This window comes from Thermobia domestica, chromosome 7 (genome assembly GCF_964235325.1).
Source record: "Thermobia domestica chromosome 7, izTheDome1.hap1.1, whole genome shotgun sequence".
Taxonomy (NCBI): Eukaryota; Metazoa; Arthropoda; class Insecta; order Zygentoma; family Lepismatidae; genus Thermobia; species Thermobia domestica.
The window spans coordinates 280,525,206-280,597,294 of NC_137460.1; the positions used below are offsets into that span (position 1 = coordinate 280,525,206).

At 34.9% G+C, this 72,089-nt stretch overlaps 1 protein-coding gene across 1 annotated transcript; it reads right to left on the reverse strand.

Annotated features, from left to right (window-relative positions):
• Nucleotides 1-6,798: 6,798 nt before the first annotated feature.
• On the reverse strand, nucleotides 6,799-55,332 carry LOC145690966 (uncharacterized). Its single transcript, XM_081766435.1, has 2 exons — nucleotides 53,820-55,332; nucleotides 6,799-20,418 (listed from the first exon to the last, which is right to left on the reverse strand). Exons 1-2 carry the CDS (start codon nucleotides 54,179-54,181, stop codon nucleotides 18,831-18,833), a joined length of 1,950 nt encoding a protein of 649 aa, XP_081622561.1. The 5' UTR covers nucleotides 54,182-55,332; the 3' UTR covers nucleotides 6,799-18,830.
• Between the last annotated feature and the right edge of the window lie 16,757 nt (nucleotides 55,333-72,089).

Consider the following 72,089-nt stretch of genomic DNA (forward strand, 5'->3'; position numbering starts at 1 on the left):
GTCACATAGGTATCGAACTTAATTATAACAAGAAAGATATTGCTTCAATAAAGTGAATGTACACTTTCGCTTAAAGCGTATCCACTATCTGGTGTTTGTATTTAATATTGTAAATATAATATAAATTTAAATCCTAGTTCATATCTTATCAAGCAAAAATGGTCCTGGGTCCAGGAAGCAAAGTGTTACCATTCATGAAATTTTCTTTCACGTTACCACTGTAGGGTTAAGAACAATGAATGTCACGAGGGTAAAGTGTACTAACAGGGCGTAAACATTAGGGACAAAAGGTATGCTGATAGCGATTTCGTCTAGGATCTAAAGTGAGGTAATAGATATTGTATGAATAAAGGGTGCTGAGTTTGGAAGCGTTTGCTGATATAGGTGAGATTTAGTTTTTCGATATCGTACTGTAATATGGGGAAAGTTATGCATTGGTATAGCTCCAGAGTAGGACTAGGTAATCGAAAAAGGAAAGCTCTTTGGAAAACTTTTGGTTAGAGGATAAAAAGATTTTGATAAATAATGGATGATGCGGCTATCCGCACCGTAAATCTGTGTGTTAAATTTTGCAATACGAAATCTTTGTATGTATTTAGGATAATCTATGGATAAAGTTTAAAAAAATGGCATCAAACCGTAGAAAAGTTAAAGTTCGTGCTCCTGCTTCGGGAAAAATATTTGTGCTATTTCTGTGCTTTTTCATTTCCATTGTGAACCCAGTAGTAAGGCTACGGCTAGAGTCTGCGTTTGACAATATCTCCAGCTGGCAATGCAGTGATATACCGTTTTCACTTATTGCTACAGAACACTCAATATAATTTACAATGTTCAACCCAGATGGCAAGAAAAGAGTGAGAGTGACTAGAACAACGTGATCCCACGCTAGAGAAGTGTGCCGTCAGGTGCTCCATATTCTGCGTTTAATGTGGTGATGTACAGAAGAATGCTGATCGAAAGTGCAGTGAACAAAACCACGTTTAAACTATACTATCTAAATGTACAATGCATTATAATCAATTTTACGGACTGTGGTATTTATATTAGTTAGTTGCTGGAATATGGCTGTCTAGTGGTAATTGAAACGTGTCTGAAAGTATTGGTAAGGAACAGTGGAATGCCCTTTCTCAACCAATTCTCTACATAGATAAACGACCACAAGACCACAGGGGCGGATTATTTGTAGTATTAAAATAAATAGGGCAGCAGAGCACAGAATGATCACGTACGTGAGTGTGAAATTATTTGAGCCCAAGTAAGTCTATCCAAAACAAACTTCGTCCGGTGTTTTTGCAGACCATATACGAACAGTCCTCAAGTTTAATTGAAACATGCCACGAATCATTTCCAAATGTTGTCACAAGGTGACAAAATTCTTCATTTTGGTGAATATATCTTGGGCTTACATATGGAACTACAGTAAACATGGGATAACATCACACAAATGACATTCCTTTGTCGAACATTCTACTCAAGCACTCGACTTGGGATTGTACGATTTTCATAACGCGCGTAAAAATAGCAGCTTAAATTATGTCATGTCTATTTTTCCGATATAATCCGTCATCTCATATAAAGAGTTCCTTCTCCGAGACCGCGAGTTGCCCGTTCCCTATCTTACCCCAATCCCGGAAGCCAGCAATCCAACTCAAAAAGAAAGTTTGTACCTGATTGAAGGAAGGCCCCTTTGGGTGAAATTTGCAAAGTGCAACAGGTGATACAGTGGACACTTTTACTAAATTGAACTATAGACGAGGCACTGGATTCTTTCCCTCATGTTTTTAATGCAACAATAAATACTTTCTACTGTTAAAAAAAAGTAAAAACAATGAAATTTCCAATGAGGCACGGCGAGCAGAGTCGCTACACATTACCAAATAAAAAAATAAAAAAAAATTTGGGAATTGTGGTGTGCATTTCCAAATGAATACATATCTTAAAATAAATTCTGATATACGACTTAACACAAAAAAGCTATTGAGATGCAGCAAACACCTAGATTATATCTTTAAAAAAAAGACACCAGCATCAGCAACACTAAACAATTTTGGTATCTTATCAGACCTAGATCTAAAACTTCTAGCATAAGTCTTTTAAAGTACAATGTTATATCCGGTGCACAAATTGAGGGAAGAACAGAAATTTTTAATAAATTCTCAACTGCATAATCGACGTACCTCCCTGTTCAATCCGTTTACTCGTCCACCTTATCTCATTTATCTATCACTCCCCCAGAGTATGAGTTACTCTTATTTTCACTCCGGCCTGAAAGCCTCTGGCCAGGACAATATAAGCTGGACCTTTCTGTATTCGAAATCATATATTATTTCTTTTCCACTTTCGCTCATTTTTAATAGATGTTTCAGGGAAACCTGTTTTCCTTGTTCTTGGAAAACAGCTCGATTTTCTTCCATTTGTAAATGTGGATTAGAAAGTAATGTGTAATGCAAAAGCAATATCTCGCTACTCTAAACATATCAATCCTCTGCGAGAAAATTATCAAATGCATTACTTCCCGTTCAGTAGTTGGTAGTCCCAAAGTTGGTAGTGGAGGGTGGACGGCCAATCTGCCGTCAGAGGGAGCCAAAACGTGATTTTTTGTTTCGCATTTACATAAAATTTTAATAAAAGTTTCATTATTTTTCATCCGCTGCTTCATTTTTAACTGCCCTAACATAAAAAATATTACAAACCCATATCTATACGTGTTAGCATTAGAATTAATAAATGAAAACCTGAAAGCTCATCGTAAAATATCAACTTTGAAAAAAAAATTGGTGGTATGCTTGGCACAATACAGAAAACTAACTACCGATGATGAAGCAGTGTAACCAATCCGAAGAGATATTTCCTACATATGCGGGTGAAGGAAAAGCAACAGAACTCGCCTTGAATGTAATAATACATGCAAGCAATCTCAGAAAGAGAGCAGTGAAGTGGATGTTGATTAACTTTGAACCCGCCTTGAGTCTACATATTGTGGAAAAACATATGCAAAAAGCATTCAATCATTACTGCTCTCTGCAATAAATATCAGCATTATAACAAGCTCAGTGACATGGATATTGGTTTGGTTCGAATCTGTTATTTTGTGTTTTGTACAGTGTTTTCACTCATATTTAACAGTATTATAGTTTAATTAAACTTATACGTTTGGTCAACAATGATTTGTCTTGATTTACTAAACCTAAATGCTCCAAAACATACTTTTTGCATCATGCACAATGCTGAAAAATGTGAATAATCAATCACGGCCGAATTACCGTCGTCGCGAGCGGAAACCTGAATTGGCAGTACGTGAGATTGATACGTAATATTGAACGAATTTTATCGCACTTTTGATAACTAAGATGTTTCGCATTTGTATATTTTATCACGTGTGTAAATTGAATATACTTTTTATGTACAAACATGATTTTTTAGTAATTAGTTTCACATATCTTACAATGTCTTTCCACTAACAAAATATGTACATCATGTAAACGCTTTTCACAATTATACACAGCCATCTTTTACCTGTATGAGATAGCATGTTTCCTCAAAATTGAACTTCGATTATACCGTTCTTCATAGTCTTGACTGAGCAGTTACTCAACCATCTGTGTTTATATATCTGTTGGGAAATAGAAACTTTAATTAAGCCCTTTCTACACACGTAGAACGCTTTAATTTTTTCCGTAGTATTTAATGGTATGTTTTCTCTTGTGCATTGTAAAACGCGAGCTTCATATAAATCTTCTTTTCGCCTGTGTGTTGTCATATGTGTGAGAGTTTCATCTGTGTATTAAAATATCCTTCCAAACTTGAGTATAGACCAAGTAGTATTCCAAACTCTTAGTATATGTGAAGTTTTCCACTTGTGTATATTAAAATTTGTCTTGCCAAGCTTGAGCGCGAACTATATGGCGCACTCAAATCAGAAGTTGCTAACTCATTATTGCTTCATTTTACAGGATCACGCTTTAAATTTTATAGAAATGTGTTGAAATACCGATATATTAATACAATGGTGTAAAACTTTGTATGCTGGTTCGATTTGACAGGTGTGACGTTGTCTTACAGTACCAGATTTTTATAAGGTAAACAGAACGTTTTTGAATAAAAGTTAAAACCTGATTCAACAACTTTTCTTATAAAACGAGTGAAAAGTTGTTAAGTCAGTATACTCAGAAACTTCTAAGTATACAAGAGAATAAGTAAGGAATGCGAAACATAGCTTCGAACTTGATTTTTTACAACCGACATGCACATTCACCTTATATCATCATCCCGCGCTTGAGAAACGACTGTGGACGAAAAAGAGTAGAAGATATTTGCGTCGAAATTTTGGTACAGACCCTTTTTTCGCACAAACACCACGAATTCCGGTAAAGTCATTAACACTTTGGATAAAAATGCTATTAATCTCGCTTTGAAGACTTGAGTTTATGATCGCTTCTTATCAAAGACGACAACAACTGGAATGCAATCGTTTTCAATATTATTAGTCAGTCATTTTTTGACACATACAACCTTAATACGATTTTAACGTAAAGTTTATCTGATCAGTTTAACCCATGTAAAAGAGACGAAGACTTGAGTTTATGATCGCTTCAGTAGGGTGGGGACACTTGGGCGAGTTTTTTTTCCTACTGCGCATGCGCAAACCCTGGACGCTGATTGGCTGGCGCAGGTCACGTGACCCGGCCACGCCCCCTGACGCTGATTGGCTGGCCACGCCCCCTTGACGCTGATTGGTCGCCCCCGGCCACGCCCCCTGACGCTGATTGGTCGGCCACGCCCTTGACGCTGATTGGTCGGTGCAGGCCACGCCCCCCCGGCCACGCTCTTTTACGACCTCCTATCTACTGCGCCGATTGGCTGGCGCGGGACCCCCGCCGATTGGCTGGCAGCGGACACCCACCGATTGGCTGCCACCGGACCCCGCCCCGTTCACGCCGATTGGCTGGCGTCGGACCTCGCCCCCTTGACGCCGATTGGCTGTCCACGCGCACGGTCTGCGCAGATCGGTCGACGCCGGATCACCGCACCTGCCACATGCCACATAAGATTCGTTCCCTTTTATGAGCACTTTACGAACACATAGCAGAGCAGATATCACATTCTTCATTCGCCTATTTAACGCAGCACATATTACACAGAGACTCGTTCCCTTTTATGAGCACTTTTAACATGGCAGAAATTACACAGAGACCACGAACACATAACATAGCACATATTACATAGCAGGGGTGCACTCGTTCCCTTTTATGAGCACTCTTTTTAAACATAGCAGAGAATAATGGGAGTGTATTCGCCCTCCATTTTGAGACCAATTTTTGACCTACTGCGCATATGCGCAAAACTGTTCCGATTTCGCCGTTAAAAAAAAATAACAACACACACACAGCAGACCGCAGACTGTTCCAGTTCAGGAGCAGATTACTGCTATGCGCAGAAACATAAAATAAGACATAACACCCCCGTTCTCTTTTACGAGCACTTTATAGCAACATAATAGAGCAGAGAATAAAAAAAATAACAACCACACACACACACTTGATTGCTTATGCGCAGTAAAATTAAATTTCCAATTAATTACACATTGCACGCATGCGCAGAAAAATTACACTAGACTACAGCCTGTTCCAGTTGCAGTGCTGGTCCCGGTTCAATAGAGCAGACTACGTGCAACAAGCAGGTCATAAAAGACTATGACCTATTTTTCATCCCCTAAATAACATAGTATACACCCACACTTGGAAATAACACGCATGCGCAGAAACATTTACATTTCCGATTCGACCATGCTGGTAAAGAATACCACACTTATTTCTACCAGGGTCTTATAGTTTATGTGGGATATGCCCTTTCTATGACAATTTTAACCGATTTGGATGAAACTCGGTATATGGGGGTTTTCGACCATGCTGATTACCAATACCACACCTACTTTTACCTGGGTCTTATGGTTCATGTGGGATACGTCCTTTCCATGACAATTTTAACCGATTTGGATGAAACTCGGGATATGGGGGTTTTCGACCATGCTGATTACCAAAACCACACCTACTTTTACCTGGACGTCGTTTGTATGACACTTAAAACCTAATAACTCAAAAACGGGTCCACATATTGAGGTCGTGTTTCCACATTTAGTAACTGGACATCAACTACTACAAGTTCCAAAATAATGACCATCGAGGTCAAAGGTCAACCTACTTAAAACCTAATAACATGAAAACTGAGCCACATATTGAGGTGCTGTTTCCAAATCTAGTAACTGGTCACCAACTACTACAAGTTCCAAAATAATGACCATCGAGGTCAAAGGTCAACATACTTAAAACCTAATAAAACGAAAACGGAGCCACATATTGAGGTGCTGTTTCCAAATCTAGTAATTGGTCATCAGGTACTACAAGATCCAAAACATTGACCATCGAGGTCAAAGGTCAACCTACTTAAAACCTAATAACACGAATACGGGGCCAGATATTGAGATGGTGTTTCCAAGTCTGGTAATTGGTCATCAGGTACTACAAGACCCAAAACATTGACCATCGAGGTCAAAGGTCAACCTACTTAAAACCTAATAACACGAAAACGGGGCCACATATTGAGATGGTGTTTCCAAGTCTGGTAATTGGTTATCAGGTACTACAAGATCCAAAACATTGACCATCGAGGTCAAAGGTCAACATACTTAAAACCTAATAACACGAAAACTGAGCCACATATTGAGGTCGTGTTTCCACGTTTAGTAATTGGTCATCAGGTACTACAAGTTCCAAAATAATGACCATCGAGGTCAAAGGTCAACATACTTAAAACCTAATAACACGAAAACGGAGCCACATATTGAGGTCGTGTTTCCACGTTTAGTAATTGGTCATCAGGTACTACAAGTTCCAAAACAATGACCATCGAGGTCAAAGGTCAACCTACTTAAAACCTAATCACTCGAAAACGGAGCCACATATTGAGATGCTGTTTCCAAATCTAGTAATTGGTCATCAGGTACTACAAGATCCAAAACAATGACCATCGATGTCAAAGGTCAACCTACTTAAAACCTAATCACTCGAAAACGGATCCATATATTGAGATGGTGTTTCCAAATCTAGTAACTGGTCATCAACTACTACAAGTTCCAAAACATTGACCATTGAGGTCAAAGGTCAACCTACTTGAAACCTAATCACTCGAAAACGGATCCACATATTGAGATGGTGTTTCCAAATCTACTAATAGGTCATCAGGCACTACAAGTTCCAAAATAATGACCATCGAGGTCAAAGGTCAACATACTTAAAACTTAATAACACGAAAACGGACCCACATATTGAGATGGTGTTGCCACATTTAGTAATTGGACATCAACTACTACAAGTTCCAAAATAATGACCATCGTGGTCAAAAGGTTAAAATACTTAAAACCTAATCACTCGACAACTGAGACACATATTGAGATGGTGTTTCCAAATCTAGTAACTGGTCATCAACTACTACAAGTTCCAAAATAATGACCATCGTGGTCAAAAGGTTAAAATACTTAAAACCTAATCACTCGAAAACGGAGGCACATATTGAGGTGCGGTTTCCAAATCTAGTAATAGGTCATCAACTAGTACACGTTAAAAACGTACTGACTTTCGAGGTCAAAGGTCAAATATTTAAACCTTAATAACTTGTAAACGGAGTCAGCAAGAGATTTCTGTGTCCTATTCTTTTTTTTGTTCCAAGCAGAAAAAGTGAAGAATGAATAAATTTTAGTGACGTATTTGCTATTGTACTAACGAGAAAAAAAAATCAAAACAACGCCATTTTTAACTAGCTCAGAATTTCTGTACATTTTGGTTATTCAAAATAATTTGGATGGACTAACGAAAAAGAAAGCAGAGATATGCCACTTTAGCTAGCTGAGAATTTAAAGAAACAAAGGGAACCTACTCAATTTTCTATCAACGAGAAATGCCATATTTCAACTACCTCAGAGTTTATGTCTTCTTGTACTAATTAAATAAACGAAGGAATAATGTACCAATGAGAAATGCCATTTTTTTCTAGACCATGTTCTAATATTTAAACAAACGAAGGGGTGAATTTGAGTGACCTATTCAATTTTGCACCAACGAGAAATAACGGCGTATTTTAATTCATTTTGTACTATTTAAATGAACAAACAATCGGATAAATTTAACCGGCTCAGAAGTGTACTATTTAAACAAACGAAGGTCTCTTGAGTGAGATTTCCAATTTTGTAGCAAGAATGACTATTTTCTAACTAACTCAAATTTGGATGGAGTGATTAGTTTTGTTCGAACCAGAAAAATTTGATTGGATTATTTCCTTATGTACCAACTGGGAAAAGTGAAGGAATAAATTTGGGTAGAATATTTAGTTTTGTACCTAGCAAAATAAGAAAAAGAAGTGAAGAACGAATAACATATACCAACAAACAAAATGGAGCACCAGCGACAAAAAAGAAATCGAAGGAGGAATAAATTTGGGTGACCTAATCAGTTTGTAATAAGCAGAATCAGCATTCTATACTTTTTTTCTCCCATTCATTGGGGTTGTCCTATTTCCTTTTGTACCAACGAGAACCATTTTTAACAGACATAGAATCTGTACCAAACAGAAAAGAGGAGCTACACGATTAAACAAAGCAATCAATTTTTAACTAGCTCAGAATTTATGTGCCTTTTGTAACGAAGAAACAAATTTGAAGGAGGTTCATTTTAACTAATCCTGCTGCGAGTAGATCAATTAGTACATAGTAAAAAAATAAAACAATATGACATTATTGCGACTTTCATTTTCGAATACATACGAATTAGGCCACTATGGCAAAAAAATTCTTGAAAACTCTCTCCTTATGCTTTAGAAACCCGCTAGTAGGGCGTCGATTCAGTAATCCATATTGGAGTATACCTTTCATACAACAAACAAGTCTACTGTCTTCGGCACGCATTTTAGACCAAGGGCAGCAAGACACTATATTAAATAACACTTCTGCTGGATAGAAATTCGATTCTCTCGATCTTCTGCTTTACTTGGAAATTGTCCACATCTTAGAATTTATCAGGTTACATCTAGTAAAAGAAAACGAACAGATAATTTTGAGACAGTTCCATATGGGTAAATACAGTATTAGTAGAGATAAGGAGAGAGTAAAAAAAAAATGGAAAATTAAATTTTAAATCATTATTATTATTATTATTTTAGAGGTCAAAAGGAAGAATAAATGAATTTGAGTGGCATATGTACGGAATTTAGTTTTGTAAAGGGCAAAAAAATTGAATGGAATATTTTATTTTGTACCAGCTGGGAATTTAGTGTTGCACCATTGTATCAATTTAAGTATTTTTGTACTATTTAGTACCACCGAGAAGGTGTAGAATATTTAGTTTTGTTGGCTTCTTTATTTTGTATTAACGACTAAAGCCTTTAACACATACTTGGTTGTGTGCATTATAATGGCCGAAGTTTTTCATTTCCCCGTGGTACAACGTAATGGTCGCCCCGCTTATTCTAGGTCTACAGTTAGATATTTTCGATTGGATAATGGTATAAAGCCACGTTTTGTTGAGCACAATGCCCACTATAACGATGTGGTAGACAATTATTTGATGGATAGATATTTGTTTAATAGTCGATATAACAAATGGTATATGATAGAATTTGTTAAGCATTTATCGCATGTAGATATTAAGATAGACTTTTTTGTCGTTGGTTACTCGTTTAACTGCACACAGTTCTCTTTTCCAATCAGCTACCTTTTTTGCCATGAAAACTAAGGGTAATAGTTATACTGTGATAGCTTTCTTTCGCTATGGGGGAACGCAGGACACTTTGGATGAGTTATTAAAGTTTTGAAATCATGTGGGCGAGTTCAGGCCAAGTATCCAGATTGCAGATTTACTTGGCTGCTTTACACGATGTGGTAAAACTGGCCTTTTTGCGGTATCTCCTGATACCTATCTGTTGGACCTCGCGGTATTTGGAAACTTGGTGAAAAAGAATAACAAATGGTTTTTCTCACAATAAAGCTATACATACAGAATTATCCATTATGGCAAAAAATACTACTTTCTCCTTATGCTTAGTTGGAGTAGACTTCGATACATTGTGTAAGAATTTCCAAATAATAGCGGTATTGCACTGTACTTATAATAGTCTGTAATAGTGCAGTTTATTGTAGTCTACCAGCAATAATGATCTTATCTAAGAGAGTTATTAGGTAAAGATAACAATTACACCTCCATTCTGCGAAAACATTTATAAGACCATATTCTGCTACTCAAACAAACGAAGGAATAAGCTCAGAATTTCTATACCTTTTTTGCGCTATTCAAATAAACGAGGGAATAATCCTATTCACTTTTAGTTTTGTACCAACCACAAAAAAAGGGAAGAAGGACCATTATAACAAGCTCACTATTTTTATACCATTTTGTATTATTCTATTTCATTTTTGTAACAATAAGAAGAAAAGCTCAGAATGTTATACCTTTGTGATGCTACATTTTGTATTATTTTTGTGTCATCCAGAGAACAATTTAAATTGCCTCTCCCGTCACTAAGAAAGGCTTATAAAATATTTCAACGTAAGATTTAACAAACCAGGATTGCGTCATAATTCAATTATAACTTAATTCATAGCAATTAGCGTACTAAAGAAAACTGATGAAGGACGACGAATCATAACAGCATGCATGACCATTTTTGATCACAGTGGTGATTGAGGAAAAAAGCAGAAGGAATCATATCAAAGTAAGAAAAGTTTTCAAAGTTCCATGTTGTTGCAGATATTTAAGCAGCGTTACGAATGCGTTACCTAACACTTGTATTGCTAAGGTACTGCCTATTGCTCAACGATTCAATTATTTTTTAAACTTTCTTTCCTCGTCTAAGTCCAAAAGACAAATATATATTTTTGCATTTATGTATTTTATTATAATGGAATATAAGATTATGGAGTATATTTGGAAATAATAGAACATACATCATGACGTTATATTAACAAATTATTTTATATTGCTTGAAACATATTAAACACGGAGAATGCATAGAATGCTTTTATTGTAGGTTTATAAGTAGATGTGTCACACTCGATTTGTTTTTGCGAAAGAGTAGAAAAATGACTAGCACGGAAACTGCTTATGTTTCACCTAGAGAAAAAGACATTCAGCGTGAAAACGAGAAACCTATACTGTTAATCCAGCCGTCTGACCCCGATTTGCCAGATGAATTACGTGATAAAGTGAGAATCATATATCCAACACAAGAAATAGAAGAAGTGTATTATTTTAGACGTTATAATAGATATAATGATGAAATACTCCCGGAAAGTGATGATGACAGTGTATCAAATATTACCTGTTTTGAACTGGAAGCTAATGAGTGCTGGTGTACTAGTGAAAGTATTAGTCATACATGTGTTATACAATTATTTAATGAGTATACACCAAATTCGGTATTATTATGTGAGGCATGTTCTAAACATAATGAGAATGAAAAAGATCACAAGTGTTTGCTGCAGTATGATTACGAATTATTGCAAAAGGTGTGGACAATCTTAATTAAACGTGAAATGAGAGAGAAAATCTATAAACTCTATTTAAAGAAGCATTTTAAAAATTGCAATATTAAGAACAGTTATACTTTGGAGAAAAAATTTAATCTGGTATATGAATACATTACAGAGTGTGATTATTATATCAACAAAATAGTAGAAATGTTTTTAGAAAAAGATAAACAGTTATTTAATTCTGTAAATGAACACTGAGCCCACTGTAGCATATACATTTGATTGTGAATGAATAGAAGAACTTGAACTGATAAATGGATCAATTTGTAGTATTGTAATATTACAAACATTGGACTCTGCCAACCGATTTGTCAGGGAGAGGCAATTTAAATTGTTCTCTGGATGACACAAAAATAATACAAAATGTAGCATCACAAAGGTATAACATTCTGAACTTTTCTTCTTATTGTTACAAAAATGAAATAGAATAATACAAAATGGTATAAAAATAGTGAGCTTGTTATAATGGTCCTTCTTCCCTTTTTTTGTGGTTGGTACAAAACTAAAAGTGAATAGGATTATTCCCTCGTTTATTTGAATAGCGCAAAAAAGGTATAGAAATTCTGAGCTTATTCCTTCGTTTGTTTGAGTAGCAGAATATGGTCTTATAAATGTTTTCGCAGAATGGAGGTGTAATTGTTATCTTTACCTAATAACTCTCTTAGATAAGATCATTATTGCTGGTAGACTACAATAAACTGCACTATTACAGACTATTATAAGTACAGTGCAATACCGCTATTATTTGGAAATTCTTACACAATGTATCGAAGTCTACTCCAACTAAGCATAAGGAGAAAGTAGTATTTTTTGCCATAATGGATAATTCTGTATGTATAGCTTTATTGTGAGAAAAACCATTTGTTATTCTTTTTCACCAAGTTTCCAAATACCGCGAGGTCCAACAGATAGGTATCAGGAGATACCGCAAAAAGGCCAGTTTTACCACATCGTGTAAAGCAGCCAAGTAAATCTGCAATCTGGATACTTGGCCTGAACTCGCCCACATGATTTCAAAACTTTAATAACTCATCCAAAGTGTCCTGCGTTCCCCCATAGCGAAAGAAAGCTATCACAGTATAACTATTACCCTTAGTTTTCATGGCAAAAAAGGTAGCTGATTGGAAAAGAGAACTGTGTGCAGTTAAACGAGTAACCAACGACAAAAAAGTCTATCTTAATATCTACATGCGATAAATGCTTAACAAATTCTATCATATACCATTTGTTATATCGACTATTAAACAAATATCTATCCATCAAATAATTGTCTACCACATCGTTATAGTGGGCATTGTGCTCAACAAAACGTGGCTTTATACCATTATCCAATCGAAAATATCTAACTGTAGACCTAGAATAAGCGGGGCGACCATTACGTTGTACCACGGGGAAATGAAAAACTTCGGCCATTATAATGCACACAACCAAGTATGTGTTAAAGGCTTTAGTCGTTAATACAAAATAAAGAAGCCAACAAAACTAAATATTCTACACCTTCTCGGTGGTACTAAATAGTACAAAAATACTTAAATTGATACAATGGTGCAACACTAAATTCCCAGCTGGTACAAAATAAAATATTCCATTCAATTTTTTTGCCCTTTACAAAACTAAATTCCGTACATATGCCACTCAAATTCATTTATTCTTCCTTTTGACCTCTAAAATAATAATAATAATAATGATTTAAAATTTAATTTTCCATTTTTTTTCACTCTCTCCTTATCTCTACTAATACTGTATTTACCCATATGGAACTGTCTCAAAATTATCTGTTCGTTTTCTTTTACTAGATGTAACCTGATAAATTCTAAGATGTGGACAATTTCCAAGTAAAGCAGAAGATCGAGAGAATCGAATTTCTATCCAGCAGAAGTGTTATTTAATATAGTGTCTTGCTGCCCTTGGTCTAAAATGCGTGCCGAAGACAGTAGACTTGTTTGTTGTATAAAAGGTATACTTCAATATGGATTACTGAATCGACGCCCTACTAGCGGGTTTCTAAAGCATAAGGAGAGAGTTTTCAAGAATTTTTTTGCCATAGTGGCCTAATTCGTATGTATTCGAAAATGAAAGTCGCAATAATGTCATATTGTTTTATTTTTTTACTATGTACTAATTGATCTACTCGCAGCAGGATTAGTTAAAATGAACCTCCTTCAAATTTGTTTCTTCGTTACAAAAGGCACATAAATTCTGAGCTAGTTAAAAATTGATTGCTTTGTTTAATCGTGTAGCTCCTCTTTTCTGTTTGGTACAGATTCTATGTCTGTTAAAAATGGTTCTCGTTGGTACAAAAGGAAATAGGACAACCCCAATGAATGGGAGAAAAAAGTATAGAATGCTGATTCTGCTTATTACAAACTGATTAGGTCACCCAAATTTATTCCTCCTTCGATTTCTTTTTTGTCGCTGGTGCTCCATTTTGTTTGTTGGTACATGTTATTCGTTCTTCACTTCTTTTTCTTATTTTGCTAGGTACAAAACTAAATATTCTACCCAAATTTATTCCTTCACTTTTCCCAGTTGGTACATAAGGAAATAATCCAATCAAATTTTTCTGGTTCGAACAAAACTAATCACTCCATCCAAATTTGAGTTAGTTAGAAAATAGTCCTTCTTGCTACAAAATTGGAAATCTCACTCAAGAGACCTTCGTTTGTTTAAATAGTACACTTCTGAGCCGGTTAAATTTATCCGATTGTTTGTTCATTTAAATAGTACAAAATGAATTAAAATACGCCGTTATTTCTCGTTGGTGCAAAATTGAATAGGTCACTCAAATTCACCCCTTCGTTTGTTTAAATATTAGAACATGGTCTAGAAAAAAATGGCATTTCTCATTGGTACATTATTCCTTCGTTTATTTAATTAGTACAAGAAGACATAAACTCTGAGGTAGTTGAAATATGGCATTTCTCGTTGATAGAAAATTGAGTAGGTTCCCTTTGTTTCTTTAAATTCTCAGCTAGCTAAAGTGGCATATCTCTGCTTTCTTTTTCGTTAGTCCATCCAAATTATTTTGAATAACCAAAATGTACAGAAATTCTGAGCTAGTTAAAAATGGCGTTGTTTTGATTTTTTTTTTCTCGTTAGTACAATAGCAAATACGTCACTAAAATTTATTCATTCTTCACTTTTTCTGCTTGGAACAAAAAAAAGAATAGGACACAGAAATCTCTTGCTGACTCCGTTTACAAGTTATTAAGGTTTAAATATTTGACCTTTGACCTCGAAAGTCAGTACGTTTTTAACGTGTACTAGTTGATGACCTATTACTAGATTTGGAAACCGCACCTCAATATGTGCCTCCGTTTTCGAGTGATTAGGTTTTAAGTATTTTAACCTTTTGACCACGATGGTCATTATTTTGGAACTTGTAGTAGTTGATGACCAGTTACTAGATTTGGAAACACCATCTCAATATGTGTCTCAGTTGTCGAGTGATTAGGTTTTAAGTATTTTAACCTTTTGACCACGATGGTCATTATTTTGGAACTTGTAGTAGTTGATGTCCAATTACTAAATGTGGCAACACCATCTCAATATGTGGGTCCGTTTTCGTGTTATTAAGTTTTAAGTATGTTGACCTTTGACCTCGATGGTCATTATTTTGGAACTTGTAGTGCCTGATGACCTATTAGTAGATTTGGAAACACCATCTCAATATGTGGATCCGTTTTCGAGTGATTAGGTTTCAAGTAGGTTGACCTTTGACCTCAATGGTCAATGTTTTGGAACTTGTAGTAGTTGATGACCAGTTACTAGATTTGGAAACACCATCTCAATATATGGATCCGTTTTCGAGTGATTAGGTTTTAAGTAGGTTGACCTTTGACATCGATGGTCATTGTTTTGGATCTTGTAGTACCTGATGACCAATTACTAAACGTGGAAACACGACCTCAATATGTGGCTCCGTTTTCGTGTTATTAGGTTTTATGTATGTTGACCTTTGACCTCGATGGTCATTATTTTGGAACTTGTAGTACCTGATGACCAATTACTAAACGTGGAAACACGACCTCAATATGTGGCTCAGTTTTCGTGTTATTAGGTTTTAAGTATGTTGACCTTTGACCTCGATGGTCAATGTTTTGGATCTTGTAGTACCTGATAACCAATTACCAGACTTGGAAACACCATCTCAATATGTGGCCCCGTTTTCGTGTTATTAGGTTTTAAGTAGGTTGACCTTTGACCTCGATGGTCAATGTTTTGGGTCTTGTAGTACCTGATGACCAATTACCAGACTTGGAAACACCATCTCAATATGTGGCCCCGTATTCGTGTTATTAGGTTTTAAGTAGGTTGACCTTTGACCTCGATGGTCAATGTTTTGGATCTTGTAGTACCTGATGACCAATTACTAGATTTGGAAACAGCACCTCAATATGTGGCTCCGTTTTCGTTTTATTAGGTTTTAAGTATGTTGACCTTTGACCTCGATGGTCATTATTTTGGAACTTGTAGTAGTTGGTGACCAGTTACTAGATTTGGAAACAGCACCTCAATATGTGGCTCAGTTTTCATGTTATTAGGTTTTAAGTAGGTTGACCTTTGACCTCGATGGTCATTATTTTGGAACTTGTAGTAGTTGATGTCCAGTTACTAAATGTGGAAACACGACCTCAATATGTGGACCCGTTTTTGAGTTATTAGGTTTTAAGTGTCATACAAACGACGTCCAGGTAAAAGTAGGTGTGGTTTTGGTAATCAGCATGGTCGAAAACCCCCATATCCCGAGTTTCATCCAAATCGGTTAAAATTGTCATGGAAAGGACGTATCCCACATGAACCATAAGACCCAGGTAAAAGTAGGTGTGGTATTGGTAATCAGCATGGTCGAAAACCCCCATATACCGAGTTTCATCCAAATCGGTTAAAATTGTCATAGAAAGGGCATATCCCACATAAACTATAAGACCCTGGTAGAAATAAGTGTGGTATTCTTTACCAGCATGGTCGAATCGGGAAATGTAAATGTTTCTGCGCATGCGTGTTATTTCCAAGTGTGGGTGTATACTATGTTATTTAGGGGATGAAAAATAGGTCATAGTCTTTTATGACCTGCTTGTTGCACGTAGTCTGCTCTATTGAACCGGGACCAGCACTGCAACTGGAACAGGCTGTAGTCTAGTGTAATTTTTCTGCGCATGCGTGCAATGTGTAATTAATTGGAAATTTAATTTTACTGCGCATAAGCAATCAAGTGTGTGTGTGTGGTTGTTATTTGTTTTATTCTCTGCTCTATTATGTTGCTATAAAGTGCTCGTAAAAGAGAACGGGGGTGTTATGTCTTATTTTATGTTTCTGCGCATAGCAGTAATCTGCTCCTGAACTGGAACAGTCTGCGGTCTGCTGTGTGTGTGTTGTTATTTTTTTTAACGGCGAAATCGGAACAGTTTTGCGCATATGCGCAGTAGGTCAAAAATTGGTCTCAAAATGGAGGGCGAATACACTCCCATTATTCTCTGCTATGTTTAAAAAGAGTGCTCATAAAAGGGAACGAGTGCACCCCTGCTATGTAATATGTGCTATGTTATGTGTTCGTGGTCTCTGTGTAATTTCTGCCATGTTAAAAGTGCTCATAAAAGGGAACGAGTCTCTGTGTAATATGTGCTGCGTTAAATAGGCGAATGAAGAATGTGATATCTGCTCTGCTATGTGTTCGTAAAGTGCTCATAAAAGGGAACGAATCTTATGTGGCATGTGGCAGGTGCGGTGATCCGGCGTCGACCGATCTGCGCAGACCGTGCGCGTGGACAGCCAATCGGCGTCAAGGGGGCGAGGTCCGACGCCAGCCAATCGGCGTGAACGGGGCGGGGTCCGGTGGCAGCCAATCGGTGGGTGTCCGCTGCCAGCCAATCGGCGGGGGTCCCGCGCCAGCCAATCGGCGCAGTAGATAGGAGGTCGTAAAAGACCGTGGCCGGGGGGGCGTGGCCTGCACCGACCAATCAGCGTCAAGGGCGTGGCCGACCAATCAGCGTCAGGGGGCGTGGCCGGGGGCGACCAATCAGCGTCAAGGGGGCGTGGCCAGCCAATCAGCGTCAAGGGGCGTGGCCGGGTCACGTGACCTGCGCCAGCCAATCAGCGTCCAGGGTTTGCGCATGCGCAGTAGGAAAAAAAACTCGCCCAAGTGTCCCCACCCTACTGCTTCTTATCTTCAAATTGCATAAAATTTTCTGTCACGTGCATGAAAGAATGTCGTAAAAACGGGAAATATAAATATTTGCGGTGAAAATGGAACTGCGCAACCATGTATGGACAAGCAAGATGCAGCTAAAATGCAGATGGTCCAGAAAGCCCTAGTGTTCAAAATTGACATGTTTTTCCGCTGGATCTACACTTGTAGCTTATGAGGAAGGTGCGCCCTCACTATGGATGTCGGTTAAACTTTTTGCCTTTAACTCCCTTACATACAAGAACTCTCATGGGCTATATTTGAAATTTTTATCTCTACATAAATGTTCCTTGGAGTAGATGCGGAACCAATTTCCTGTAACATCTGCCCCCAAAATACGGACTTAACAATTTGTCCTTCACAGCTTACATTCCATTCCAAAGGGCAGGTACATTTGAAGGGCTGTGTGGTCTGACTCCTTTAATATTTAATTCTGTTGTAGTCCTCTTTAGCAGTGTATTTATCGTGCACAGAATATTTCTGCCAAAACTTAACTTATGAGAGCGGCAAATTCTTTTCTATATGTCATGTCTTTTTACGTGTCTTGCCAAAGCTGATTCTAAACTAAATCCTATTGAACTTCCTTCGCATATCTCTCGTTATTTAACTATGTGTTTTAGGATACGATTTGCCAGTAAATGTATTTCTACACTCCGCGCGTGTGAGACTCTTGTCTTGTGTGGATTAACAATTTCTTCCTCAATGTGAACCTTGATTAAATAGGAGGCTACGTTCTATGCATCTCTTTGGTTTGTCACTTGTGTATTGAAATGCCTTGCAAGGATTGAGCGTAGACTATATCATTTTCAACATTTTCCATGTGTGAGATTTACGTTCTATTTGGCTTAACACGTATGAACGTTGAATAAATTCCATTCCAGGGTTTTGGGACGTGTGAGATTTTGGATCGGGTGTGGATCAACATGCGTGTAGCCAACTCTGAATTTCATTTAAATACTTAACCACACTTTGGCAAGTGTGAGCTTTATATCTTTTGTGAACTAACGTGTGTAACCAAAGTTGAATAATGTTTAAATCCCTTACCAAACTCTTGGCGCGTATGATGCTTTAAACTGTGTGTATTGACATGTGTGAAGCCAAATATGAACGTCGATTAAATGACTTACCACACTCGTTGCATGTGTAAGGTTTTTCTCCTGTGTGGATTAACATGTGTCTAGCCAAACGTGAACGTACACTAAATCCCTTACCACACTCTTCGCACGTGTGAGGTTTTTCCCCTGCGTGTTTTAACATGTGTGTAGCCAAATGTGAACGTACACTAAATTTTTTACCACACTCTCTGCATGTGTGAGGTCTATCTCCTGTGTGGATTGACAGGTGTGAAGACAAATCGTAACGTCGATTAAATCCCGTACCACACTCTTGGCACGTGTGAAGTTTTTCTCCTGTGTGGATTGACATGTGATAAGACAAACTGGAACGATGATTAAATGCCCTACCACACTCTTGGCAACTGTAGGGTTTTCCTCCAGTGTGGATTAACATGTGTGAAGCCAAATATGAGCGTACACCAAATCCCTTACCACACACTTGGCACGTGTGTGCTCTTTCTCCTGTGTGGATTAACATGTGTATAGCCAAATCAGAACGTGCACTAAATCCCTTACCACACTCTTCGCACGTGTATGGTTTTTCTCCTGTGTGGATTAACAGGTGTCTAACCAAATATGAACGTACACTAAATCCCTTACCACACTCATGGCATGTGTAGCATCTTTCTCCTGTGTGGATTAACATATGTGTAGCCAAAAGTGAACGTACACTAAATCCCTTACCACACTCGTTGCACGTGTGAGGTTTTTTTCCTGTGTGGATCAACAGGTGTCTAACCAAAGCTGAACGATGCTTAAATCCCCTACCACAGTCGTGGCATGTGTAGCATCTTTCTCCTTTGTGGACAAACATGTGTTGAGTCAAATCTGAACGTGCAGCAAATCCCCTACCACACTCTTGGCACGTGTATTTTTTTACTCCTGTGTGTATTATCATGTGTCTAGCCAAATGCGAACGTACACTAAATCCCTTACCACACTCGTGGCACGTGTGATGTTTATCCCCTGTGTGGATTGACAGGTGTGAAGACAAATTGGAACGTCGATTAAATGCCTTACCACACTCTTGGCACGTGTAAGGTTTTTCTCCCGTATGGATTAACAGGTGTGAAGACAAATTGGAACGTTGTTTAAATGCCTTACCACACTCTTCGCACGTGTGAGGTTTTTCTCCTGTGTGGATTAACGTGTGTGTAGCCAAACTTGAACATCGAGTAAATGACCTACCACACTGCTGGCATGTGTGTAACCTTACTCCTGTACGATTTAACATGTGCGTAGCCAAACATGAACATACACTAGATTCCATTCCACATACTCCGCAGATGTGGGATTTTTGACCTGTGTGCACTAAGTTATTGCTTGACAAAGTTGAACTTCGACTAAAGTGTTTTTCACTCTTTCGGATGGCATGACGCTTTTCACTCTCCTGAGCTAGAATATGCCTTGACAAAAGTGATGGATGAAACCCCTTGCCAAACTGCATCGAAGTATGAGATTCCTCATCTGAATGAGAAATGGTTTCCTTGAAAGTAATACACGTATCGTCTTCTCCGTGGAATGGTAATACGTTATCGCGCCTGTAACAAATTCAACAAATAAGGAAATGTGAATGGAGATAATGATTAAGTAGCAACAAAAAAATAATCATTCTCTTTATTTCATGATAAAATTACACTCATTTTTTTTATTACATGAAATATTGTACAAATATGAAATGGAGTACCACTGAGTAGTTTCCATATCTTTCTATTCTCATAAAAAGAGGCTGTAGTTTGTTTCAATATATCAAATTGAGCCATCGTTTATACCGTTGCTGTCATAAGTCTTTGACCGTGGCTGCTTTGAAACAAATGCACAGTACGAGAATTAAATCTGTCTTATCTGTAGTTTCATGTGGAGAAAAAACAAAATTGCGTATCAAAGGTTTAAGAACAACTGAACTTATTAAAATAAACTCTACCGAAAATCATTCACTTATATCATCATAAGAGGAATACGAAAGACATTTTGAAACGAAGAAAAAAAATAATATACAACTTTCCAAGGTGAGGCAGAGAAACTTAAAGTAACCAGACTAAAGACTAATCATTTACAGCGTAGTGATTGTAGTTCAGTGGTCTAGGCGATTGGCCAATAATCTGGGACTTTTTCGATCGAATACACGTCGAGTATTTTTTTTTTTTTTTACTTTAGGAATGTTGATGGCGGTTGACCAGCGATAACACACGCTTTATCACATTCAAATATTTGAATACTACTATAATAATTCTTTAATATAAATTTCTATGATAGATACGCCCCTTTAGTTAAGAAACGTGTTTCGCAACACCCATCACCATGCTAAACCGATGAATTACGTTCGTTAATGGTGCGCAGATAAAGCTTATAGAGCATACAGGAGATATGTTAAAAATAGTGATCCTTCCAGTGATAGCACCATAAATCCTAATACGAAATTCGAAAACAATAGGATGTTAAGAAACCGTTGCACTCAAGAAGTAAGGAAGGCAAAACGGAGCTTTGCCTATTAAATACTTGAATTCCAAAATAATGGAGCAGTTCTTTGGAAATGGCTAAAGTATTAGGGGTTGGGAGAAACATAGCCAAGAACGCTGTTAACTATACGCCAGATGAATTGAACACTTTTTTTCTGTCAAACCTGTATGGTACCAGCCTCCATGAAACTGCAAACAATGAATAATATTGTAGCTTCGGAAATTAACTCTCTCTCTGTTCTCGTCTTCTCACGTACAGCCTGCACATGTATTAAAGCGATCCAAAAAATTAAATCTAAAGCCACTGGTACAGATATTCAATAACCATGGTCAGGAAAATCCTACTGCATGTACTTAATCCTATCAGTGACATTTTTAATTACTCTCTTGCCACAGGTACTTTTCCCACACTATGGAAACTTGCTAAGGTCCCCCCACTTCCAAAAAAGAACAACGCTGATAATATTGCAGACTATCGTCCAATTAGTGTCCTTCCCCAGCTTTCAAAAGTTTTTCAATATATTGTAAATGATCAAATTCGGGAATACTTAACAACAAATAATTTATTGGATACATTTCAATCTGGTTTTCGAAGTAATCATAGCACATGCACTGTACTAGTAAACATAACGGAGGATATAAGATCGGCTATTTATAACAGAAAACTGACGCTCCTTATTCTACTTGACTATAGTAAGGCATTTCAAACCTTTGATTTTGACATATTACTTAAGAAATTTTCAATATTGTTTAATTTTTCTGAATCAGTGGTTAAATGGTTTCATTCTTACCTTCACGAACGTAAACTAAGAGTAGTGATTAATCAGGATCACATATCGGCATGGCATTGTATCAACAGTGGAGTGCCGCAGGGTAGCGTACTAGGTCCCCTTCTCTTTGCCCTTTACATTAATGATCTCCCTAAAATTCTCACCTATTGTAAATACCATATTTACGCTGATGATTTTCAGTTATATGCTTCTTTTCTCCAACAAGATATTAATAATGCGATTGAGAAAATAAATACTGAGTTAAACAAAATCAGCGACTGGTCTACGGCTCATGGGTTAAAATTTAATGCAACAAAATCGCAGTGCATCTTAATTGGCTCCCCAAGAATTCTTTCTTCTATTAATATCTATCAGCTCCCAAATATAATATTGTCCAATACTGTTATTCCATTCTCTAGAGCTGCCAAAAATTTCGGAGTCATAATAAATCAAAATCTCTCCTGGTCAGATCAAATAAATGTAGTTTGTAAGAGAGCGTTTGGTGCCCTACATACGTTAAATCGACTAAGAATTTTCTTACCAATATCTTTGAAGATCAAACTTGTCAAGGTACTGGTGTTCCTACATCTTGACTATTGCGACTCAGTCTATTCTGATCTAACAGAAAATCAATCAAAGCGCTTGCAAAGAGTGCAAAATGAATGCAATAGATTTATTTTCAATATAACTTACAGGGAACATATCACATCTTTTTATAAAAAACTGTCATGGCTGACGTTAGTCGGAAGAAGAAATTCACATAATCTTACCCTATTGTACAAAATACTTACTACGTCAGAACCATCGTATCTAGCCCGTAGATTTTTATATTTATGAGATTTTCATACTAGAAGCACAAGATCACAAGATAATTTCTTGCTCTCCATCCCCAGTCACAATTCTGATTCATACTCAAAATCCTTCACAGTAAGTACTACACGCCTCTGGAACAGTATACCTCAATTAATACACAAGGTTTCCGCAGTCGCCAAATTAAAAAAAAAATCGGTATATTCCCTTCTCTTAAGTAAAGATAAGGACACTGGTAGCAAATGAGGCATCTTCGTTTTACCAGATTATTAATAACCCACATATGAACACACAACCAATAGGTAACCTATGTTAATTTGTACAGCTTATTCATACCTCTAGTACTGCTATATGCAATATGCAATTTTTGGTTTCTCCATGTTATTTTTGTTTCCCGTATTGAATATTATTTTTTAATTTATGTGTTTTGAAGTGTTTAACCATTTTTTTAAAATTAAGTAGTATATTGTTTTTTTATGTGGTTCAATACTTTTCTTTTGTAATTGTTAATATTTTCTATATATTGGTGTTTTTTTTTAAATATGTATAATGCATGCACGTGGTTAAGTGCTCGAAGAAGGCTGCAGATCCTTAACTTCGCCACGTAAAGAAGTCATAAATACATAAATAAATATATAAATACTCGTTTGTTTCAACTCTTCAACTATCAAATTTCCAGGAATAATACTAGTGATAATAAATATTATCCGGAAAAATATTTAAAAATTAAAAATTTATTATCGCTCAGGTCATACCATTACAAGCAGAAATAAAAAAAAAATGGTTTTGTGTAACGTTGCCCATGAAAAGACGAATTTCTCATCTCGATTCTAAAAACAAACCAAACAAATTCGGGATGAGACTTAACATTTTAATTCCAGACGGGACAAGGCTAACTCACTCTATCGTCATGCTTTGGAGATGAGAATCGAGACGAGACGAAAAGTATCGTAAACATTTCTCGTCTTATCTCGATTATAGAAATAGTATATGTCACTCTTTAAGCAACAACTGCTATGTAGACTGAATCTTATATATTATTTTGCTACTTTGTACTTCAGAGCTCACTGATTTATGGTCTGTGTATATATTTTTGTAGCAAGGCTTTTATAATTACATCTGCAAACTCCACACGTTAGTTTATTACAAGCTTTAGTGTTCATTTATATTCAGGTCTTTCTATTACAGTTATTTTCCTGGAAACGTAAAGTAGAATATTTTTTACACGAAATATTAGCAGAAAGCTTTCGTTTAAATTAGAGTAGCTGTACCCCTTCCTCGAAACTCATACGTTTAAGTAAGTTTTGTCGAATTTTAGTGCAACTATAAACTTTTAATAGCATTATTATTATTATTATTATTATTATTATTATTGAAGTGTCGTAAATTTAATGGTACAACCTGTTCCACCTAGCTCCCGCCTAGTATGCATTGTGCTGAACAAACAACGTGTGTATAGGTTTCCTCCGTGTTCTGCTTCCTCGAACTTTATTTATTTCAATATTTCTTTCATTCTCATCATCGACGTGTTCTGTAGCTTAGCCGGCATAACCATTACTTAAAAACAAATTTTCTTACGGCTCTTGTGAGTTCAGAATCCATACTTTCTAAACGAAATTTGCCTCCAAACTTTCCGTTATAACATTTAACTAGTACTAGGGAAACTTTCCGTTATAACATTTAGCTAGTTTTAGGGACGTTTGAGAGGGTATGTCCTGTTGATCCTAACACTTTTCTCTAATCCCGACTATTTTGTAACTTCTGGCTAACGCTACGGGCGATTTTACAGATTTTAATACAATGTGTCCTCATAAGGAAATTGTTACCTACTGAAGTTACGGAAATGAAAATAAATTCTTTTAACCCTATATAAGGATGAATTGAGTTATGAGATACTATGCAAAGAAAAGATAGGAAAAAGGTGTCAGCTACTGGATAATGTGGAAATCGAACAGAACCTAAGTAGAGTGTGTCTTTATCACAACACCCTTTCGAAGTTACACCCTTTCTTTGGGTAAAGGACAGTAGTGTAATAACCTAACTCCTGGGCCAAACTCTAGGCCAACCCATTTTGCAAATATCTTTGACCAGCACAGATTCAGTAGGGTGAGATTGGGCAGAGTGCTTTGCGCATAGGCTTTAATGACATTTAAAATCATAAAATACTTACATCTAAAACTTACATCTAACATTAAAAGTAAAAAAGAAGTTTTTACGTCAAATTATACATCCTGGATTGATTTTAAGAATAAAAGATTGGTTAATGTATCTAATGCTATCGATAACTTGTAACATTAGAGCTGCTTGAATAAGCAAACGAAGAGTTTACACAAAAAGAAACTGTAGAATTACCATGTCGATTGGCAAAAGATGATGTTGAGAAACCAGTCATTTGTGTATATAATTTAGCTGCTGCCTACAAATTTCTTTATAGAAGTAGGTTAATGCATACAGAATCAAGTTTCAATTTATAACTTATAGACACATTTTTAAATGAAATTCTAGTTGAAAGTTTTCTATTACAATTTAGTATAAATGATCAGTTAACAATTAGACCATCCAAAGATTCTGATTTGAAACAAGGCAAATCATTAATGATTATTATGTATATAGAAAGAGAGGATGAAGACGAATACGAAAACGAATCAAGTGATAATGATAATGTTAGGAGCATAGTATTAGGTAATGATGAATTTTAAATTTCTATATAATAAACAGGATGTATTGTGTTAAGCGTAAGAAATCAACAGATACGAAGAAAAACACTATTAGAATAGAAAAAATCAGAATGGAAGATATAGTAAGAAAGGTATTGGTTCAGTATGTGGTGTTACTAAATCGTAATTCGTTAAAAAGAAAGATTGACTAGAACAAGGTAAAGGTATTAGAGAAGACATTATAGAAGAAATTCACAAACGTTCCGGAAAGAATTATCCTAGGTTAAATGTTATTGTTAAAGGTATCGATGATTTATGGCAAGCAGATCTTGTGGAAATGCATAGTGGCATGTTAAAAGGTATCTCCGAGTTAAACAAAGGCTATAAGTATTTGCTAACGATTATAGATGTGTTTTCGAAATATGCTTTTGCTGTTCCTGTTAAAGATAAGAGCGGTAAAAATGTTACAGAAGCATTTGAATCCATATTAAGAACGGGAAAACCTAGTAACTTACAAACTGATCAAGGCAAAGAGTTTTACAATAAAGAATTTAAGAAGGTGATGGAGGAAAATAAAATTAATCATTACTCAACCTATAGGGGTAAGGAAGCTTCTGTTGTTGAGAGATTCAATAGAACTCTTAAACAAAACATGTGGAGAAATTTACAACACAAGGAGATTATAAATGGATAGAAATATTACCAACACAAGTTAACAAGTATAATAATCGTATGCATAGAACCATTGGTTTAAAGCCTATAGAAGTTAATAAAAAGAATGAGCAAATAAGTAAATCGAAAGGGTTATTTGAAAAAGGATATACACCTAATTGGTGAACAGAAGTATTTGTTATTAGCGAAGTTATACCATCTTACGCACCTACGTATAGAATTAAAGCTTTAGAAGAAGAGGATGTGCAAGGTAGATTTTACGAACCAGAACTATTAAAGACGAAACATAAAGATGAATACTTAGTGGAGGTGTTGAGAAAGAAAGGTGACAAAGCATACGTTAAATGGTTAGTATTTGATGATTCACATAATAGCTGGATAGATAAAAGTAATGTTGTAGTATAAATTTAAATATTATTTTTATGGAATAATAACCATAATAGGTTAGTATGGATCAAAGTTTGAATGAGATATGTTACGAACAGACTAAAGATATTGGTATGGTATCTTTGGTGATTTTAAACTGATTATAGATAAGAACACAGGTTACTTCAATGCTACTAAATTGTGTGCAATGGGAAGTAGAAGATTTAAAAAAAAGTTAGAAAATAAAGGTTCAAATGAAATATTAGAATATTACAATAACAAACTAAGTGGACCGAATTCGGGCCAGTTCAAAAACTCACCTTATACAGTAAAACTAGCTGGTAACGAAATAATGTTAAAAAATATTTTCTAAACAATAAATACGGCTACTATGGATAGTTTAAACGTTATTTGTTACAAACAGATTAAAGACATCTATATGTATGCTAGTTTTGGAGATTTTAAATTGATTGTGGATAAGAGTACAAGATACTTCATTGCTACTAAGGTGTGTCAAGATGGTCGTAAGAGGTTTGATAATTGGTTAAAATATAAAGTCACAAGAATTAATAAGATACTATGAGCTAGAATTAACCAACTCCTCTAATTATAGGAATTGCTCTTCCACATACCTAATAAAAGGAGGAGACAAAGAAGCAACCTTAATCATATGTGGAACTTATGTACACAAGAAATATTTCTAGCTGTTGCGTTTTTGTTATCTAAAGATTTTTACAATAAGTGTTATGATATTATCGAAGACTATTTCATCCAAGACTTTAAGCAATATAGAGTTAACAACGAATTACTCCAAACACGAATACAAGATATAGAAATACAGACGGAAAAGTTAAGTCTTAACAACAAGGGCTTAAAAAAATAGCAGCACCATATACAGACGATGATTCAAAAGATAATTGCCTAATCATATACAAGAAGAACAAACTTAATTATCCTTTCCCTTTTTATGGTATCAGATGCCAAAAGAGAAGTCTATATAAGCCTCTTAATGAGGCAGAAGAAAAATATCCAGATCATGAGATAATATACGAAAAGTTTCGAGATCTTAACAGTATTAGGATATTCAACCTAGTGCAAATAGAATTAGATATTGGTAAAGGTAAGGGTAATGAGTTTTGGACGTCCCTATCAGATGAAGATTTGGTTAAAGAAATTAAAAAAAATTGATTGTTTCTATTATCGGTTAACATCTAGTCCTATGTAAAAACTTTCGATATAACTTTTATGATTATCATTTCATAAAAACTTAACATCAATATTCGATGTTATTATTTCCAATCTTCCACAGAAAAAAAAACGGATTATCAAAATCAGGATTTTCTTCAAGATATTCATTGTTGTTGTTGTTAAGTATAATAACTTCTACAGAAAGGACAAGTGTTATCAATTCTTAACTAGGTAAGCATATATTCAACACAGAACACAAGCTTACACGTCATTTTACATAATTCAGTTTTTGTTTCTTTGCATACTGAGCATTCTTCTGAGTTCTCTATTAAATGTAAACCTGTTCAGAGTAGCATTAGTTTGTTTCTGAGGGACTCGTGACATGCTTATTTACTCTTAACAATTTAAACATATCGATCTTACCTGTGATTTTCATTAGAAAGTTTTCTGAGAACTTCCTATCGCAACAAGTGCGTATTATGCTGTTTTTACTCCAAACCTTTCCTTTCGAACTCGAGAACAAATTTTTCGCTTTTATCGTGTAAACTAACACTTGACCAGTAAACTTTATTTTGTTATTTCTCACATGTGCTTCATCTAGCAGTGGTGTAATATCGTGCAAATCGATAATAGAATCGAATTCTCTCAAGAAGGATGTTAGTTCTTTTCCTGAGATGCGACAATTTTTAGAAACTATATCCCAACAGAGTTTGTCTTTAAAGGTTTTTAGGAATGTAAGTTTAAGCAAATCTGTTTTGCAAGAGAGTATGCTCCAAAGCAAGTATTCTTGGAATTGTGTGCAAACCTCAATAGCTTGTTTTTTGCGAATATTTCTCCAGTTATTTTCTTCACCAAACACGAGTCAATCAACTTTTTCTTTAAATTCATTAACATAATCTTCACTCATTTCCCAATGAATATGTCGTCCCAATGAATATGTCGTCTTGTATGTTCTTTATGGTTTCGTACGAAATCTGGTTTTAAATGATGATAACAACATGAACCATACCTTCTTTCACACAATTTGTCTCAGAAAAGTTTATCACTATACTTATTAATAATGTTTTCGTATCTAACTAAGTCTCTCCTGTTTGATAATCTGACCCAATTGATGTGTTCTTCATAACGTTCTATAAAAGAAAGTGACAGTTTATGGGTTGATGTAACTGAACACCAATGTATCTTGTTTTTGAAGATATGTAGAAAGTTATCAGGTAAGTTCTTTATTTCTAAAATTTGTTTCCATTCTTTGAATTTTCGACTAATAAGTGCATTTATAACTATATTTCTACAAAGCATTTTCTGAATGTAGTTTACAATATTCTCAGGGTTTAACCTTTGAATCGTGTCTTTTATAAGCTCATCTTTATTCATCATTGTTTTATCTTGTTTACTTGGTTGTTCTGAATTTGCAGCAGTTGTTGCTAGAGACTTATTTCTGTGCTCGTTGATTAAGGCTATTATTTCTCCTTTTCTAAGCTTTGAATAACCATGTACTCCGTTCTCTCTACATTATTGCTTAAGTTGGGGGATAGTTTTCCTTTCCATAACCTCCTTTTTTATAATAATAAGAAAGTAGGTATTCATTTTTGTTCATTTCTGTATTTAATAAAGATGGATAAGCAGTATGAAAGGACACAGAATAAACTTAACCTTATTCATCAAGATCTTCAACTCATAACAGTACTACTAGAAAAACACATATTAAAAGAACAAGAAATGCTATTAAAAGAAAAAGACAATGGAATATTAGAAAGATATACACCAGAATCAAATTGGGATAGCGACAAAAAACTTTAGCCCCCAAATGATAGTGACAAAGAACTTGAGCCTACAAATGACAGTGATGAACATGATGAGGTAGATTTGAAAAAATAATAATAAAAATGAATTAGATTTCATTAGATCATTAGTAACTTTCATGGGTTATTTCCATAAAAGTCATGTTCTAATACAATATGCTAATAGACATCGAGATTTCCTACGTCACATGAATATCAGCTGTTGTATTAGATAACGAAAATGATTAAAAATTATTTTTTGTATAATAAAAACAAGAGAGTAATCATGAATTGAATTAAGCGCACAGTAGTGGAATTAAAAAAAAAACTTATGTAAAGGAAAGGAGATCAAAAGTTATTCCCGACTAAGGAAAAACAGAACTCATAGACCGTATTAAAGTATATGAAGATGAACAAAACAGATTAAACTTTAGCAAAACTTTCCCATTTGAAAAAGACATATTGCAAAAACAAAAACCTAAGAGATTAGGTAGGAAGAGAGCTTTAAAACTGTTTCCATTTAAAAAAGAAGTATTTGAAGAACCAAAAATCAAATCTGAATCAATACCAATCGATGTAAATCGTCAAAATACTACATTTAAATCAAAATTAGAAACATGGAGATTCACAACACAATACAAACCACAAGATCCATTAAAACATAATATTAAAACAACATTTAAAGCTATATTAAACAGAATACAACTCAGCTTACAAAAACATGGCTCATTGAAAATTAATAATTCAACTCAGCTTACAAAAACATGGCTAATTGAAAATTAATCTATGTTTGTCCTAAATAAAAGAAAGGAAAAGAAATGCAAGAGTTTTATTTTAATACTGAGAACCGAGTAATATATCAATCAACCAATGTCAAGGAACCACTAACTAATATGAAACAAGCATTAAGAACAAGAATGGATGAGTTTCAAGCTTGAAGTTCTGGCTGGGCTCTTATAAACATTAACTTTTTTGAACTAGCAATTGTTAAATATATACCATACAGAGGATCATCATACATAGAATTACCTAAACAGATTCAAAAAAAAAAGGCAGTTTTTAATGTAAAACTGAAGACGAAAAATGCTTCTTTTACTCATTATACAGTGCCTTATATCCTACAAATTCACATCCTGAACGAGTACCAAAAGATGATGGACTATTGTCAAACTTAGAATCCATACTAAAAAATATTCATTTTCCTGTAAAACTAAGCGATATTCCAAAAGTCGAAAAATTACTTAATATTTCTATAAATGTCTATGCGAATGATAAAGACTCTCTCTCTCTCTCTATGGCCTATGGAACCCGGAGGTTCAATGCCGCGTTCACAAAAGCTCTCCACTGTCTTCTATCCTTAGCTAACTGCATCCAGTTTCTACTCTGTATTCCAATCTCTGCGAGATCCATCTTAATATTGTCCTCCCACCTGCGCCTAGCTCTTCCTAATGGTCGTTTTCCGATTGGTCTTCCAGTCAAGACTTTGAAAGCGTCTCTACTTTCTTCCATTCTAGCTGCATGACCCGCCCATCTAAGCCTCCTAGACTTGACAACCCTCACAATGTTGGGTAAACCATATAAATTATGTAGTTCCTCGTTATTAACTTTCCGCCATTCCCCATTCTCGTTCCCTTGGGTCCGAATATTCGTCTCAGGATCTTGGTCTCAAATACTTTCAGACTATGTTCTTCCCTCAGAGTAAGCGACCATGTTTCGGAGCCATACAGAACAACAGGCAATATTATCGTTTTGTATATTTTAAGTTTCAAATTCCTCGACAGAATTCGCGACGACAAGAGATTTTGATCCGAATAGTAACACGAATTCCCTGCGTTTAGTCGACATTTAATTTCTCCGTGAATATGATTTTCCTCTGTTAATATTGATCCTAGATATTTGAAAGTATCCACTTTATCAAAAGTATTATTTAATATTTTAACGCATCCATAATTTGCTGTATTTTGGTCCCGACGCACTTCCATGTAATTAGTTTTCTCTGCATTTACTTCTAAAGTATGATAAAGACTATTCAATCTATATAACACATCACACACAGACCAAAAAAGAAAAACATGTGAATTTGTCAATTATATAAAAACTTGTTGAAGAAAATGTTAAAACACATTATTGTTGGATTAAAGACCTAAGTAAATTAATTAGTACTCAAATAAGTAAATGGAGAGCTCGAAAATTTGTGTGATCGTTGTTTGTTATACTTTTAATAACAAATTGCATTAGATAAACATGAGCAAGATTGTTCATCGAATAAAGCAGTAAAAATAATAATGCCTGAAGAAAACACACATGCTAAATTTAAAAATTATCAGTATAAAATGAGAATGGCCTTTGTAATCTATGCCGATTTTGAATGCTTATTGCATAAGGTTTTGGGATGTGAAGAATGTTATCTAGAAAATAAACCATATACAAAAAAAAAAATATCAACAAGATAAACCTTCTGGATTTTGTATTACATTGTAAAAAGCGATGGAACTAAAACCGAACCTATTTGTTTAGAGGTAAAAATGCAGATAAAAAATACATAAATAAATTACAGAAAGAAGCTAAAATGATATTTAACATTTATAAGCAAAATAATGAATTACCTTTAAGAAAGAAACAGAGAAGAGAGTTTAATAGATCCGAATTTGGTTATTACTGTAAAGAAAAATACAGTAAAAAGAATTATAAAGTTAAACATCATGATCATGTAACAGGGGAGTTTATAGCTCCTTTCTGTAATAATTGTAATTTAAAGGTATAATACAAAAAGTTTGTGCCAATCATTATACATAACACGATACGACTCACATTTATTCATTAAAGAGCTTGGATGTAATAAAGAAACAATTGATTTATACCTAATAACAAAGAACGCTACATTTCATTCAGTAAAATGGTTGGAACTATCAAATTAAAATTCATATATTCGTTTAGATTTATGGAGTGTTTAAAGAAATTATCATCAAACCTAACAAGAGAACAAATGACTCACACACAACACTTCTACTCTAATGAAGAACAATTTAACCTTCTAACAAGAAAAGGTGTTTACCCGTACGATTATGTTAGTGACTGGAAAAAGTTTAAACAGAGACAATTAAGCCCAAAGAAAGCATTCTTAAACAAGCTTACCAACACACATATAAGTTATGAGAATTATACGCATGCGAAGAAAGTGTGGAAAACATTTAAAATTAATAATCTCGGACAGTACCATGACCTATATGGAAAACTGATGTGTTGTTATTAGCAGATGTGTTTGAGAACTTTAGAGAAACATGTCATAAAGCTTATGGTCTTGATACAGCTTGGTATATGACAGCACCAGGTTTAGCTTGGGATGCAATGTTAAAGATGACAAATATAGAATTAGAATTATTAACAGATAATGATATGGCGCTGATGATAGAGGAGGAATTTCACAATGTAGTAAAATATATGTAAAAGCAAACAATAACTATATGGAAGATTACGATGAGAATAAAGAAGATTTATACATAATGTGCTTGGATGTTAAAAACTTGTATGGATGGGCAGTGAGCCAATACTTGCCATTTAAGGGATTATGATGGTTAAATGAAGACGAGATAAAAAACTGATTTCACAAATATACCAGATGATTCTGATGCGTGTAACATATTAGAAGTTGATCTTGAATATCCTAAAGAATTGCATTCAAGAAAACTGGCCTGTTATTAATGGTAGAACATTGAGGAGGAGGAGAAAGAATACGAGAAGGAGGACGAGGATAATTATACTACAAATAAAGCCGAAACACTGTTTGTGCATACGAATTGACCAGCACTTTTTTTTCTGGTGGCAGCTTTGTAAGTTTCTAGTTCTCTTAAACTAGTTTGATTGTAAGATCAGGTCAAGCGTTTGCCATCTGTGAACCAATTTGAACGAAACTAAAACTGTTTAGCTAATCAAAGGAAGTAATAAAATAAGATAAATTTAATTATGAGTTATAGACGCAATACTGTACTAAATACTAAATACTGTACATTGCGTCTATAACTAACTAACTAACTAACTATATGGCCTATGGAACCCGGAGGTTCAATGCCGCGTTCACAAAAGCTCTCCACTGACTTCTATCTTGGATCCAGTTTCTACTTTGCATTCCTATCTCTGCGAGATCCATCTTGATATTGTCCTTCCATCTGCGCCTAGGTCTTCCTAATGGCCGTTTTCCGATTGGTCTTCCAGTCAAGACTTTGAAAGCGTTTCTACTTTCTTCCATTCTAGTTACATGACCCGCCCACCTAAGCCTTCTAGACTTGACGACCCTAACAATGTTGGGTAAACCATATAACTTATGTAGTTCCTCATTATGAAGTTTCCGCCATTCCCCATACCCGTTCTTCTTGGGTCCGAATATTCGTCTAAGGATCTTGTTCTCAAATACTTTCAGTCTATGTTCTTCCCTCAGAGTATGTGACCATGTTTCGCACCCATACAGAACAACAGACATAATTATTGTTTTGTATATTTTAAGCTTCTGTCGAGGAGAATCGAACCGCGGATCCCTAATACACAAAGCGAATACTCAAGTCACTACCATAATAATGCTCTTTTAAGTAAGAGTGAAGAATCACTCGTCTATGTAGGAAATGCAAACGTTTACAAATGCAATGTTTTATTAACCATGAATCACTGATTTTGGTCATGATAAAATAGTGCAGTCCAGAGAATTCAAGATTAAATTTTAAAAAGACTGGAAGCATCTCTGAAATTTGTCTCTATTCTATTCGGTTATTCTCTTTCTACAGGTAATTTCAATAACATGGAAGTGCAGGGATACACCAAGGGCATCGTGTATTTCAAAGGTTTTCCCATCGACAATCGAAGGGAGACCCCACCTACTAATCAATCAGATGGGTGGGGTGCCTGGTTCGTTTAAAAGGCAAGTAAGGTTGAGACGGACAAAATAGTGGTCGTGGGTTTTCTCGGGACACTCGCAATTCCTCATTCCACCAATTCATCCATCACCACCTGCTTCAATCATTGTTTTCCTTAGCCTAACAGGCATAAGCGTTGGACATTAAGTGATTTCATTTTCAAGCTGTTAACCCAAACCAATCCGAATCAAAAAACAGTTGTATTTTCTATTGCTCATTAAGGTTTTCTCACAAAAACAATATGTAGAAAAAGTCATGGCGAATCGTAATTCCATTCAAAAATAAAACAGCAGACTAGCAATACCTTAAATTAAAATGTAACAATTACATATCCTTTAGAACTTTTCCAAAATCTGTACGGATATTCTGGAAAGTGCCACAGCTGGAGTTGGTCATTGAGTAGGTGGGGCAGTCGATACTGGGTCAACAGCACGCGACCCACAACAACTCACCACTCACCATGACCTACTGCGATAATGACCCAGAAGTATGTATCTTCTGCACACGAAACTACAGACATGGCAGATTTAATTCTCACACTCTGCATTTATTTCAAAGCAGTCGCCATTACCTGGTCAAAGACTTATGTCCGACACGACACATACGATATCAGAGTTAACTCAGGTACATACCAAAATACTTATTTTGTGCTATGTGGAATAAACATTTATTATAAGTGAAAATAGAGATCCGTTGTCATCAGGATTATTACTTTTTGTGTCAGAAAATTTAAAAATCGGAAGAGGTTTTTGCCATTGCCGCTACAAGAAACTGCCACTATGATTACAAAGAAACAAAGGGACGATATAACAACTTTTAAAATTTTGCACAAGATACGTGATTTCATTAAGCATACCAATTTAAGGTTGCGCTTTATATAATCTCATACCTTGAGATAGTAAAATTTTGTTTATATTGATATGTAGCGACGTAGTTACATCTCATACATTCTAAATAAACAAATACATTTGAGAAGCATAGAGTTTGTAAATTATTGTTATTATTATGTACTTATTTGAAATACATGATATAATAATTCCAGAATTCAACGTTAAGGTAATATGGACACCCAACAGCACCTTCGTTACTCTTACATTATTACTAGTGCTTTTATGTTTGTGCTCTCAACATAGAATTTATCACAATCTGCTGCAATGCCATTAGCAAAAATCGAAATATATAATAGGTTTGAAATTCTGCTGTTACAGGACTTTTGCAAACAATGTCCTCGAGTGTTATTAGCATCGTGAAACACTCTAGTCATTATTGCTTTTTTATGCTAAAAGTAAAAAGGGAGTGCGAAGATAAATGCTAGACTCTGAATACCGAAAAATTGAAGAAATATGTTATACATCACATTATAAAATACAGGGAGCTGAACTGTTTGAAATAAATATTTAATATGTTGAACGTGTTCATTTAAGTGGCATTTTATTAAGTTACGTTCATTCAAATGGGTATCATAAAGACGGGAACAGGATTAAAACTGTACGTCAAATATTATAATCTGAGTGGTCTCTCTTGTTAGAGAAAGGACAGCTGGCACACTAGCTTTTTTCCTTTTAAAAAAGTGTCACGTGCAGCAGTTTTCGGAAATAAATATTCAAGAGACAGAAGACGAACAATCTGCATACTACACCTAAGTACAAAAAATTTGACATCAACCTAGTCTGCTATTAGCTACAAAAATAGCTGAACCGTTTGAAATTAAATTTTACATGTCTGCAGTTAGCTACACATGTAACTCATTTAGAAATTTTTTTTATCTTTTCTTACGTTACTGCCACTAGAATGAAGATCCTACGAGTAAAAGAACAGATTTAAATTTTACGCTAAAAATGGTGGATGGATTATGCTTGAGAGGTGTCTTTATGCTATACCAGTGAGCAAGTGATCTATGACTTACAAGAAGAAAACGGGCAATTTCCGCAGGTTTCATAATACATAAATTTACCATATGATATATCATTAATGTGCAATGTACAGAACTTCATCACACATTGGTTGATGCACTCAAGTGATCACAATTTTGGTAGCATAAAAAGAATTATAAAAGAACTACGTTTTCAAGAGGATATTGTGAAATTAAGCTGTAAACCTCAAATAAACTTATAGACTTCTTTAGATGTTTTAACAAGAGCAACGTCAAAAACAGCAAAAAGGCTTGTAGTATACGACTTAAAAATTGTTTACTAAAAAACAAAGTATTTTCGTCATTTCTCTTTCAAACTACGCCTATATTCCTTCCGAATGTGCTTCTTTACTTATGTGGAGCAATCTACTTATACGGGGAAGTATATCTACATACTTCTAGGGAAAAATATCGAACCTGGGATAATAAGCATAAGCATATCCTGAACCTGGGACAATAAGCATAAGCTTGGTCCTGGTTGTATTTACTGTAGTATGTGTGAAATTTAAAAGTTGAGATTAAGCATTGGTTTTCTGCACATTCTTTTCCAGAGGTAGCACCCTCGTGATCAGATGTTTGTTTCGCTGGTTACAAGAAAGTACAACGTACTGAGCATACGTTCGCGAAATTATGAATGAAGGCCGAAATAGTCAATTGATTGCAAGAAACGTGACCTTCATTTGAAGTTTTCATAGTAATTTTCCCTGTGTAATTTTAGCAGCAAAAATTAAAATCTTAAAAATAAAATATATACTTCACTTTAAAGTTTCGTATACATTCAAGAATATACGGAACTCATTCACTCAGTAATTAACCATAACCGAAGTTCCACATCTCATACATTTAACTTCTCAACTGGATATCATACTATACTAAACCATGCCAACTTTTATTATAGCCCATTCTTAGTTTATTGTATTGTATAATATTATCTTATCGTTTTTGATACACCAACCTTTCACGAAAGTTTTACAGTTCACATGCATATTACTCACGCAAGCGACGTGACCCGCCTATAGTAGACATATCGGTTTCTACTGTAAGTGTTAACTATATATATATAACATATAAACTTTCTTTCCTTCATCTCACGCTAAGTAAGTTATTGGAGATGTAAAGTCTTTTTGCTGATTGCTAATAACCATTTCTACCCTTTCAGCCTGACCTACACAACTGTGCAGGTAGATAGAATCAGCAATATATACAATACCAGCCGAACATGCATCATTGTGCAGGTTAATTTTTTCCGAAAGTTAATAGTTAAAAAAAAATCTTGTTTAGTTGGATTAGTAGATCAAACTAGATTATCGAAACCACTATTCTTTCTTTCTATTTTTTGAGATAAAAAAAATGATCACCCATTTCTCAATCTGGCCTTTCTGTTGAATTGTTCACAGTTCAGATGAAATTTTGTAAAGCCGGTCAAGAGATATTTTCTCCTTCCTAATCGATTGCAAGTGAAACTGTAGCTGCGTGATACGTCTATTCTAACAGCTAAATTTATTCCATTGATTAGAGCACTCTGAGGAACTGACGTAGAAACGTTTCACTTCAGATCACGTTATCGCAATCCGATGAGTGAAATAATTATTTTCTACAATCTAGGAAAGGATAAGAATATCGTAGGTAAGAGCTATAAAAATATGCTCAATCGTTTTATTTGTAACATGTTTTGAATTTGGATCTATAATGGCGTGCGTTCATCTTTTCACCACAGGAGTTATAATTTGAAATCACACCATTTAAAAGACAAGTGAAATGACCTAAAATTTTCGAGGATCTTACAGAACGAATGGGACTAGATATGAATCCCACACAATTTCTTAGCTTTTTATTTATTTGAGACGTATTTCCAAACTGTAGTGATTATTGATTCCATTTTCGATTTCGAGTGGTGAATCTTTCAAAGATTGTTATAAATATTTTTACACATCATTGGAATCACTATGTATTGTTCTCGATTACTCAACAGGTACTGATTATTAATATATATTTTTCTGTTATATCTTTTGTATGCTATATTAAACAAATGATACACAATACGAATTTTTTGCGCAGTATTAGGTAAAAATTCTTATTATAATACTGTACAAACTTGTATTTTACCGGTGCCTGGCGAAAAAGCACTAGCTTTAGGAAAGAAACGCATATAGAAAGAATTTTGAAATAAGAAACTGATGAGAATAAAAAACACATTCTTGCGATCTCAATGTCCATTACCGGTACATTTGCAATTCCTTATCGTAATTATAATAATAACTATTATAATAAAAATTAAGCAAAATAAATACCAAGGAGCAACATTTGCTCTGCCAGAAGACTATGGATTCGATACTGATAGCGGCCCAATTTGATCATTTTCTCATCTCTACTCTTCATAATATTTTGGGGTCTTTCAAATCTATAGTTCTCTTCTCCATAATGTTAGTTATAAATGTATATTAACTCGCTGTTATAATTTAGTATACGAATCGAGCTTTATATTCCTAACGTGATGACAGAGAGAGAGAAAAAAAAAACAAATTAATAACATCATCATAGGAATTCCTTTTCCCCAGTTAAGCTAAACCAAATAATGATAAATAATGATATATAACCTACTCTTTATTGAAAACTATGATGTCTTGCATAAAACTGCTTTGAAGTAAAATAAGACGGGGTTACTTGGCACATCGGCCGTTACTTTGCACAAAATTCGAAAAGAGTTTCACAGTTTTCTGTCGGGAAAACCATGAGCAGTAAACCGGAAGTTTCAACTTCCACCGTAAGATACAACATGTAACTGTATTTTGGCTGTAATGTTGGTGGTTAAATTCAGTTCTACTTACCGGCAAAGTTTATTTTTGTAGAGGTACTGAAAGCAGTCACTGTAAAGGATGATAAAATTTGAAAGATATCATCTATAAGAATTTCCGTCAAGGTTAAATTAGTTTCGTAGACTACCATGTATAGTGGGACTTTGATGCAGTAGTTGAAATTGAAATGTCTAACGTATTAGTCATAAAAAACGTAAAACTGAGAGAAGGGGTTCAGCCTATACTCGCGGTTATTTGGCACCGGTCCAAAATAACGCTTAGATAGAAAATTATTACCACTGGAACCTCCTGTGTTTTAACGTTAGGTAAATTTCCTATTTAGGTAGATGCCGGAATGAATTTCTTGTTAGAAAAAAATTATGAACAGCGGCGAATCCAGAAAAGTAGTTTGACCGGACCTTCATTCAAAAATCCTTTTCTTTTTATTTTAGAAATCACTAGATTTTTGTGAGTAGGTTTATAGCTTACACATGTTGGAATCATTAACAATAGATTTTTCGGCAAATCTTTACTTTCGGTCAAACAGTGACTGCAAGCAATTCATCTGATCCGGTTACCAGAGCAGTTTTTGAATCATTCCTCAATTGCTCCCGGAACCGGATCAGATGAATCGGTTACAGTCACTTTCCGAGTCAAAGTAATGAACAATGTAAAGAATGTTGCTATAAATACAAGGGCCAAAATGTTACTAAACACTATACCTAATCAATCCAGGTGAAGCGATGACTATCAATATTGATATCTAAATGGGGACTACCGCTCCCTCAACCCCTCACTCAAGTATCGTAAAAACATCCCAAAAAACAATATTTATTCAAACCAGTACTATAAAGCTGACGTAAGAAGGAAAAATTTAGAAAAAAGAATCATCGCTAATTATAAGTTAGTGCAGCATGACGAAGAAAAATAAATTACATCTCACCAAGATAATGGAACCACCAGCAGCCAAACAAATACTTTGCTAAAAACTCAAATTCAAAGCAAATCAAGAATAAAATTAATATCAATTAATAACGAAAGCACTCGCCGTTTCGCCATACCAGAACACTCATGAATAATGAACTCACAAATGATGATTCACGAAAAAATAAGATAGCAAAAATACATGCGCAATACTCAATTTCACATTACTGAAAAATGTTCCTTTCCGCACAGACGTCGATTTACTAAAGCGAGGACACTTGTTATTATTACAAACAAGACTAACCAATAAACGCCAACTTTTACCATCCGTCGGAAATATCTTCAGCCTTCGACCACAACCATATTAGGATTTCTCTAACTCAATGAAACCACACAATGCTGCAAAGCGATGAGTTAATATCCGAATCTAATTCAAACTTATTTAAAAACGACAAGTTCAAATTCTTTGTATTATATTCATGTTACGGTTTCTCATTCGCACTTGCTAACTCGATTGTCACTATGATACGAAAATTTAATTACCCGCTCACCGCATTCAACACATACAAACAGAAAAAACATGTGACGTCACAGTAACAAACTATCATATGACTGTACAGAGACATATAGTGAGAAAAATATGAACTACCACCAATCTTTCAAAAAGGACGTTACTCAAAAGGCACGAGTACTTCCAGCAAGTGACTCACGCAGAAACTGTTCCGAGAAGTGATTGAAACAATAAGAACCGTCTAAAGTCACTGTTTGAGTCTAATTAAGTATTTTCCTTTTTTTAAAAAAAAAAGAAGAAGAAATCATGCAATTTTGGGTGGCCTTCAGCCTGAAAATTACAAACCCCATAAATCTTTCACTGATTACGGTTCGAATGATTCACACAACAGTAATACTATGTAACGGATTTTAAATTGAATTGGAGAATTCTGATATTAAAAAAACGACATAAGAATTTTTTTTGATTCGTTGAGGAATCTAGTGATGGGTAGGTCCCGTTGTTCATGGTATGTTGAGGGAGTAATGCATGACCCAACTAGGCACGTGAAAATTGGTAACGTTTGTCAAGCGAACAAAATGATTGCATATAAAGTGTTTTAGAGCTGTGCACGTTTGAGTTCAACTAAATGGCAATTGAGCATTATAAATGATTTAGGGCTATTTTCAAGATGCCAAAAGGCTGATTTAGAGTGGCATCCTTACATGAATTTACAGTTATAATGAATGCGTATTTTAACGTGATGCCAATGGCCATTATAGGGCGGATCACTCCGTAGATAGTTACTCCTTCTTGCTTCCCGAATGCCTAGCTTGTGAATGATAGATGAGTAGGAACCGTTTGTTGTGCATGTGCTAGTAGAGTTTTACTTTGCCGTAGCCAATAAGATGTTTGTTGAAAATAAGATTAAGTAATGATTCTATCAGCTAAAAATCGCGTGCTCGCTAATGTTGTAAAGATCCGTGCATTAGTATTGATGCCTATGTACCTGTTATAGTTGATGATTTGGTAAAAATAGAGGTTTGTTTGCGAGTACTACTGATAATTAAAAAAAAATGTAAGTTTTCATATATATGTATTTAAATAACAGCAAGACTAGAGGGATTGTTTTGTGAGTTGACCTGTTATTCTAAATTTATTTGAAACATTTTAATGAGTCTTTCATTTTGCCGTATGAGTAATATGATTATTGAAACTTGAGACTTTAAATGTTTTTGCATTCCTTTAGAATTTTTGTTATTTAGTAAGTTGTGATACAGTAGTTTAAATAATCAATATACAAGTAATGTTATAACTATTTTGCGAAATGCTTGTTTTGAAAATTGTCTTGTTTTATTAATGTTTTTTGTGTATGAATATATATATTAATTTATATTATAATTTTAATGCTACATTATGTGTTTATATTTAGTAGCTGAATATTACAAAATATTTTTGAATAAAAAGGTTTGAGTATTGAACAAGTTTGTTGTAAAAAAAAGGTGCATATACACACATTACACTACACTAAATACACATATTAGGAATTTCGCCTTTAGCGTTTGCACCGTTGTTAGGCAACACTTCCGAAATATACACATTTTCTATTATGGTTTAGTAATTAAGTATTTTTGTGTTAATGTCTACCAGTATATTCATTTAGTTTCAGGTGTTTACTATGATTTCAAATATATTATATGTTCACTGAAAAAGATTGGAAAATCAATTGAAACATCCACTCATGGTAAGAAACCTACAGTTGAAAAATAAATAGATAAATAAATAAATAAGTGAATGAAAGAAAAGGACTTATAAACTGCAAATTTAAATGAATAATATGTACATTTTTATTAATGGTGGTATAATGGTGGCTTAAATGAGGGATTATAAATATAACAGGTGGCTTTAACAACAGGTGGCTTATCGTCTTATAGGTTGAATAACCTTATAGTTAGCAAGTGAAAACTGATCCATTATGTACAGTGAGGTACCAATATACCGATTTCCATGGTGAACTTCCAGTGAATTGAACCTATATATAGGATGTTCCACAATATAGTGATTTCTTCAGTGATACTTAACAAAGACCATTAATCCTCTGGCGGCCGCGGTTCTCTTCACAATTGAATCACTTACAGATTCATCTATTTTTGTCCTAGACGTCCAATATTCAATTCCATTTTCTGAGCAATGGTTTCTAATTGTTTCTATAATTCCTTTGTCAACATTGCTTGAAATTGTTCTAAAACACTAGCCTCCATATTGATATGAGTTAAAAGCAACTATTTCAAAGTACAAAAATATAAATGTCTCAGTTTGTGACGAAAATAAGAAACATGCACTTAAAACACAAACACTAAGAATTTTGATATTACGACCATTAGCCACCAAACCTTGTTTTATTCACAGCTCAGATTACACTTTGCGAAGTGCTTCAATATAAAATAACCACAGATATAAACTAGTGCCATATAAAAAACATTATCTGTTATTCATAAATGCATATTAAGGCGGAATCTGCGGAATTTGCCCGTTTTCATCTCGTAAGTCGTAGATCACTTGCTCACTGGTATAGCGTAAAGAAACCTCCTAAGCATAATCCACTCACCATTTTTAGCATAAAATTTAAATCTGTTCTTTTACTCGTAGGGTCTTCATTCTAGTGAGAGTAACGTAAGAAAAAAAAACGTTTTCTAAATGAGTTACATGTCTGGCTAACTGCTGACACGAAAAATTTAATATCAATCGATTCAGCCATTTTTGGAGCTAACAGCAGATTAGGTTGATGTCAAATTTTTTGTACTGAAGTATAGTATGCAGATTGTTCGTCTTCTCTCTCTTGAATGTTTATTTCCGAAAACACTGCTGCAGGCGACACTTTTTTAAAAGTAAAAAGGGCTAGTGTGCCAACTGTCCTTTCTCTAATAAGATAGACCACTCACATTATAATATTTGACGTACAGTTTTAATCCTGTTCCCGTCTTTATGATACCCATTTGAATGAACGTAACGCAATAAAATGCCACTTAAATGAACACGCTAAACATATTAAATATTTATTTCAAACAGTTCAGCTCCCTGTATTTTAGAATGTGATGCATAACATATTTCTTCAATTTTTCGATACTCAGATTGTAGTATTTATCTTCGCATGCCCTTTTTACTTTTAGCGTAAAAAACAATAATGAAGAGTGTTTCACGATGCTAATAACACACGAGAGGCATTCTTTGCAAAAATTCTGTAAAAGCAAAATTCCAAACCTAGTAGGCTATATATTTCGATTTTTGTGATTAGCATTAGAGCAGGTTATGATAAGCTCTATGTTGAGAGCACAAACATAGGAGCATTAGCAATAATCAGAGAGTAACGAAAGTGCAAGTAGTTGACCATATTACCTTACCATATATTCTTATCCTTTAATAGGTTGTAGAAAATAACTAATTATTTCACTCATCGATTAGCGATAACGTGATTTGAAGTGAAACACTTCCACGTCAGTTCCTCAGAGAGCGTAAATGAGGGGCCAAAATTTAGAGTACGTAAAGAATAGAAGAAACGGATAATTTCAGTTTGTTATCTACGGACATAGTTGTATATTTTATATTGTATCACATAGTAACAAATGTGTTTCCCTCACTTATTACGGATAAGACAAATTCAATTTATATCCTTTGTGTTGAGAAGCGGAAAAACAGTTATTACCAACCACAAGTTTGATAATATTTCAACAATAAGGATTGGAAATATTTTCCTAACTTGTATCGGATTTGTACCCTTTACTTGCAACTATTCTGCAACATACACTACGGAATAAATAACTTATTTCTTTTCATTTTTAGTAGTTAAGTTTAACAAATAAGGAGCTTTTGCTTTATACAATTTAGAATTTTGTAAGAATATACCTGGCTTGAAACTACAAAGAAAGTTTCAATTCGTTCTATTTCAAGCCCTTTCGAATTCGAAATGAAATGAAATGAAATCTTAGTTTAACGTCCCACGGTTATGCCGGTTAGGCTAAAGGAGACGGTGATAATGAGAAATGAGTGAAATGGTGGAATGAAGAAAGTGGGAGGAAACGGGAGAACCCCGAGAAAACCCACGAGCACGGTGTTTGTCCACCACAAAGTTCACACGGCGCAAGCTGGGATCGAACCAGGGACCCCAAGCACCGGAGGTGAACGCTCTACCACTGAGCCACCGCGCCTTTCGAATTCGAATATTTGTTTACGCTGCTCTGAGCCTATTGTAAGAGGATGCATATTTGACATCCTGCTATTCCTGGTAGAAGAGGCAAGTAACTCGTGAGTATTTTTTTATGAAGAAGAAAGTATTAATGTCCGTGCTGACAAACAATGAAAGAAATTTTGGTCGTAGTATTAAACTTGTTTCAAACTTCGTGATCAAAACGACTCCTACTCAGCGGATGGTATAATTTGAGACCGTTTCATTTCTTTTAGGCAAGTGAAATGAATTGAGATCATATTTGAGAATATAAAAGAATGAAAGAATATCCCGGGTACAAACCATGAAAAATTTGCCAACCATTCTATTTGAAACATGTTTGGAACTTTAAGAGCTATTGCCAGTTACTTTGCTTCTAGCTGGAGAGAATGTAATTTGAGATCACGTCTTTCTTATTAGGTGAGTGAAATAAAATTTGTTATTCTGCTTTTAGATTTTAGACATAAGTGAGAATGGCCATAGATACAAGTCCCGCAGGATTTTGTATTTTTTTATTTAAGAACAGCTTTAGGATAGAAGAGTAAGAATAGATTTATCAATACAAAATAACTATGCAAAGTATCTTTTTTGACAAAATAAAATCTTAATATATTTTAAAAAATGTGCCCGACGGTTTCTTCCTTTTGTGTTCCCTTTAAAGGGGGGGTGGTTATTATGACTACAAATCGATTTCTAAGTAACGTTAGTTTCAGTTTCTGTTACGGGGCAGCTGCATTTTAACAGATAATGTTCTCGTTGTACTTTTAGAAAGGGTATTTTATAAGCGACTTTTCGTTCTTCTATATAGAACTCCTGTAGATCATCATTATTAATTAAGTTCATTTCAGAGCGATGTTAAGTCAAATTTCTTTGTGGGTTACTGAGATGTACGCATAAAATGCCAGCCAAGTGTTATTTATTTATTTATAAATTAGCCCTGTAAAGTCAACATTAAGAATATTATCTTAAATACGAATTTATTAAGTACATCCCGATTTTCGAACAAAATTTCTTAGTAGGATAGAAAACTGCACAGTTTAAGCTGCATTTCATTCTTGAATGTAGGTTTACATTAGTAGAGCACGATGATGGCTGAATCCAAGTTTTTATGAGACAAAGATTTAAACTGCTTTAAGAAAAATTATATTCCACTTTTATTATATTTCTTACACGGGGGAATATATTCTATGATCCGATCGAAAGTACAGGAACGTGAGAGTACAACGAACCAAGACAGACGAAAAGGTTATGCAGCTAATGGTTTATAGTTTACTTGTGTATCAGTTTTCTGATATATTTTGTGTTCCCACGTATTTTTCCCTTTCTTTAATTTGCACTTTTCTCAATTTTTAAGACACTATTTTCGATTGAATTCCAACAAAATATGAGTTTTCTATCATTTTGTCAGTGTGCTCATAGATTTTCCCATACTTCATACTGCCTTTTTAGACAGGTCCTTTTTTTTTAGTTCTTCTTGCATTTGAAGCTGTAAACGCTGAGTTATTCCATACAAAATCAGGAAGTTCACGACAGAAGCCTTAAAAATTAAAGTTAGATTTTCATTTCAAGTGAAATTGACGTTTGTGCGAGTAGAACTGGCTGATGACTCAAAGCTCATAGAATAAAAGCTTGGGTGTCGTTTCTAAGCTTATGAATTACCCTTCACAACAATTTCCATTATCAAACTTAGATTTCTTTAATTTGTACTATTGTTTTCTTTTAAGATTATAGCCTGCATTCTCCGTTTTTTGTAGACTACTTACAGTCTTATCTAGAACACTTGTCTCATGCCTTTTTCTTCCTTGTAATTGTCTATTTTCGTTGCCTCTCTTTTCTCGTTGGATATAACTCAGTAGGTTACGATTATGCATTTTAAATATTGCATCGTCTCTGAAGTTTAAACTTAATCCCTTTCTCCTTCGTTTCGTTCTGCTTTTTAAAATATTTTCTGAATTTAAAAATTACTCTAATAGCATATACCTTACAAAAATAGAAATCCTAAAAGAGCAGGGAGTGAATCAAAAAGCTACTTTCTCTTCTTTGTATTCAGTTAAATAAGATGTTACTATTTGGGTGAATCCTTCGCGATTAATTCTCATCAGTATTGTCATAAAATCGATAGGATAAAGCGTGAGTAAAATGGAATTGAAACAAGAAGAAACTGCTGGCAATCAACAGGGATGTCATGTAAAAGTTTGTTCTTGCCTTTCTTTTCATTCTTCCGAGTATCATTTTGCTATGGATTGTTTCTCTTTTCTATTTGGTCTATTGCCAAACAATATCTGGAATTACAAACATGTATTATAACGAACATTAACAAAACGGAAGTGATGTTCGCCTGTTTCAGGTTATTTCGAGAGAAATTAATTTTGTTTATAACAAGTTTTCGGCTTCGTTTGTAAATATTTATAATTTGTGCTAAAGTAACGTATGATTTTTCTCTTGTTTTCGTTGTTCTTTCTTCTCGCGATATTCTTTACTATATATTGAGCTTAGTTCTCAAATTAATTTTCTATTTTACCACTTGATGTTATCCCATGCCTCTGGATTAGTCTGGCCTCTGGATTTTTCTAATATCAATAGTGTTCTTATTTCTACCAGGGTCATAATGAGAAGCTGTGAGGGGTGTAGACTTAAAATCATTAATAAGGCGCACTGAATGTAAAATACGGACGTTATAACATATGCGTATTTTTTATTTAACTTGCTGATAAACAGTTGTATGTGGAGTATTATTACAAACTATCCTCGCACACCGTTTAAACGCTCAAAGTTGTAAGTTTCAAAACCACATAATGTTATTCCTTTACACTCAATAATACATCTACATCAAACATAAGGTGAAGACTTTGGAGGGCAAGGGAAGTGAATTTTGAAGTAGATAAATTTATGTCTAGGAAATTGACTCTCCATAGTGAAATACAGATGGTGATCAGAAAAATGGAAACACCTGAACGAAATTGCAACTTACCAGATTAATATGGTGTCGGGCCACCTTTCGCCTTCAGAACAGCCTTGATACGACGTGGGATGAAGGCATAGAGGTCGTGAATGGTAGCAAGTGGAATTTTACAACATTCCTCGTGCAGGGCATCGGCCAGTTCTGTGAGAGAGGCTGGAGGTGGAAATCGTCGCCGGAATCTTGTTTCCAAGACGGACCACAGATGTTCAATTATGTTGAAATCTGGTGATTGGGCGGGCCAGGGAAGGTGTTGAACGTCATCCCGATGTTCCTCAAACCACTCTGCAACAACTCCAGTTGTGTGAATGGGTGCATTATCATCCTGGAAGATGGCGTCATTGTCCGGGAACAACATCCGAACCATAGGATGCAAGTGGTCTCCAAAATTGCGACATAATCGTTGGCAGTGATTCGTCCGCTAAGTTTGACCATAGGCCCACAGCATCACCAAGCCGCCGAGATGTTTCACAGTTGGGCGGAGACACTGCAGATCATAAGCTTCTTTGGGTGTTCTCCACACATAAACACGGCCCGTGGTTGCGAATAGAGTGAAGGATGACTCATTTGACCATATCACAGGTTTCCAGTCCTCAACGGTCCAAGCTGCATGGTCGCGGCACCATTTGCGGCGTGTGAAAGCGTAATGGTCCCTGATGAGCGGTTTGGCACGTGCAACACGACCCTTTAAGTTCAAGTCATGTGATTGTCGAAACAGGGTGGGGGGGTGCTGGTTGAGTTCCTCCGCCACTTACTCCGCAGTGGCACGACGGTTCTGGGTAACAATGCGCTTTAATACCCGGCGTGACCTGTCAATCATGATTTTATTCCGCTTCCCCGATGTGGTTTTACCGTGTGTTGTGTAGGGCGTCATCACCTTCGACACTGTCCCACGGGACACACCTAACATAGTGGCCACTGCCGTCACACTCACTCCAAATAACCGCGCACCAACAATTTGCCCTCTTTGAAAATCTGATAGGTGTCCCATTTTACACTACCTCCGTCTGAGGCAGCCACTGGACACTGCTGTTCCACTGCGCCTGACGTAGCATGGAGACCGACCTAACACACCACCACCATCGGTCCGGCGCTGCACGTGCCACATCACTGCCAACCCATACATTTGACGTGTTGCCTACAACAGTTTGTAAAATATATGCTATTAGAGTAATTTTTAAAGTCAGAAAATATCTTAACCCTTAAAAGGGAACGTTATTTTTTTTCGCTTAGAGGAAATGCGTGTCTCTGGGACACGGACATGTATAAAGTAATATCTTTTTTAAAAAACGTATGTGTAATGTAGAATAATGAATCTTTATATTTTGTACTTCGAGCAAAATATGATAAACAAGAATTCATATATTAATTCGGTTTTATTGGAATATAAATTCAGAAAATATTTCAATATCTAAATAAAAATAGTACATAAATTTAAAAACTGAAAATTTTAAGTTAGTATAATTCTACATATTACTACCCTGCAAATATGCTATTTATCCACATGTAGCTGCCCTGTTCAAATGTTCTATTTGTCCAAGAGCTTGAAAACGTTTAACGAAGATGGTAGCTTTAAATAGAGGTCGTCCCAAAGTGTCTTGAAAATGGTAAATACATGTCTTCGTTGCCTGATTTACAAATAGAACACAATATTAGGAGAGCAATAAGGGCTTTATTTTGAGATAGGTCAGTAGATCTGTAGTTTGACTTTGCTCTAATTTACTTCAAATTTGTTTCGATTTTCTTCCCACTTCATATTGAAATCTCCTGAATTATATCATCATCACATAAGTTAGACAGGATTTTTTTCCCCAGATTTCTTACATGGGTGACTATACCAGGCATCCCTCTGACTATGTTTTGATGAAGAACCCTTCGGTTTCTTAGTGGTTCATTTCAATTCCAAACAAACCTGTTTTTACCTCTGTATCTAAGGCCTTCGTTATCACATGAAAATTCACTAGGGCTGCTCACATTGACAGTTCTGTTACTACTTGAGCTGACACCTGGCACTGTATCAGAATTGGTATCGCCCTCACTGTCAGTAGATAATTCTTGACTTTGAGGAAAAAATTATGCGTCTCAGTCAGAATCTACTGAAGACAATAATATAAATTACTTCTGTACTTTCAACATTTTTGGAATTTTTGCCGTGAAATAAGGATCTGCTGTACTTACAGTTTCATTCTTAAATTTCTTTCTCGAGGTACTAGGTCTATATTTTGCAAATACATAAAATCTCATACAAACAAAATAGTATGTTTCAAGAGCTCAATAGCTTCTATTTCATGGTAAATAAAAGTAAACCAAAAAAATTTTTGAAAGCAAAACTCTCTTCAGGAAATGTGTGTCCAATAATCACGCAAAAATATAAACATTAATGGAAATGTGTGCTTCTTTCTAAAATCATCGATAAATGTTCACTCAGACATTACGCCAACAATAGACTACTGCGAAACACATACAACTAAATAATTGGAAGGTACTGAAAGAACCGATACATTGAGTGAATCAGTGTTGCCAATGTAATACAAAGAAAAACCATAGGTGTCTGACATACACATATTTCCTCTTAAGGGTTAAAAAGCAGAAGGAAACGAAGGAGAAAAAGATTGAGTTTAAAATTCAGGGACGATGCAAAATTTAAAATGCATTTTCGTAAACTACTGAGTTATAACTAACCAGAAAAAAAAACAAAGGAAATAGACACTTACAAGGATGAAAAAGGCATTACGCAAGTGCACGAGATAAAGCTGTAAGTAGTCAACAAAAAACGGAGAATGCAGGCTAAAATCCTAAAAGAAAACAATAGTACAAATTAAAGAAATCCAGGTTTGTTAATGGAAATTCTTGTAAAGGGTGATGCACAAGCTTAGAAACGACACCCAAGCCTGTATCATATGAGCTTTGAGCCATCAGGAAGTGCAAATCAAACAAACGTCAATTTCATTTGAAACATAAACTCTAACTTTAATTTTTAAGGCTTCACTCGTGAACTTCCTGATTTTATATGGAATAGCTCAGTGTTTACAACTTTAAGAGCAAAAATATAGACCTGTCCAAAAAGGCAGTATGAACTATGGGAAAAGCTATCAGTACACACAAGTACTGACAAAATGATAGAAAACTCATATCTTGGTGGAATTTGGTCTAAAATGGTGTGAAAAAATCTTAAAAATTGAGAAAAGTGCAAATTAAAAAAGGGAAAAATACGTGGAAACACAAAATATATCAGAAAACTGATACACAAGTAAACTATAAACCATTAGCTCCATAACCTTTTCGTCTGTCTTGGTTAGTTTTACTCTCACGTTCCTGCACTTTCGATTGGATCATAGAATATATTCCCCCGTGTAAAAAATATAATAAAAGTGGAAAATAATTTTTCTTAAAGCAGTTTTAATCTTTGTCTCATAAAAACTTAGACTCAACCATCATCGTGCTTTACTAATGTAAACCTACATTCAAGAATGAAATGCAGCTTATACGATGTAGTTTTCTATCATACTAACAAATTTTGTTCGAAAGGCGCGATGTACTTAATAATATCATATTTATGATATTCTTAATCTGGACTCTAAAAAGGCTAATTTATAGATAAATAAATAACGCTTCGCTGGCATTTTATGAGTACATCTCATTAACCCACAATGAAATTTGACTTAACATCTCTCTTAAATGAATTTAAATAATAATGATGATCTATATAGAAGTTCCACATTTCTATGTAGAAGAACGCAAAGTTGTTTATAAAATACCTTTTTCAACAGTACAACGAGAACATTATCTGATAAAATGTTGCTGCCCCATAACAAAAATTGAAACTAACGTTACTTAGAATTCGATTTGTAGTCATAATGACCACCCCCTTTAAAGGGAACCCAAAAAGAAGAAACCGACGTCGGGCACATTTTTAAAACATATTAAAATTCTATTTTGTCAAAAGAGATACTTTGCATAGTTATTTTGTATTGATAAATCTATTCTTAATCTTCTATTCCAAAACTGTTCTTAAATAAAAAAAACACAAAATCCTGCGGGACTTGTATCTATGGCCATTCTTACTCTATCCAAAATCTAAAAGCAGAGTAACAAAATTTATTTAACTCACCTAATAAGAAAGACGTTATCTCAAATTACATTCACTGCAGTTAGAAGCGAAATAACTGGCAATAGCTGTTAAAGTTTGAAGGATGTTAAAAATAGAATAGTTGGGACATTTTTCATGGTTTCTACTTGAGATATTCTTACTTTCCTTTATATATTCAAATAAGATCTCAATTTATTTCACTCGGCTAAAGGAAATGAAACGTTCTCAAATTATACCATCCGCAGAGTAGGAGCAGTTCTGATCACGAAGTTTGAAACAACTTTAAAGCTTGTTTTTCATTGTTTGTCAGTACAAACATTAATAATTCCTTATTCATTAAAATAAAAAAAAAAACTCGCGAGCTACTTGCCTCTTCTACTAGGAATAGCTAGATGTCAAATACATACTTCTACGATAGGCTCAGAGCAGCGCAAAATAAAAAAAAAATCGAATTGGAAAGCGCTTGAAATAGAACGAATTCAAACTTTCTTTGTTGTCGCCACCTAGGGATGTTCTTATAAATTTCTAAATTGTAAAAAACACAAATCCAAATTTGTTAAACTTAACTAATAAAAATGAAGAGAACTAAGTTATTTATTCAGTAAAGTTGGTTGTAGAATAGTTGCCACGATCGTCGCCATGAAACCAAAATTCAATTACCCGCTCACCGCATTCCACACATACAAACAGACAGAATATGTGGCGCCACAGTAACATAGTACTGTATGACTGTACAGAAACACCCAGTGAGAAAAATATGATCTACCACCAATCTGTTACAGTTCATGGCTTTACTAACAGATGACTGAATCTCTTTTCATATTTTGTGGGAAGTAATGCCCAATGTGCAAAGTAACCCCGTGTTACGGTAGCTAGTTACCACTGTAAGCGAAATGAAATATCAAAATTCAATGTGGCAAATCATGACACAAAACTAGAAAAACGTTTGGGAAGGAAGGAATTCATATAACTAAGGAATTACGTCAATAATATATTGTGTTAATTTGGAACACAAATATACAAGCAAAGAAGGCATTTCAGGATGATACCTATAAAATACTTAGGAACGTAAAGAACACATTCAACACGTAAGACATGTAAGTTTATCCTAAATACAGAATTTTGCGCTGTCCTCGTTTACCAACATTCTGCGTAATGCCCTAATCTGCATAGCAATCTTATTTTTACCGGCCATCTACCACATGCTGGTTAGCGCTGTTTGTACAATAATTCACACATCATGTACGTTTACTAAGCCCCTAAAGTGATTATACATTGAGAAATTTAGGTCCATACTCTAGAAATGATTCCTGGGAATGTAAAAAGTCGACTTCCTTGAAAGAAATGAGTGCAGCTATGAAATGGTTTGATGTATGGACCTCTACAATTAACGAACATCCATTGATGGTTAAAATATTCTTTCTCTTGTATTTTACTAATGTCTTTCGAAGCCCTCCGGAAAAATGAGGATAGACACATTTGAGCTAAATCCTAACTAAAAACACAAACGTCCATAGTTCTTGTTCCAATATAATACATTCCACGTTTAAATTTGCAAAATATTAGGATATATACCATTCTCACGATTTCTTATTTTACATAAGTCTCTATATAAATAAAACAATATTGTCGAGCACCCATATCTTAAATATGTGCAACAATTAGTGAGAAGTGTCTGATCAAGAATAAAGAAATAATTAGTTTATCAAGCTCCAAACTGCATAAGATTTGTATTAGTCGTATCGATCTTATTTTTATTTGGTATACAGCTTATCTATCTGTGCCTTGCAATTTCCTAATTGTGGGTTACTAACTTACGTTTGAGATATCTCCCATATCTAAATATTTCTCGTGAAGTATTGCTTTTAGCTAACAAACTTTCCGAACGCATGTAACCGTATTATCAATCTGAGCCAATTAGTATATGAAAAATTGAACATTACCTTTCTGGGCGAAGTGAATTTAAACTTTTGGTTGTTAATTGTTCGAAGTCATTAGAGTACGACGCGCAAGTCTCCTGAACCACTATTTTTCTAGGCGTTTCTATATTCCTTTCAAATTCAGGATCTTCTTCTACTGGTAATTCTGATTTCACCTTATCAACGTTTAGTTTCACATCCAAAGAACACATAGCTGTATCCTTGTCCATTGTTTCCTCTCCTTCCGTTGTGGATAATATTAAGTCTTTCTTGTCAGTCATCAGTTCGTATGTCCACGCTTTCCCTTCGAGTGGATCTTCCTGAGGTAAGTCAAAAGCAATTTCTTCTTTGCACATCAATTCCAACTTAGACGCCTCACCAGCCATTGTGAATTGAAATATAATAAGAATATAACACTGTTCTTATACTTCCCTTATATTTTATGTTGCCAGTCTTAATGAAATGATTTACAAGAACGTTCACAACAGCAACTTTATATTTAAAATCATCTTCTTCTGCAAATCCTTATTTCCTTAGCCACGATCGCTCTCTAGGCAATTGTTTGCTTGTATGTAGCAGCCGGAGGAAAGTGAAAAGGAACCCGGATGTATACTTATTTAGTTCATATTTCGTTCAAGTGAGATGTTTTGTCCCTAGTGTAGCTCACTCTCACATACCGCTATTCTCGTGTTTGAGAAGGTATCCATCCATCTTTATCGTTTTAGCGGGAATAGCAAATCCTGTATTTCTGTATGCCATTGCGGTTTGATTGACTGTCGAACTCCCGTTGCGTATACCGGTACTAATTTTATTTAATACACGTGCTATTATTGCTTCAAATGCTACTTTTGGTTGTGACTTTTGCCGCGACTTAAGATAGTTAGTGCGAACAATTTAATATTTTAACACAATTTTTTCATTTGAGAACAATAACTGGTTGTGGCTTTTGTGTGTATGTGTAAGCGTCTCTTGGAATAAGACGTTGATTTTCGGTGCCATTTGATAACAGTCACTACCATCACTCACTGTAACTATTGGAGACAAACTTAGAGATCTCTTGCCCCAAACACTACACATTTCCCCCCACACAACCCAGGACTGATCTTAAGCAGCACATGCGCTGTCATTCTCTTCAACGTTGCCGTACTTCCGTAACCTTTCATAAACAACAAAATTCAGCATTTGAAAAAAAACAATGAATGGGAGATAAAAGAAAGGGACAATAGAGGGAAGTAGCAACGTTGATATTCAGGTAACGGGGTCTTAAATCTCTAACAAATATCTCAAAGAACAGAAGGGAAAGTTTTGAGGACTTTCCACATTCCATGATAAAAGCATCTTTAACTGTGTCTGCTAGTATTCCAGGTCAAACAAACACTGCCCTTGTAAGGTGACCATAATTCCAGTATGATACGCCAGGTGGCAGCACCGAATCGAAAATGGGTGGGTATAAAACGGATAACCTTCTGTAATTTCTAGCAAGTACCTAGGAATATAGTACTAAGCAAGGACGCCCATTTCTCTGTATATTTGGAGGGGGACACACACGCAGAAGGTATATATATATATATATATATATATATATATATATATATATATATATATATATATATATATATATATATGTATATATATATATATATATATATATATATATATATATATATATATATATATATATATATATATATATATGATGTCACGACAAATTTCATTCAAATTATGCCAAATATTACATATTCATAAGTACACTAGGGAACCGTCGGATTCGAATCCTTCAATTTGATAATGTGAGCCGTGGTACTCATGATCGAAATGATTCTCTTTACGTGGTGACGTACGTGTATGAATATGCAATTGTCGCAATTTATCAATATGTTCCTGTCGTACTAATAAGTCACGATTTACGCTCTCTAATCTTTGCATTTCCTGAGTAATATTTTGATCATGTTCGGATTTTACGATAACAGCGGGCAATTTCTCAAAATGCTTCATTATCATTTCAACAGTAGCTTTATGGTGTTCACTGAAACTTTCTTAGGTTTTTTCGGTTCCATCTGACCGTTCACTGTTAAGTTTTAGAATTTGCCGTTGCCCTTGTACTTCTTCACCTATCTCACCTGTCTTTTCCGCGAGTTCTTTTACATATCCCTTTAATTCGCGTACGGCACTTTCCTGTTTATTCATACAAAAACTAACAATCTCGCATTTTTTGTCTGTGAGCACCTGGTGTTGTTCTATTTTCTCTACTTGGACTTTTACCCGTTGCACTTTCTCTTTCAAAGTATCAATATCACGCTTTTGGGCCTCGGTGGTCTCTCAACTCTCAATCTCTACCGCTTGTACGGATGCCTGTAAGGCCGGCTATACACTATAAGATAGTCAAAATCTCAGCGTGTATGGCAACAGATCCCATGTCATTTCCTGTGTTCTGAACGATCCTATGAGATTTCTCTTGTTTAGAGCACGCTCTATTTCGGAAAGAAAATTCGTAAGATTTCGATTTAAGCGACATCAGGTGAGAGAAAGTGAAAACAAAACAAATGAAAACACAAATGATGAGGTATCTTCTGATCGTGCAGGTTTACTTTAGATGTACCACTCGAAATAATTGTTGAAAAATTATAATTTGTCACTATTTCCTAAATGATTTGCGTTGACCGACATGAAAATATCTTACATAGCATAGATAAAATCCATGAAGGGGACCAACAAAAGCAATTGTTGATAAACTACAACTCTTTTACGATTTGCGTACAAATACGGGGTCAAGATATATATAGTATAAAAACTATAGTGCAAAAAACGCAAATCAAGTTGTGCTAGGTTATTTCTAGAAAGTACGAATGCTATTTAACCGAGTCAGAGCAGGGCTAAGCGGAGTCCCGAGCGTTAGTGAGGGGGTGCGAGCGAAGGAAGCAGGCGCGTCGGTTGATGTAGTGAAAACGAGTGCGTTTTGGCAATGATACGAGTTTGAATAGCACTTGTCATGGTATCGTGGTAGTAGCGCTCCACTCGTAAACATAAATTATAGCTTCTGTAAACTATGCAGAAATACACCGGTGGTGGAAAATAGTAACACCGGTCAACTTTCATATGCACTCACTTACGTAAAAGTTTCGCAGAAGGGGTCCAGAAGTAAGCAGAACATACACAATTTACAGGAGAAATGGAAGATGCAAGTACTTAGACCTAACACAACCTAACTAAATCTAACCTAATGAAATTAACTAGCTTAAACTAACCTAATATTAATCGAAGTAAGCGAAATTCTATCACTTTTTGAAAATTGTGTTGGACCCATGTACTAATATAATCTAACGTAACATAACCGTAACTAACCTGAACCAACCTAAACTAAACTAATGTGAATATAAACTACCGAAATTGTAGCATTTCTTAGAAAAAATAGCTGGACCCTTTCTGCTAAACATTGTCTCACCTATTTTAACCGTCGTTAAAACATTTATAATGATTTTACACTAGTAACCCTACAATTGTAAACATAAAATACAGGTGTATTACTTTGTATTTAATTATGTTGCTTCCAAAAAAAATGTTCCTTATAAATATGTCTTTTCATGCAAAGTATTAAATTTTACTTGTAAATCTTCTAAAATTTGGTGCGCCAAAAGTATACCAGCACCCTTCTAACTTATCCTTTTTTTCTTTTTAGAGGTATCCAATTTAACAATATAGCGCCTGATATTAATATCAGTGGGATGCAGTGTGGTTAGCATAGTAATTCTTCAACTTTATACTTTTATTAAATAGAACTATTTCACAATGTTGATATACGTCATTCGGTCAGACAGGAAAAATCTTCACGTGTATGGCACACAAGGGTAAGATTTCCTACAAGATATGTCATAACATTTTTCCGAAGATAAATCCTAAGATATTTCCTAGGATTGATCTCGTAATGTATAGCGCGCCTAATTGCCCAACACTTTTCCTATATTCTTCGCTAAGTGATTCAACGCGTTTGGTTAGGCTAGCTAATTCCAAACGTATTTCAGTAATCAGTAATCGTACTACTCAAGCCATCAAGTCTACTTTCTAATTCAACTCAATTCTACGTCCACTCTTTCGCTAATTTGGTTATGCACCGTTTACATTCATTTGCTGATTCTGTTATTGACTGTTTGCATTCGCCTATTAATTCATCTACTCATTCTCTGTTGCTTTCAATTTTATATTCTAAACGTTCACTGTTATTTTCTAGTTTCTGCTGTAATTTAGCAGACTGTTTCTCTAACAATGCTTGAATTTGTTCTAATGTAATTCTACTCTCTATATTTATTTAAGTTACAAACAACTAATTCACAATATAAAAGTGAAAAATACGAACGCCTAATTTCAACAACGAAGTGTAAACAAACAACTTTCTGAAACTATTGTCATTATTTCAATTGCACAAAACCTTCTCTTTTTTGACACTTCTCAAAACTTATTAATTTATTTTAACATATCTTAACACGTATCCTATAAATATTTTCTCACAATATTCTTAGCATAAGTATAAATAAAGGTGCAAACAGAAAGTTATGTCTATATTGGTGTGTGTTCGACTGTGATCAGCTGATTGGTGTTTATTCATATGTGCGCAATATTGGAAGTTGACGGTTGGAAAACTGCGAAAGTAGTAATGGCAGCACTCTGCCTAACTTTGGACTTTGACCCCGACATTTATGACGTCATAGGTCAAAGGTCAATGACGTTGGCCGGGGTCAATGACCTAGGGGTACCTAGGACTACCCCCTCTAAATTTTGGCAGGAGTACCTTGGCCCACCCCCTAAATTTTGGCAGAAGTACATAGGACCACCGCCCTTAAATTTTGGAAATTGCCAAATCTAAAAATTTGGTATGGTAGCCTAGGACCATAGTATGTACCCCTATCAGTATTGGGGGTCTATGTCGTTCCCTTTCATGGGTAAAAAATTGCCAAAAATTCAAATTTCGGGGTTTTTTGACCTAATTTATCCCCTTTGATGAGGTGTTATTACCTTATATAGTTATATGGGCGTATACAGGGGTCCATTGCCTTTCATAAGACATGGGTATATTATTGCACCCCTTGAAAAATTTGGGGGAGGGGTACCTTGGCCCACCTTAAATTTTGGATATTGACCAATTTAAACATTGGGTATAATAGTACACAACCCTAGTATGTATTATGATAAATTTGGGTGGTCCACCTCATTTTCTTCTAGGGGTACAAAATTGCCAAAAATATAAACGTAAGCAATACGTTATACCACGTGTTTGGTTTTTTGTCGATTTTATCCCCTTTGACGAGGTGTTATTATCCTATATAGTTATATGGTCATGTATAGGGGTCCATTCCCTTTCATAAGATATGGGTATATTTGTGCACCCCGGGAGGGGTACTTTGGCCCCACCCCTTAAATTTTCTAAAATGTCCAATTTAAACATTTGGTATTATAGTACAGGACCTCAATATATATCTTGATAAATTTGGATGGTCCTCATCGTTCCCTTTTAGGGGTACAAAATTGCCAAAATATAAACGTAAGACATATGTTGTACCACGTGTTTGGTTTTTGGTCCATTTTATCCCCTTTGATAAGATTCTATAACCTTATATGATTACAGGGGTCCATTTCCTATCATAAGACATGGGTGTATTGTTGCACCCTTCTTAAATTTTGGCAATGGGGGTCCACTGAAATTGTCCAATTTAAGCATAGTGCAGGACCTCAATATGTTTTGGTGGTCCTATTGTCAAATTTTTAAGTGCAACCACGTGTTCGGTTACTGACTCAATTTATCCTATTTGATAAGGTTATGAGGTATGGACGGGTATCCCCTTTCAATTTGGTAGGACCCTTCGGGTGTAGTACAGTCACGTGATCAATGATTTGGTTTTGATGCGCGACGAGGTCCCTGGTCAATGTTCTCTAGGAATTAGGTGGAAACTTTGAACAAGATTCTTGGCATTTAAAACTTTTTTTCAACTTTCAAACTAAAAATAATCAAAACAAAAATTGAAACAAAAACATTTAAACAAAAATCTTGAAACTAAAAATTTTTCAAAACAAAAATTTGAAACGAAAAATTTTGAAACGAAAAAATTTCGAACAAAAATTTTGAAACGAAAAATTTTCAACAAAAAAAAATTGAAACGAAAAATTTTCAAACAAAAAATTTTGAAACAATAAATTTACAAACAAAAATTTCAAACACAAAATTTGAAAAAAATTTGAAAAAAAAAATTCAAAAAATTTTTGAAACAAAAATTTCAAAACAAATTTGAAACGAAAAATTTTTCAAATAGAATTTAAATCAAACAGTGATCAGCTTTCACGGTTAACCTTTAAACTTTATCCGGTTTTTAACTATTCGATTAACAAATAAACGGTTTTCAACTATTCAATAAACAGATGAACGGATTTTTTCCTTTTCACACCAGTGAGTGCAAGAATTTACAAACTAAAACAAAGAATTTTTGTACTCGCTTTAAATACGCATCATTTTTGAAACAAGGTCTTAGTGTTCATCATGGATATACAATGGAAACATCCATTTACCTGTATTCTCGCAGGGCCTAGTGGGTGTGGAAAAACGTATTTTGTGAAGCGATTACTGTCACATCTCCCAACCATGATCAATGCAAAATTTCGTAAGATATACTGGTATTATGCAGAATGGCAAGACGTTTATGCAACAATGCCGGTTCCAGTAGAATTTCACGAAGGACTTCCACGAATGAAAGATTTTCAGCCTCAAGATGGACCACATTTGATTATTATTGATGACCATATGCGAGAAGTGAATAGTGATATTGTTGATATGTTCATAAAAGGATCACATCATCGAAATATTAGTGTGATTTTTATAACACAAAATGTATTTCATCAAAGTAAAGCAAATAGAAATATGAGTTTAAATTGCTCGTATTTGGTGTTGTTTAAAAATCCACGTGACAAGTCACAAATCAAGCATATGAGTTGTCAAATCATGCCTGAACATCCACTGTTTCTACAAGAAAGCTATGCAGACGCAACAAGAAATCCACATGACTATTATTTACTGATGGATCTTAAACAAGATACGCCCGATGAAATGCGATTTCGTACAAATATTTTTCCTGACGATCTGCATCATTATGTTTACGTACCAACAAAACATGTTTTAATGATTGTGCATGTGAAAAGAATGACTTAGTCTGTAACGATGTCTCCTACAGTGAAACACGCTGATCTGCTACGTGCTCTGCACAAAGCTAAACCAAGATTGCGTAAAGCTATTATTGCCAATGCAGACGCTTCATTAATTCATAGTATTTCTGAATGTTGTTATAATGTCTTAAAAGGCAATGTTCCACTGACAAGTGCGCAGAAGTCAAGATTAAAGCGTTACAAGAACACGCTCCGCTATCTCGTAGACAATACAAAATCATTGGATAAAAAGAAGGAACATTTAGCCGTACAACAAGGAGGATTCTTACCTGCATTACCTGCACCTATTGTAGGAAGTGTGTTATCCAGTATTTTGTTTAAACTATAAACATCATGGAACATAGCAAGAAGATGGTTTTAGTGCCACCAGAAATGCTTCAACGAATGCATGCATCATCATCCCGTGTGAGTGAAAATCGAGAATCTAATCTCGATCGTGAAATGCAATCTATACTGAATACATCGTATCCAAGTGATGAAGAAAAATGGAATCAGTACAATAGAATATTACAGAAATATCTTTATGTGATACGTAAAGAAGAAGAACCAATACCACTTACAATTATATCAATGAAACCTGATGGTGACGTTCCGAATGTTGACCATAGCACGAAACAAGAAATTTTAGCCGCAATACCACAAATATATCGTAAGAAAGCCGAACTACTATTCCGTCGTTTAAAACAAGATGACGCAATTACGTGGGATCATAAAGGAACAGTGTACTACCATGAGCAAAATAAATGACGCGTCTCTTTATTTTGAAGTTTTTTGAAAGTATCTCCGTTTTCTTTATATGTTCGAAATTTCGGAAGGTTTCCCCAGCAGGACAGGTTAATAACAAACCCGTTTTTAATATTTGTGTTAGATATTAGCTTAAAATAAAGAAATTAGAAGCAAAAAACATTAAATCGACAGAAATCTCGAGAATTACCAACTCTGCTAAAGTGGGAAATTTTCAAGAACACGAGGGGATTTCTGCATTTCAACACGAAGCAGCGACATCTATGTCATTGAGAGAAATGTGGATTAAATCTACAAACTAAACTTTTAACGAATATTTCTAGTATGTCTTATTATATGCATTATCTGCAAACTCCAAATATATGAATATATGCTAAGTATTAACATAAAGATAGAGCAAATAGTGGAAATTATCTATGGAAAAGGACGAATTGGTAGGACGATCGTGTTGAAATATCGTCTTTACCGGAACAGGCTCAGTTCACGTAAAAAAACAAATAGCTCAGTTAGTTAAAGCAACGAGTCTGTATGCTGAAGGTAGCGGGTTCGATCCCGTGGAAGTGCCGTTATCATTTTTATCACTACACTACGGTTATTTTTTTTATTTTTTTTATTTGGGAAAGAATCAAATTGTAACGTATGTGTAAAACTCATGACGATACCAAAAAAAGAAAAAATGCTGTTGTCGCACTTGTATTAGCGTCCCTAATTTTGTTTGCAAACAGTTTCGTAATTATTTCCCCTGTGCTCACTGCTCACCATATGCTCGCTGGCGCATAACGAATGTTTCCCAGTAAATGTTAATTCTAATTTGGAGAATTTTATAAAGTTTCACAATATTTCTCACTAGATAGTCTTCTATCTACGTGTTTGGATATTTCGATAACAGATTTCCCTATTAAATGTTTAATTTTCCCTAGATGTTTAATTACGAAAAAGTTTTACAATGTATTTGTATTGAATTGAAATTGTTTTGAATTTACTACATAAGGTAAGTAGACCGAAGGAGGAGAACTCAAGTAATTGATATTCTACGTAAAAGCAACCTATTGTAGAATGATGATGCTTCTTACCTTCAGCACATAATCTTAACGTTAGAGAGTCAGAGAGAGAAAAATCCTGGTTTTTCCTCCTCTATGACCACCCATCTTAAACCTCTACATATCATTGTTCGTCTCACAAAATTTCGGTGCTCCAAAAACATTCAAATAATAATAATAATAATAATAATAATAATAATAATAATAATAATAATAATAATAATAATAATAATAATCCTGAAAATGCCATCCTTACATAATGTAGGATATCTTAGTTTCCTAGTTTAAATCTTAAATATCTTAGTTTAAAATGCTTTCTTTAGTACTTATTTGAGCAACCATGTAGGAGGGGGTACGACTTTTTATTTTGCCCCTCTCATTTCAGTAGCCTTCCAACAGAAAGTAATTTTTGATAAGCAGGACAGACAAAATGAATAAGAAATATATTTACAGCATCCTCTCCCCTTTCATGATTGGAATATCACGTAATGTTTTTTATTTTACGAAAGATGGCCCTGTGCGGTTAGGGGTAGGTAACTAAAAAAATACCTAATATACAGCGCCCCTTGATTGTAATATTACCGCTTCTTTATTTGTACGAGGGAGCCCCTACACAATCAAGGGTGACAAAAAGAATAGAAAGAGTGTCTATTGATTCCAGTGGTGGATCCAGCACGAACTCCTGGGGGAGGGGAGGGGATGATGTGAAGCTGTCACAAATTACCACTTAACTAAACTAAACAATAGTGGGGGGAACCGGAACCCAGTCAGTTTAAATTGATGTAAAAGTTTAATTTTTGGCTTCATATTAAAGTTTTGGTTTCAAATGAGAATTTCAGTCCAAGTGGTCAATGATCAAATCTCGTGGGGCTCTTCAGTGTAGGCTAATACGGCCCCCTTATGAGAAAAGGCAAAATTATTAACATGTTTATAACTTTCGAATTTTTCGTCTATTTTAAAGAAATATTTTGCTTCGTATTAAAGTGTTGGTTCCAAATGACAAATTCAGTCCGAGTGGACAATGATCAAATCTCCTGGGGGGTCTTCAGTATAGGGGCTACGGCTCCCTTATGGGAAAAGGCAAAAATATGAAAATGCTTATAACTTCCGAATTTTCCGTCTATTTTAAAGAAATTATTGGCTTCATATTAAAGTCTTGGCTTCAAATGACAATTTCAGTCCGTGTGGACAATGATCAAATCTCGGAGGGCTCTTCGGTGTAGGGGTTTCGGCTTCTTTATGGGACAAGATTCACGTAGTTGATATTGCAAAATTGTTTTGTATATAAGTGGAAACTTGCACCATTTGGTTAATTTTACCTCTTATGTTTTGCAGATTCATATTCCAAGCAATAGTTACTTCGCAGAGCTAAAAGAAGGCACTTACTAGTTTCATTAAAATGAAATGTCTTTTATGAGAGGAGCAGACGAACGAACAGGCACCCAAACGTTGGTTGAGTCGTACGGTTGAAACTCGTTAAGCTCGCTTCAATTATTATTATTATTATTATTATTATTATTATTATTATTATTATTATTATTAATAATAATAATAATAATAATAATAATAATAATAATAATAATAATAATAATAAAGCATTGCAGGGACCTTTGGTGCAGGGGGTCCGTGGCTCGATTCCACTTCGTGCCAAGTGAAATTTGAGGTGGACAAATACCGTGTGCATTGGTATGTGTTTTCTTGAGATTTTCCATTTTTCTCCCACTTTCTTCATTTCACCATTTCATTCATCATCATTCTCCCTTAGCGTAGGAGCATAATCGTCCAACGTTAAACTAGATATTGCAATTTCAATAATAATAATAATAATAATAATTAATTCAACTGAAAGGACTGTAATTAATGTGGACAGCAATTATCATAAATATGCAACCATTATAAAAACAATGCTTTGAGTAGAAAGATAATCCTTCCCAAGTGTTAACGAATGCGCACGAGATAAGACATGTCTCGAGAAAGTGACAAGACGCGCTTTGTGACATCCAAGATAATACGAGGCAAATGTTTTGGACACGAGATAGCTTGTAAAATGTCTCGTCTTGTCTGGAATTTCTCGAAAACAAAAGTCTAAGTTTTAAAATTATTTTTCAAGATCTATTCTCTCAGAAGTAGTTCTCTGCCTTAAAATTAATAACGACATTTGTGATTTAAAAAAAGATAAACAATGCCTAAAGTTAATAGTTAACTTTTCGAAAAGAAGCTTCATTAAGGGTGAACCTGAAAGATGTCCACAAACTTCGGGAGGTGATTCGTGACATCAAAAGGAGACAAATGGTCCTCTTGCAGTTTTCGAATTCAGCTTCGTTGTCGAGATACAGGGTTGCCAACTGGTCGTGTTTGAGAAACTCACTGGGAATAAATTCAAGTCCAAGAATAAACTACTACTCATATATTTTTCAGGTCAATTGACTTATACCATGTTGTAAGGTCAAATATTTATTTATGAAGTGTGTACAAAATTCGCCAGTGTCTTTTCTGAGAAAATCGTCGAGAAAAAGTCACCTCCAAGAATAAACTACCCCTCGTAAATTTTTCTAAGAGAAATATCTGATACTGCAATATAGGGTTGTTAATTAAATATTGATTAATGAAAAATAAACAAAATTGTTAAAACCATTTTTGAGAAAATAGCGTTTTTCGATTTTCGGCTGTTTGTAAACCACACTTATTTTAGGTGGTAGGAAAAAATGGAAAAGCTCCTGTAAGAATACTAAGTAAACCCTAAGTTTAAAATTTGGTGTAGATAAGTTGAACGGTATGGCCTCTAGGCGAGTGCATATAAAAGTGTGCCAAACGGACGGACCGGAAGGACGGGTGTCGAAAAGTCACATTTTCGGTATGTAGACGCCATGAAACATGTAAATCCGTTGAAATCTGAATTTGATATTTTCACAATCACTATATTTTCTTCTCTCTTTTGTCGCTCGAAAAAGAAAAGCCTGAGTTTACCACAAAAAGCTAGGGAGTTTCTCAAAAAATATTCAATTACAGGGCCACCGCACTAAACTTTTTCAATTCAATTTCTTAACTGTGTTAGGCCGCAGTTGTTACTGAAGTGTGTATTTGGATAATACGAATAAAATTATCGTATTATTCAAATACATCGAATGTCAGATTATCGAATAAAAAACTTCGATTGAAGAAAATCCATACTACAAAACTAACTCACACTTTGAGCACATTTTCATTAGACATATAATAGACCAATTAATGCAATCATTGTTTATGAAATATGAAAAAAATCAAATGAGTCACTTTGGGAAAGTCGTTCAAAAAGAACACATCAGGAGTAACCTACCTCTTGTGAATTGTTTCGAACAATGAGTTATATACTTTTGGTTATTAATGAAATATTTATTTGCGAAATTTGAACAAAATCGCCTGTCGTTCGAGAAAATTGTCGGGGAAAAAACCTTGACCCCAAAAATAAACTATCAGTTGTAATTGTTTTTCATAGAAATGACTTATACTAAAATATAGGGTTATTAATGAAATACTTATTTATGAAATATCAATAAAATTGTCCGAGTAATTTTTGAGAAAATCGTGAGGGAAAAATAACTGCCCGAATAAACTCTCTCTTGAGGATTCTTTCAGGGTAAGCGAGTTATTCCATATTACTAGGTTTTTAATGAAATATTTATTTCTGAGTACGAACAAAATTGCTTGACTCATTTTTGAGAAAACCGTGGAGGAAAAACACCCACAAGAGTAAACTACCCCTCGCATATTTTTTCAGGACAAACGAGTTTTGCCATATTGTTCAGTTATTAACGAAATATTTATTTTTGAAATATGAATAAACTCTTTTGAGTCGTTTTTGAGAAAATCGCCCAGACAACACTCCACCAAGAATAAACTACCCCTCGCATTTTTTTAGGACAAACGAGTTATGCCATATTGATAAGTTACTAATGAAATCTTTATTTATGAAATGTGAACGAAAACATTTGAGTCCATTTTGAGAAAATCACTGAGAAAAAATACACCCCCTTAGTATAAACTACCCCTTGTAGATTTTTCTCAGATGCCTTATACCACAAAATAGGGTTCCTAATTAAATATTGATTTATAAAAAAAGAAAGAAAACAAGATCGTTAGAGCCAGTTATGAGAAAATATCTTTTTTTTATTTTCATCATACAGGAAACTACCCTTGTTTTGGGAGTAGGAGGGAAATAAAAAAAACTATAGGAAATACTATGAAAATCTTAAACTAAAATTTGGTGCAGATAAGTTGAACGGTATGGCTTCTAGGCGAGTGCACAGAAAAGTGTAGCGAACGGACGGACGAACTGATGGACATGTATCGAAAAATAACTTTTTCGGTGTTAGGGGCTATAATATGTGTAAATTCGTTGAAATCTCAAATTTGATTTTTTTTCGAACACCATACTTTCTTCTCTCATTTGTCACTCCAAAGTAAAAGGAACTCAGAACTACAGATAAAAGACACCTACTTTTACACATAGACATTTATTGATTTAAAACTGTTTTAGTTTGTGTCATTTCACTTCCAATTGAAAGGTTTTACAATGATTAACGGCATACCAATGACGAGACGGAAGTTTTCAGGAAGTAAATGCATTCAGAAGTCTAGACTCATTACAGCCTGTTTTTATTTCTGCAATTGTTAACAGCTGTAATTTCGTCCAAACGCTACATGAAATAATTTTTGGTTGACGTCATTGTATTACTATTTTAGTATTGTTCTCTTCAGACTTGGTTGAAGTTTTGTCTTAACGGTTATACATTTTTTTCTTTCTTATTTCATCGTTAAACATAAGAACAAAATGTTATGGTGAGTGGATAGATTCGAACCTACGAACATTGAGTTTATATTCTTCCAACACTTTGCCAATGGACCAAGCTTTGTCTTCACGTTAACGCCCGGTTACAGGGTTTACTACGATTTAAATAAAATGGCTGGCTGTTAGAATTCCCTGCTCACATATTTCGATAAATAATTTTCATTGCTTCGAAGATACGTAGAGCAATGTTTAGATACACATTTTAGGAGAGTGAATTTTGGTGTATATAATAATTTCATGCCAGGTAAAAGCTAGATAAGTTTTGATAAAATGTTTCATATGTAGTTCTCAATAATAAGTTTGCTGTTCGGAGTGAAGTTCCAAGGTTCAGCATTGCCTAGCAGTTTTTGCTATTAATATCCCTTCTAACAATATTGGCAGTGGACAAAAGTTAGCCCGTGTTGAAGCTTTTTGCTCCTAATTTAGTTATTTTACTTATTTAAGGAATATATTGAAAATTGTCAGCAGGCACGTATGCAGTAATTTATTTCGGGAGAAGTCCGACTTCAATATTAGGATAAATTATAATAACATTTAAAAGATAATCCTTAAATTTAGGCTAAATTTACAGAGAAGTTGGGATTTCAGAGGGGAGTCCGGACCACCTGGACCCACCCCTAAATGCGTCCTTGTTTGTCAGTAACGTTTCCTCATTTTGAAACCCTCAAAAACTTCGGATATATAAAGGAAAACGAGTTATTTTCGATAAAATATCACTTCAGAAGACGCGACAGTTTTATTGCACATGGTGGTATCCCAAGTTCACAAGGGCAAGAATTCATTAATTTTGATTCTCTGTCATTGTGCTCTATCGAAGGGTTAGGTTTGTAACATATTACTCCTACGAACAAGCATGACTGGCAGATAGGACTACTGAACACAACTCCAGAGAAATGCATGCTGAACTTACGTTTATAGCTACGCTTTGGTGATTTGCCCTCAAGGTCAATCGAGTGGTAATTCAGTTCCGTCTCTGTTCTTAAGCCATGTTCGTATTACTTCGAACAGTTTTGATAATGAAAAGCATGCCTCTTAATATAACAGACTTCTTTCGCGTAAGAAATCGAAACTCAGTTGGTCAGAGCAACTAGTCTGTAAGAATTAGGTTGTTAGTTAGTTAGGAGCCCAGTACGAGTAAGGGTTTTTATTACTATTGTTTTTATCTTTTTTATGTGAGGTAAAATCAAATTGTGACATCGCGATATCAAATGTATTTGATTAGGTAGCTTTGTCTTAGCTAAACTTTAAACATCAGTAACCGTCGAAATTATTTCACCAACTGATCACTTACTGAACATTTCAAACACGTCAAACCAGTGGCATAACATGAAGGTTAACCTCTCCTCCGCAGTCCTTAGTTATGCGTCCGTACTTTCAAGGGCGGACTAAGGGCCGGGCGACTGGCCGGGGCGTCAGAGAAAGAGGGGCACCAAAACGAGCCTCAAAAAGTAAATTTTATAATGTGCTTTCTACTGACGTTTTTGGTTTATATTCTTGTAAAGTAGTGGCAATTATATGATCTTTTTCCATTTCACTATGGAAGAAGAGAGTTTCATAGTACTAAGGGGGCTGTATCGAAAAATTGAGAGATGGCATGTAGAATAAAGAGTGTTAAATAATAATAATAATAATAATAATAATAATAATAATAATAATAATAAATATGAATGTCTTTGGAGAGCCGAAATTATGTGAGACGAACAATGATATGTAGAGGTTTAAGATAGGTGGTCATAGAGGAGGAAAAACCAGGATTTTTCTCTCTCTGACTCTCTAACGTTAAGATTATGTGCTGAAGGTAAGAAGCATCATCATTCTACAATAGGTTGCTTTTACGTAGAATATCTATTACTTGAGCTCCCCTCCTTCGGGCAACTTTTCTTATGTAGTAAATTCAAAACAATTTCAATTTAAGACAAATATTTATAGAGAAAATTAAAAATTTAATAGGGAAATCTGTTATCAAAATATCCAAACACGTAGATAGAAGACTATGTAGTGAGAAACATTGTGAAACTATAAAATTCTCCAAATTAGAATTAACACTTACTGGAAAACATTCGTTATGCATCAGTGACCACAGGGGAAATAATTACGAATCTGTTTGCAAACAAAAATTAGAGACACTAATGCAAATGCGATGATATTTTCTCTCTCTTTTTTTTTGGTATCGTCATGAGTTTTACACATATGTTATTCTTTCCCAAATATACAATTTGATTCTTTCCCAAATAAAAAATAAATAAAATAACCGTAGTGATAAAAATGACAACAGTAATTCCACGGGATTCGAACCGACTACCTTCGGTATACAAACTTGATGCTTTACCTAACTGAGCTATTTGCTCTCTTACGTAAGCTGAACCTGTTCTACAGTAAAGACGATTTTTCATTACGATTGGGCTAACAATTCGTCTTTTTCCATAGGTAATTTCCACTATTTGCACTATCTATACGTTAATACTTAGCATAGATTCATATATTTGGAGTTCGCTGATAATGCATATAATAAGACATACTAGAAATATTTCGTTAAAATTTTCGTTTGTAGATGTAATCCACGCTTTTCTCAATGACATAGATGTCGCTGCTTCGTGTTGAACTGCAGAATTCCCTCGCGTTCTTGAAAATTTCCCACTTTAGCAGAGTTGGTAATTCTCGAGATTTCTGTCGATTTAATGTTTTTTGCTTCTAATTTCTTTATTTTAAGCTAATAAATAACACAAATATTAAAAACGGGTTTGTTATTAACCTGTCCTGCTGGGGAAACCTTCCGAAATTTCGAACATATAAAGAAAACGGAGATATTTTCAAAAAACTTCAAAATAAAGAGACGCGTCATTTATTTTGCTCATGGTAGTACATCAACGACAATAAACTACATGGATCCAATATTGTAGATTTAATGTGTGATGTGACTCGACCGAGGAAACATTCTAATCCTCAAGGCTGGGAATTGTTTTCCAACTACCTTGCATCGTCAAACACACCTCAAGAATTGATTGGTAATCCACGAAGATTAAACTATATTGTCAAGCATAATAGTACAACAGCATCTGAAGTATTTGCACCACCAAAACCGGCACCTGAATTATTTTCTTCCGGAAAAGAAGAAGAAGAAGAAGATGATGATGATGTTTTAGAAGTCCGACCAAAAAGAAAACGTATCATTCCACAATGGTCAACGTACAAACCATGAACAAAAAGTTGAAATCCATTTATTACAATCCAGCACACCCTGCATTATTTTCTACTGCAAAGAAATTATGGCAAGCCCCAGGAAAATCTATACCTCTAGCCAAAATAAAACTTTGGTTAAACAAACAACCTACCTACACGTTACATCGTCCTGTACGTCGTCGTTTCCGTAGAGATTTTTATCTTGTCAACAATATTGATGATCAATGGGAATGTGATTTAAATGATTTACAATCACTTCAAAACTATAATGACAATTACCGCTACATTCTTACAATGATTGATGTGTTTATTCGGTACGGGTGGGCTGTACCACTAAAATCAAAAAGTGCCGAGGATATAGTGAATGCATTTGAAATGATTTTCCAGGAGAGGAAACCAATTGTGCTACGTAGTGATCAAGGAACTGAATTTACCAACAAGACAGTACAAAAGTTTCTCAGGAAACACAACGTGCAACATGTTACAACAAAGGATCCAGATATTAAAGCCAGCATCGCAGAAAGATTTAATCAAACATTGAAACATCGTATGTGGAAATACTTTACCAAATATCAAACATACAATTACATCAAAGTATTGCCTTTACTTGTAAAAGCATACAATGAAAGTCGGCATTCCAGTATTAAAATGGCACCTGCAAACGTTTCTCAGCACAATTTACTGGAGGTGTGGCATAACTCCGTACGACAAAAAGCTACAACGTTCAAAACAAGATAGGGATTTATCTGTTGGTGATACTGTTCGTATAAGTAAAACAAAACGTATCTTTGACAAGGGTTACCTCGAGAACTGGACTTGGGAAATATTCAGAGTAAAAGCCATTGTACCAAGAAACCCACCAGTGTATCGACTAGAGGATTTAAATCATCAACTCATCGATGGTGTTTTCTACAGAGAAGCATTACAACCAGTACCGCTCCCTTCGACGTTCCTCATCGATAAAATATTACGTACAAGAACAAAAGGTCGCAGAAAGGAGTATCTCGTCCAGTGGAAAGGATATCCTACCTCATTCAATTCGTGGATCCCTGCAACTTCATTGAAAAAGAATGGAACCTGATCAAGGTTTTTACGTTACACTTCCCAGTAATAGTTCCATGGATTATTTTTCAGAAAATACATTGACTTCATATATTACGAAATTACAACGACGTGTAGAGTTTCGCCAGAAATGGGATGTGGCAATTGTAGAGATACATTATCCACATTCTTTGCTGAACATTAACAGTAAAAACAATAAAATATATTACAAATCATCAAGTAGTAATGATCAAGAAC

What these genes read in the sequence shown, in the direction of transcription:
- LOC145690966 (XM_081766435.1), bottom strand. Translation starts at nt 54,181, where the DNA reads ATGGCTGGTGAGGCGTCTAAGTTGGAATTGATGTGCAAAGAAGAAATT. An exon ending in AATTCACTTCGCCCAGAAAG is followed by an intron (nt 20,419 to 53,819) that starts GTAATGTTCAAT and finishes AATTTGTTACAG; the next exon opens with GCGCGATAACGTATTACCAT.